We start from the raw sequence: 60,948 nt of genomic DNA, 5'->3' as shown, positions 1-60,948 counted from the left end.
CAGTCCCACCTGACCAGTCCCACCTGACCAGTCCCACCTGACCAGTCCCACCTGACCAGTCCAACTACACTGCACTGCAAAGAACAGCAGGAAGAACACTGACCTGAGAGGTTTCTGTGACAACTGTCAACATCTTGGGGTTTGCAGTCTGGTCGCAAAAACAAAAGGCAAATAACTATCGGTGACTGAACCAACTGTATCTTTGTATCTCCAAACACCTTGAACGTGCACATAACTCATATCGCCATATGTGAGAGTGCGCAGACTAGGTTTCTCCAGTGTGTCAACCTCAGTATATTTGAAACACATATATATGTACTACTTGTCAGTAAGTATTATCTCTTTTCCCTTTTGTGTTCTTTTGGATATTAAAACATTTGTAGTTAGCCAGAGAACATGAAAACCCATTGACGATGATGACAGTCAACAAAAGAATGCTAAAGTCCTTCAAGTCAGATTCAATGGTGATTTGCACTGGTTTGTATTCAGTGCCTCTCTGCTGTCTTGCAGTGCTCACATATCAAAATGGGCAGATATTATGTGCCTTGTCTGGGCAGTAACAAAGTACAAGAATGGATTTCCAGGGTCATATTCATTAGAGCACATTGTTGCAAAACGTTTTACAACGGAAAATTAAAATGAGGGTTTCTTATTGGACAATTTCAGGTAGTCCCTCCCTGTTTCAGCCCATTGTTTCTTCGGTTTGGTACCTAGTGAATCTGACCCAGGTGTGGCCCTGTTAAGATGTGATAGCAGAAAATTGCACAACTCAGATATACAGACAGAGGCAACACATTCCTGACCACTGATTTTTTTAAATGACACAAGACTGTGCTCTTTACTGACTTCCTTCCACATACTATTGCATTTTCATTATTAATAATCATGAATCAATAAATAACGTAATCAATTATTATGGCAACCATAAACACATCAATCTATGAAAAATAAATCATATAAATCATTTCAAACCTAAAAGTGAAACAACATACAAAAATATTAAATGAATCTCACAGCTATTGTTCCAGCTGACATCATTATCGCATAAAAAAAAGTCTGCAATGAAAATAAGCTTTATGGACACACCATGGAGTACAAAAATAAGATATTTAAGTCACTTTACTCTAAATAAAAACAATGGCATGATTAAGGCGAATCCGCTATCATGTAACAGAAAATCAGGCAAATACAGAGCGAGAACAAAAAACTGTTGTAAAAATAAAAACTAAAATTAAAAAAACACCAGAGATCCAAATGTTGTGGGAAGGTTCAGAAACACTACGAACCCAAACGTTGTGGGAAGGTTCAGAAACACTATGAACCCAAACGTTCCGGGGATGTTTTTTATTTTCTAATTAATGGCTCGGCAATGGCAAAAAAACAACAAAAAAAAAAATAGCCACATTCGGCTCTCATGGTGCAACCAAAACCTCCCGAATGATGATTCTCCCATTCTGTAGCCAGATTCAGTGTTATGTCCACCTTGTCTTCTTTTGGAGTTTTTTTTAAATGAGTTTTATTATTAACCAGTGTCTTATGGCCTCTGTGATTGAAATGGTGAACAGTGTAAGGTCTTGGATATAAAGTTCCATGCATTCAAAATCCTAAATCCACTATACACTTCTTAGACACATTAAAAAAAAAAGAATGAGTCAGCATAAAAAAAAACGGTGCCTTCTTTCATTCTGGAATGTAAAGATAAAACCAGAACAAACCGTGGAGTCGTCATGCTAGTCATCCTTATTATGTTTTTTTTTCTTCTTCTTCTTCTTCTTCTTCCCTAAATTGTTATCAGCATCCAAATGAAACAGGAAGTATTTAGTACCAGAAAAACCTACGAAGCGCTTCAGTTTTCTTTTCTTTATTTCGGAGATGAAAGGAGAGTGTGTCTGAGCACAGGCGTACGGAATCAAGGATCCTAACCTGCCACCATGGCCACGCCCCCTGGGATGTATTCCGCCCCCAGCAGGCAGCAGGCACAACAGCCCACAGACTAGAGCAGTGGTTCCCAACCAGGGGTACTAGGACTCCTGGGAGTATTTGGCCTATCATCAGGGGGGTACTTGAGAAGACTCATGAGATAGTAGGCCGACTGGTAAAATGCACATGAGGGGGTACTTCAGGGGTACACCGGGCAGATCAAAATTCAGTTACCCGAAAAAAGGTTGGGAACCACTGGACTAGAGGACAGCATCATCAGTGTGCTGGGGTGTCACAGTATTGTGGCTCCCTCCCATCCTCTTACAGAGCAGCTGGATGGAGTATTCCTTAGTACAGAGCCCATTCCCCAAAGGATAATGGCTGTTTGCGAGTTGGTGCTGAAAACCCGGACAGAGGCAGAGACCAGGGGGAACAGGCTCTCTATCCAGCTAGCCGCTCTCTGGAATGGTCCTCGGGGCTTGTGACCTCAGTGCAGACCACAGCCCTAGGGTGTTCTGGGGGTCCCAGGGTGTCAGGGGCCTGGTTCTTTGGCTGTGGGCATTGCAGCCTGGTGGCCTCAAAACGATCTGGAGAACGTGAACACAAAGTCAGGTGACTGGTATCCTATGAGTATCTTACCTGAATGAAACAGTAAATACATTAAATGGATCTCCAATGAACAACTTAATTAAATCATTCTGTGGAAATAAGCGTTCTAAATGAACCCTCTCATTATCTGCAGAGTTGAGCATACGATTAGAACAGAGTGAAATCACATGATTCAACACTAGATGGCAGAAGAGCAGAAGAAAAACAGAACTGAACTGTACAGTGTGCTGAGGTCTGTGCAGGTTATGTAATTATACTACCTCTCTATTACATTACACTCAGTTTATCCTCAGTAAAACACATTTAACAAAATATTAACAGTAACAACCATCCATTGAATATTGTGACTATAAGGGCATGGCAGGCTACATGTAGGCTCTCTCTCACTGAATCGGACATTAAACACAGCAGCCCATTTCACAGACAGCTCCAAACACAAGATGGTCCACTGTGCATGAGGCTCCATTCATTCCATCAGCGGCACCAATATCTGTACACGAGAACGCTAATGCTGAGAGAGACAGACTGGGGCTGTGGTCACATGAGGTGGTTAGTCATCACGGCGCGGTTGGCTGCAACACCTTGCACTACAGATACAGCATGAGTCTCCGTCTCAGACAGCACACTGCCATTTCTGACAGCTGAACCCGACGGACATACTGTATGTCGTCGACGGATAATGCATCAGTCACACACGGGCTTCAAAATCATCTTCTCCAGAAGGAAATCAACCACGCTTAGATGTATTATTTAAGGAGACGCTGTGTTCGCTTCCGGGAACGTCTCCACTGAGATGACAGCCGTATATGATTACAGAGCATTATGGGTGCTGTAGTTGTGTTTCATGTAGCATGATGTACATCATAAGCCAGTGGGAGTATGTGTTTAAGGAGATGTGACTGGGTGTTGTGCTAATGAAGGCATGTTAATCAGATACACTAGGGGAAGCTACGGTAAAGCCTGTTAAGGCGTTCTCCTTGAGCTTGTCTAACAGGACCCCATGGGGACAGCCATTTAAAACCAAAGTTCCAGTTCGCAACACTAGGGTTTTTTATATTGGGTTCATTGGGTTGCTATGATGTAATGTACTGTAACATGGTCTCTCTCTCTCCCTTTCTCTCTCATATTCTGTGTACTGCTGCCCCACTGTGGTAGAAGGAAGCCTCTGTGAGCGTAGTGGTCAATTCCTAAAATGTCTGTGTGTTCCTGCACAATTTGATGTGCGTGATATTCCTGCCTTCCTGCGAGTCTCAGTAGATGCCAGGTGATCCACACGGTAATGCTATCTTCAATTATGCTATGTTAAGCATGAGGGATCTGTTCAGGTGTCACGTTACAGTACGTTTAGATATCACATCGAAACGTATTGTGTGGAACAGTTACCTGCTAGCCGTATTCATTACATTTACATCCCAGTGACCCTAGAAGGCCGTGACCTCAACGGGCACACTGGGAGAGCAGGGCTCCGATGTCACAATTTCACAACACAATTCAAAAACAATCAGGGATGCTCTCTTCTGTCACAAAGGCAATGATGCTATAATATAAACAAACGTTGTGGTTGTTCCGTTTGCTCCTCCAACGCTGCTTGCCTTGGTTCCACAGCTTTATTCTTGGGCCTAGTTAATTACTCTGGAGAGGTCATATGACAATGCTGGCTTGTCATTTTCAACGTAGCAAAGCCATCATACATTACTGCTGCGCGATATGAAATCTATTACGCACCATGGGGGAAGAGGAGGAGGTAGAGAGATGAGGAGGAGGCAGAGAGATGAGGAGGAGGTAGAGAGAAGAGGAGGAGGTAGAGAGAAGAGGAGGAGGTAGAGAAATGAGGAGGAGGTAGAGAGATGAGGAGGAGGTAGAGAGAAGAGGAGGAGGTAGAGAGGAGGAGGTAGAGAGATGAGGAGGAGGTAGAGAGAAGAGGAGGAGGTAGAGAGAAGAGGAGGAGGTAGAGAGAAGAGGAGGAGGTAGAGAGAAGAGGAAGAGGCAGAGAGATGAGGAGGAGGTAGAGAGAAGAGGAGGAGGTAGAGAGATGAGGAGGAGGTAGAGAGATGAGGAGGAGGTAGTGAGATGAGGAGGAGGTAGAGAGATGAGGAGGAGGTAGAGAGAAGAGGAGGAGGTAGAGAGATGAGGAGGAGGTAGAGAGAAGAGGAGGTGGTAGAGAGAAGAGGAGGTGGTAGAGAGATGAGGAGGAGGTAGAGAGAAGAGGAGGAGGTAGAGAGATGAGGAGGAGGTAGAGAGATGAGGAGGAGGTAGAGAGAAGAGGAGGAGGTAGAGAGATGAGGAGGAGGTAGAGAGATGCGGAGGAGGTAGAGAGATGCGGAGGAGGTAGAGAGATGAGGAGGAGGTAGAGAGATGAGGAGGAGGTAGAGAGAAGAGTTGGTAGAGAGAGAACGGAAGGTAAAGAATGGTTACTTTAGCAAACGAAGGTAAACCAGAGCCCTCTGTACTTGTAGCGGATGAACAGTGAGGAGTTGAGAAGTATACAGTGTATGCTGTGGGGTGGGGGAGTGGAGAATAAAGGGTCCCGGGGCGGAGGTGGATGGATACACAATCTTCTGGCACACATTACCACGTCACTCAATCTTATATCCATCCACGGATACTGTTACCGGCCAAAGAGCCGTTCCATAGTCAGAGAGCGTGCTCTGTTCTCTGTGAATATGATGAGTGTTGTTCATAACCGGATAACCCCCTTCATCTAATTCACCGATGCATTATTAAAAACAGCGGGCTAGCCAGAAAGTAACAATACCCTAACTATACGTGCTTGAGGGTAGAGTGTTTTGTTTAAAGGAAAAATCCACTAAACATTTTTGTGACCATTTGCTTCATGAAAGTGACATTTTGCTTCTTGAGAGTCCAATATCTTGTGCTGCGCTTGATTGCTGACATGCAAAACATTTTCGGGATGTATCAACAGTGGACTAATGAAGAAAATACCAAACAATCGTTTTTGAGTGGTGTTTTTCTTTAACTATTTGTCTCCCGATGCTTTGTGATATAAAGGGACTGCAGTTGAACCACAAGATACTCTGCTGTTCAGTTACAAACTACTGTAATCAAATATGGGATGTTCCATTCTCTCTATAAACTGGTAGAAGAGGTAGAAGATGACAAAGTAGTGCTAACACTGCCGAATGACACAATGCCACAGACAGGTGTAGGTAGAATTTGCCCTGGGATTACATGCTATCTCATTGAGTCTTTCGATGTGACTTATATTAACCCCCGGAGGTAAGATCAAAACTCTTCATGAAGGTTGTGTCACATACATTTGGACACCGAAGGCCATTCGGCAGACTCTTCTATAGCCCTGGTTGCCCATTGAAACGTGACCTGCGGTTGGCCCTAGAGAATCACGGTGTCAATGCCAGTGTATGGATGTTACAGTAATATGGCTGTTACAGTGCACTCATGCAGAGGCTGACAGAGAGCCCATGGGTCAAGGGTCAGGGTTCATGAAAAGGTTAGCGCAAGGTGCAGTGCTGTTTTGCAGTAAACAGTGTAGACCTCCTATATGTACACAATAGCAGGAGTGACTTGACTGCAACATATTAAGAGATGAAAGAATCTAGAATCTACCTTGGCTGTGAACTAAATCTTTCCCACACCATCACTGCATAATTAACTATATTAGTAAATAATGATGATTGTTTTGTGATAATTCTTGTGTCATTAGTGTATCCCTAAGAGGTGCCCACCATCCTACTTTTTCTAATCTTAGTTGTGCTCGATGAGTCTGTGTGCACTACTTACTGTCTGGCCTGCCAGAGAAAGCAGCATTGTTTCTCTGCAATCGTGGGCTCAGGCCTGGGACACGCAGCATCCATTGATTCCTGTCCTCATTGGCTGAATGAGGGTGGGAAAAAACAATCAATCTTGAGCTGATTGGTCATGATCATGTTAGGTTCGCTAATCTTTTCCAATTACATTTTAAAATTCTGCAACTTGAAATATACACAATACTGTATGTACAACTTACTAACAAGTTCAGTGTCATTTATGTTTTTCCATATTACACTACAATAAAGCCATCGGGTCTCATTGGAAAATAAATACTTTACAAAGTAGTTTTTTTATGTAATATTCTGAAAATGAGGGAGCTTTAGGCAGGGAATAGAGATTTTGTACTCACCAGTGCGCTCAGATTTCCTCTATCGGTGGCTATATCTTTCCCTCCCTCCCTCTCTCTCTCTCTCATAGTAAAACAAAGCAGGGGTCTTCCTAGGTTTTTCTGGTACGAAGCCTCACAACGTCCTCCATAACATTTACAGACACCTGAAATCACACGATCCGTGAGACTCCCACTTGTCACTTACTGGGGTGAGCTGTCATCCTGTTCTAAAAGCCTTGTTCGGGACACAGGAGAGACACTCAAACCTGCACACAGTGCCTACAAACAATGTGCACAAAGTGGTCCGGGGGAAAAACGGAACCACCCACACACAGTCAGAATCAATAGTCTTTTTACTTGGTAATGCAGGCGAACACTTACCATCATCTCAACACCTCACCACAACGAGGTGAATTTCTTGCCGAAACCGGAGATAGCTGTTGGGAGGGAGGGAGGGAGGGAGGGAGGGAGGGAGATTAGGCATATTGTAGCAAGGAGAATGCACCGTAAAGGTGACGTTGGTGGAATAACATGAAAGTTTCACAGAGAGAGAGAGAGTAAAAACGAGTCTGAGATCCAGCATATCACCTTCTCCTAGTTTTCCTGCTGCCTCTGCAGGGTTTCCTGGTAGGACTTTAGAGAGGAGACTATCCCCCTCCATCCCCGGTTGACCTGTTGTCGCGCTCCCGATGCCACTGGGTCTAGGGGTGGCCTTGGAGCCTGCAGGGAAAAGTGTGGGGTGGGGGGGTGGATGATGATTAGAAACTGATTATCTGAAAATGTATCTACAGTATGAGAAAGAATCTTAAAATATAGTTGAATCCTGATTAGTATAAACCTTGTTTGGTGTACTTTTCAATTCAAATACTTTATTTTTAATCCAGTTGATGCCATACTCCAGTTTAGTGCACACTATCACAACAGTCTGAAGAAATTGCATTTATCTGGAGATTACCGCACTGGCTTTTGACATAAATCTGATACCCAATTTGCGCTTTACAGACTGTTTCTGACCCGGGTCTCTATTTCCACAGAACTGTCTATGCAACTGTTAGCGAGGTGATGGGACTGTATAGACTATAGCAGGTATTCTCCCAGGGGTACGCGCAATGCCGCCGGGGGTACGCCAAATAAAAATGTGATTTACATTTTACTTTTTTTTTTTAAAGAATCGAACAATCCGTTTATATTTTCCAACAAATCTATACATTTGGGTGAGGTTTTTTTCTCGCATGAGTAGCCTCGTTACACGGCCAAAAATAAAATTCAACCATCTAGTGTTCAGCGAAATAACAACAAATTGTCAAATACAGGTAGCCTAGTCAAATAATTAACATCCAATCACATTAACCGTTACTCTCTCGCGGGAACTCCACTAACAGGCCATATGTAGCCAAAATTAGCTGCTGCTCATGTTGGTATCTGTACTGATGGCGCAAAAGCCATGACAGGGAGACATAGTGGAGTGGTAACACGCGTGCAAGCAGTTGCTCCCGACGCCACTTAGGTACACTGCATCATCCACAGAGAGGCTCTTGCTGCCAAGGTAATGACTGACAGCTTGAAAGACGTTTTGGACACTACAGTGAAAATGGTTAACTTTGTTAGAGCAAGGCCCCTGAACTCTTGTGTATTTTCTGCACTATGCAATGATATGGGCAGCGACCATGTAACGCTTTTACAACATACAGAAGTGCGCGGATTATCAAGGGGCAAAGTATAGACACGTTTTTTTGATTTGAGAGACGAGCTTAAAGTTTTCTTTACTGACCATAATTTTCACTTGTCTGACCGCTTGCATGATGATGAGTTTCTCACACGACTGGCCTATCTGGGTGATGTTTTTTCTCACCTGAATGATCTGAATCTAGGATTACAGGGACTCTCCACAACTATATTCAATGTTCAGGACAAAATTGAGGCTATGATTAAGAAGTTGGAGCTCTTCTCTGTCTGCATTAACAAGAACAACACACAGGTCTTTCCATCATTGTATGATTTTTTTGTGTGCAAATGAACTCAAGCTTACAGACAATGTCAAATGTGATATAGCGAAGCACCCGAGTGAGTTGGGTGTGCAATTACGTAGGTACTTTCCAGAAATAGATGACACAAAGAACTGGATTCGTTATCCCTTTCATGCCCTGCCTCCAGTCCACTTACCAATATCTGAACAAGAGAGCCTCATTGAAATTGCAACAATCGGTTCTGTGAAAATGTTATTGAATCAGAAGTCACTGCCAGATTTCTGGATTGGGCTGTGCTCAGAGTATCCTGCCTTGGAAAATCGCTCTGTTAAGAAACTGATGCCCTTTGCAACCACGTACCTATGTGAGAGTGGATTCTCAGCCCTCACTAGCATGAAAACGACTAAATACAGGCACACACTGCGTGTGGAAAATGATTTAAGATGGAGACTCTCTCCAATACAACCCAACATTACAGAGTTATGTGCATCCTTTCAAGCACATCCTTCTCATCAACCTGTGGTGGGTTATTCACAATTTTCGATTCACAAATAAGGTTTAAAATGTAAGATGGTTCAATAAAGAGCAAAATGATTGATTATTATTATATTATCATTTGTTTCCTGGTCCTATAAGAGCTCTTTGTCACTTCCCACGAGCCAGGTTGTGACAAAAACCCACACTCATTCTTGTGTTTAATAAATGTATTGTATAGTGTGTGTGTGGCAAGCTTACAATGATGGCAAAACACAGCATTTGAGAGTGCGCTGACCCTGCTGCTAAAGGGGGTACACAGCTGGAGGTTGAATGTTTGAATGGGTACGGGAATATAAAAAGTTTGGGAACCACTGGACTAGAGCATGTCAACACAGACACAATTGAACCGTGACACGAAAATGGCTGAAACGATTTAGCATGGCCCCTAAAGATCCTTATGAACTTTTACAACTGCACCACCGAGAGCATGACTGGTTGTATCACAGTATGGTATGGCAACTGCACCACTCTCAACCTGAAGGCCCTACAGACGGTGGTGCGGGCGGCCCACTGGGGGTGAGTTCCCAGCCATCCAGGACGTACATGCTAGCATTTCTGAAAAAAGGCCCAAACAAATGTCAAAGACTTCAGCCACCCGATACATGAACTGTTCTCCATGCTCCCATCCAGCAGGCGGTACCGGTGAATCAAGGCTCAGATAAACAGACTCCTAAACAGTTTCTATCCCCTGGCCACAAGACTGTTAATAAATAGCTAACTACTACTGCTCTCACTCACACCTAAGCTGCTGCTAAAATGATTATTGATTTGATTTATTACCACCGCTACTCTTCTATTACCATTAATATCTATCTATTTATCCTACTACTGGTCACTATTACTTCCTTTTACCTGTATATATTACCATTAGTATATTACCACAAGTATTTATATATTCCTGCCACCAGTCCCTTTTCAGCCCTGTTTACAATGCACAGTACCAGTCAAAAGTTTGGACACACCTACTCATTCAAGGGTTTTTCTTTATTTTGGCTATTTTCTACATTGTAGAACAATAGTGGAGACATCAAATAACACACATGGAATCATGTAGTAACCAAAAAAAGCAACAACAAAAAAAGTGTTAAACAAAGAAGCAACCCTTTGCCTTGATGACAGCTTGCACACTCTTGGCATTCTCTCAACCAGCTTCACCTGGTATGCTTTTCCAAAAGTCTTGAAGGAGTTTTTTTTAGGATAAAAAGAAACAGAAAAGAGCTAAGCACAGGCAAACCTGGTTCAGTCTGCTTTCCAACAGACACTGGGAGACAAATTCATCTTTCAGCAGGATAATAACCTAAAACACAATATTCATTGGAGTTGCTTACCAAGACAACATTGAATGATTCTGAGTGGCCTCGTTGCAGTTTTGACTTAAATCGGCTTGACAATCTATAGCAAGACTTGAAAATGGGGCGTCCCGAGTGGAGCAGCGATCTAAGGCCCTGCATCGCAATGCTAGAGGCGTTTCTACAGACCCGGGCTCGATCCTGGGCTGTATCACAACCGGCCGTGATCGGGAGTCCCATAGGGCGGCGCACAGTTGGCCTAGCGTCGTGTGGGTTAGGTGAGTTTTTTGGCCGAGGGGGCTTTACTTGGCTCATCGTGCCCTAGTGACTCCTTGTGGCGGCCGGGCGCCTGCAGGCTGACCACGGTCGTCAGGTGAACGGTGTTTCCTCCAACACATTGGTGGCTGGCTTCCGGGTTAAGCGGGCGGGTCATGTTTCGGAGGACGCATGACTTGACCTTTGCCTGCTGAGCCCGTTGGGGAGTAGCAGCGATGAGACAAGATTAAAATTGGGGAGAATTATATTTAAACAATTTTTTAAACGAAAAAAAGTATTTGAAAATGGCAAATTAACCGCAAGAAGCCAGAATAGATATAATATTTGCCTTAAAGATAATCATTTAAAACCTTGCTTACATTTGTGTATGATTACATGTACAGTTGAATTTGGAAGTTTACATACACCTTAGCCAAATACATTTAAACTCAATTTTTCACAATTCCTGACATTTCAAAATACATTTAAACTCAATTTTTCACAATTCCTGACATTTCATCCTCATAACAATTCCCTGTCTTAGGTCAGTTAGGATCACCACGTTATTTTAAGAATGTGAAATGTCAGAATAATAGAGAGAATGATTTATTCAGCTTTTATTTCTTTCATCACATTCCCAGTGGGTCAGAAGTTTACATACACTCAATTAGTATTTGGTAGCATTGCCTTTAAATTGTTTAACTTGGGTCAAATGTTTCAGGTAGCATTCCACAAGCTTCCCACAATAATTTTGCCACAACTTTGGAAGTATGCTTGGGGTCATTGTTCATTTGGAAGACCCATTTGCGACCAAGCTTTAACTTCCTGACTGATGTCTTGATATGCTGCTTCAATATATCCAAATAATTTTCCTACCTCATGATGCTATCTATTTTGTGAAGTGCACCAGTCCCTCCTGCAACGAAGCACCCCCACAACATGATGCTGTTGGGATGGTGTTCTTCGGCTTGCAAGCCTCCCCCTTTTTCCTCCAAACATAACGATGGTGATTGTGGCCAAACAGTTCCATTTTTGTTTCATCAGACCAGAGGACATTCATCCAGAAAGTATGGTCTTTGTCCCCATGTATAGTTGCAAACCGTAGACTGGCTTATTTATGGCTGTTTTGGAACAGTGGCTTCTTTCTTGCTGAGCGGCCTTTCAGGTTATGTCGATATAGGACTCATTTTACTGTGGATATAGATACTTTTGTACCTGTTTCCTCCAGCATTTTCACAGGGTCCTTTGCTGTTGTTCTGGGATTGATTTGCACTTTTCGCACCAAAGTATGTTCATCTCTAGGAGACGAACGTGTCTCCTTCCTGAGTGGTATGACGGCTGCGTGGTCCCATGGTGTTTATACTTGCGTACTATTGTTTGTACAGATGAACATGGTACCTTCAGGCGTTTGGAAATTGCTCCCAAGGATGAACCAGACTTGTGGAGGTCTACAATTTTTTCCTGAGATCTTGGCTGATTTCTTTTGATTTTTCCATGATGTCAAGCAAAGAGGCACTGAGTTTGAAGGTAGACCTTGAAATGCATCCACCAGTACACCTCCAATTGACTCAAATTATGTCAATTAGCCTATCAGAAGCTTCTAAAGCCATGACATCATTTTCTGGAATTTTCCAAGCTGTTTATAGGCACAGTCAATTTAGTGTAAGGAAACTTCTGACCCACTAGAATTGTGATACAGTGAATTATAAGTGAAATAATCTGTCTGTAAACAATTGTTGGAAAAATGACTTGTGTCATGCACAAAGAGGATGTCCCAGCCGACTTGCCAAAACTATAGTTTGTCAACAAGAAATGTGTGAAGTGGTTGAAAAACGAGCTTTATTGACTCCAACCTAAGTGTATGTAAACTTCCCACTTCGGCTGTTTCTCTCTCTATATTATACGTGAGAGGGGATACCCGGGAACAGATTTCTTGAATTGAAATCACTTGGAGCTGATTTCCTGTTGTTTTTACAGTCTTTTATGTCCAAAATTATTGAGCAGATAAATTTGGGGTGCCAAATAAAACCGCCCACGTGTAAATTTGTCTTAGAGACTTACTCAAAAAGACTAAATTACTGTAATTGCTGCCAAAGGTGATTCGAACATTTATCAATTCAGGGGGCTGAATACTTATGTCATCAAGATATATTAGTATTTAAGTTTTCGAATGGTTTTTACAAATGTTAGAATTTTTCTTCCACTTCATTGACAAAAAAAGACAATTAAATCCATTTAAACCCCACCTAGTACCACAACAACATTTGGAACAATGCAAAGGGTGTGAATTCTTTCTGAAGGCAGTATTCACACAGTACAGACACTCACCACCTTGCACACACACACACACACATCCACCACTTATGCTGCTGCCATACTGTTTAGTATTATTATTATGATTATTATTCAGCCTGCTACCAGTCGCTTTCTCCTAATCCCTGCTGACATGTTCATATCTACCTCTAATGCTCCAGTATCCCTGCACATTGTACAGTCGTGGCCAAAGGTTTTGAGAATGACACAAATATTAATTTCCACAAAGTTTGCTGCTTCAGTGTCTTTAGATATTTTTGTCAGATGTTACTATGGAATACTGACGTATAATTACAAGCATTTCATTAGTGTCAAAGGTTTTTATTGACAATTACATGAAGTTGATGCAAAGAGTCAATAACTGTAGTGTTGACCCTTCTTTTTCAAGACCTGTGCAATCCGCCCTGGCATGCTGTCAATTAACTTCTGGGCCACATCCTGACTGACGGCAGCCCCTTCTTGCATAATCAATGCTTGGAGTTTGTCAGAATTTGTGGGGTTTTGTTTGTCCACCCGCTTCTTGAGGATTGACCACAAGTTCTCAATGGGATTAAGGTCTGGGGAGTTTCCTGGCCATGGACCCAAAATATTGATGTTCTGTTCCCCGAGCAACTTAGTTATCACTTTTGCCTTATGAAAAGGTGCTCCATCATGCTCGAAAAGGCATTGTTCGTCACCAAATTGTTCCTGGATGGTTGGGAGAAGTTGCTCCCGTAGGATGTGTTGGAACCATTCTTTATTCATGGCTGTGTTCTTAGGCATATTTGTGAGTGAGCCCACTCCCTTGGCTGAGAAGCAACCCCACACATGAATGGTCTCAGGATGCTTTACTGTTGGCATGACACAGGTAGCGCGCTCACCTTGTCTTCTCCGGACAAGCTTTTTATCTGGATGACCCAAACAATCAGAAAGGGGATTCATCAGAGAAAATGACTTTACCCCAGTCCTCAGCAGTCCAATCCCTGTACCTTTTGCAGAATATCAGTCTGTCCCTGATGTTTTTCCTGGAGAGAAGTGAATTATTTGCTGCCCTTCTTGACACCAGGCCATCCTCCAAAAGTCTTGCGTGCAGATGCACTCACACCTGTCTGCTGCCATTCCTGAGCAAGCTCTATACTGGTGGTGCCTCGATCCCGCAGCTGAATCAACTTTAGGAGACGGTCCTGGCACTTGCTGGACTTTCTTGGGCGCACTGAAGCCTTCTTCACAACAGTTGAACCGCTCTCCTTGAAGTTCTTGATGATCTGATAAATGGTTGATTCAGGTGCAATCTTACTGGCAGCAATATCCTTGCCTGTGAAGCCCTTTTTGTGCAAAGCAATGATGACGGCACGTGTTTCCTTGCACGTGGCCATGGTTGACAGAGGAAGAACAATGATTCCAAGCACCACCCTCCTTTTGAAGCTTCCAGTCAATCAGCATGACAGAGTGATCTCCAGCATTGTCCTCGTCAACACTCACACCTGTGTTAATGAGAGAATCACTGACATGAGGTCAGCTGGTCCTTTTGTGGCAGGGTTGAAATGCAGTGGAAATGTTTTGGGGGGATTTAATTCATTTGCATGGTAAAGAAGGACTTTGCAATTAATTGCAATTCATCTGATCACTCTTCATAACATTCTGGAGTATATGCAAATTGCCATCATACAAACTGAGGCAGCGGACTTTGTGAAAATTTATATTTGTGTCATTCTCAAAACTTTTGGCCATGATTGCACATTTGGTACTGACACTGACCCTGGAAATAGCTTCCTCTCGTATTTCTTATTTTTTTTGTGAAAAAGAAATGTGTTACACAATTTTGATATTGAGCACTGCACTGTTGGGGAGGGCTTGCAAGTGAAGCATTTCTCTATACTTGGGAATGTGACAAATGAAACTTGATGTTGAAATGAACTTTCCCTCTGTGTTTCCAAAGTTAGGGATATCCATCAACTTTCCAAAGCCTTCTCAGAATTAATGCCTGGGATTAAACAGGACACCTGTGATACCTGATTACGTAACACTCTCTTTCTCTCTGTGTGTGTGTGTGTGTGTGTGTGTGTGTGTGTGGGTACGTGCGTGCGTGCATGTGTGTGCGTACATCTGTCTGTCTTCCTGTTGGTCTGTCTGTCTGTTTTGTCTGTGGGAGATTGACTAATGTATGCCTACACTCAAAAAAAAATGCTTGGTTAAAAACAATCCAATTTGGGTTATTTGGGTTCCCAGTGCTGGGTGAATAATGGAAAGAACACAGGCTGGGTTATTTTGACCCAGCCAGTCGGGTTATACCCGAACATTGGTTAATTCAACCATCAGTTGGGTTTTTATTCACTTTCATGCTGGGTTGACGCAGCAGCTGGGTCTTTTTTGAAAAGTAATCCCTTATTTTCAGGAATCGTGGTCTATTAGGCGTGCGGCTGGGCCAACTCAGTGACCCAATGCCTTCAACCCAGCAGTTGGGTCATCCCAACAACCCAGAATGTTTTAGAGTGTAGGAGAGAACAAGTGTACTAATCACTCTCAGTGAAATGTTCAGTGGGTAGAGCAGGAGCAGTTTGAGTGTATACAGGGGTGTTTACCTATTCCTGTGAGTGGGGGTTGAGGTGTTTTTGCAGGTTGGGCTGCCCCTCCTATGACAGCTTTGGCCCCTATGGCAGTCACAGGGGGTGTGTTTGCGACAGGTGCTTGCTGGAAGAGCGAGACAGAGACAAAGAGACGAGGAACACAGTTAAATTGGCAAACTGACTGTACATGGCTCATTTTGTTCTGATGCACTGAAAAATGTGATTCATATCATGTTAACCACCTACTGTAAAATACCATGCCAAAACTTCCTTTGAAAGACAGAATGATGCAGAATGAGTATTATCAATGCCAGAGATCATTGGGCTGAAACCAGTTTCATGCTTCCTCCCTGCAAACCAACCAGCCGTGCATCTAAGCGTGCATCTAGATTTACAAACTGGGAATATGATCTCTGTAAGGGGTTAATGGAACAAATATAACATAATTCGCTTAGCATTGTGGACATTTGCCAAATAACAACACAGGATAGGTTTTGCATTCACTTTACCCGGCAAACGGATACATTCCATTCATTTCAACCCTCAATTAGCATTTTGAATAAATGATGTTTAATCACTCATCGGGCCTTTCAGAGAGAACAGGCGCCATGACAGTTCAATTGAATGTGGTACGGGATGAATGTGATTGGTTGTATATGATTCTCTAACAACTGTATTTCTATTTGGAGCATAGAACCATCTTTCAGAACCATATCCCAGTCTGCACATAAGAATGATGATCATACACAATATGGAATATTTCATTTGACGTTATCAGTATAGGCTATAGCACAGAGATCCTATAATTCCTATAATTCAGGTTCTCTATGGCGTACAGGGTTAGATGTACAGGGTTAGATGCACAACACAAAAATCTTTTGCATGTTGTATAGTTCTGTATATTAAAAACATGTTGATGTATTCAGAGACATAAGAAAACAAACGGTAACGGGAGGACGGGGAATGATTTACAGTGGAAGACATTTTGGGGGATGAATCTCTCTCCTCCATCTGTGGACTAGACAGAGGCTGTTACACTGCCACTATCTACAGCCACAGTGCTAATCACAAGACCAGATAAGGTCTGCCAACAGGATTTCACACACATTTAAATAAAACCTCTTCTCACAATGATGTGCTAGGCCTTATCAGAGAGACAGAGAGAGAGGCGGTAGAGAGGGAGATGGAGGGAGAATGAGAGAGAGGGGAGGTGGAAGAGAGAGGAAAAGGAGGAGGGAGACAGACGAAAAAGAGGCAAGAAAGAGATGAGAGGGAGAGATGCCACCAGAGACCTCTAAAGCCGCCTCAACGCGTGAAATAATACTCTACAGTGATTCTCATGTAGATGGTAGATTTGAATAATCATGACACTTTCAATCCAGAGTCACTGATTGTTTGTAACCACACTTGCAATGCACTATGTCACAATCCTGTACTCACCGCAGTTAGTGGCAGTTGCCCCAGTGGGCCTCCTGCCTGTGGCTGGCGACCGGCTTGACCAGGACCAAGCTGACCAGGCTTGGCCTGTAGACCCTGCTGGGCTTGGGCCAGGCCCAGAGGCTGCTGGCCCCCAGGAGTGGTGCCTGCAGGGGTGGTGCCTGTCTGTCGTGCCGCCAAGGTCTGGGGCTGCTGCTGCAGCTGGGTGCGTTGGCCTTGCTGCAGCCCGTCCTGCTGGTAGGTAGGACCCTGTCCCCTAGAGCCCGGGGGCCCACCGGCGGATCCTGGCACACGGCCAGAGCTGCCCTGGCCCCTGGAGGAGGAAGGAGGGTGACCCTGGAGTTCTTGCTGCTTCCTGGAGGAAGTCCGCCCATCGTGCGAGGATGAGGACTTGGAGGAGCGGCCCTGGCTGTGGTGGTGGCCCGACGGGTCCCTGGAGTAGTCCGATGAGTGATACCCCCCCTGGGAGCGCGGGTCACCCCTCTTCCCTGACGAGGACATCTGGCGGGAGTCGTGGCGCATGGACGGGTCTTTGGGGTGGCCCTTGGAGGAGCGCGAGGTGCGCGGTTCGTCCGAGTGGCGGGACGAGGCGGAGTGTCTCCCAGAGCTGGTGCTGCCGTGGTGGCGATGGTCTCGCGAGGTGGAAGATTGGCGGCTGTGGCCGTACTCATCCTGGGGCCACAGGTCCTCCTCTGGGGGCTCGTCATAGTCGTGGTAGGTGTGCTTGACGTGGCGGCTACGGCCGGACGAGGAGTGGCCACCACTGCCATAGTGGCGGGAGCTAGAGCGCAGGTCCCTGGGCTTCTCAAACCAGTCCGTCTCTTCCTGGCCAAGATGGTAGGCTTTGGAAACCAAGAGTAGATCACAGTCAATCTCCAAGTCTGATGGCGACAGAGGCATGCAGACTGAGGCCATGCAAAAGAAGAACAGGAAGGCGAGAATAGAAAGAGAAAGGAAAACAAAAAAACGAAAGAGAAGTCAAGATTTACACCCATGCATAATGCAAAAACAAGACACACATAAAACAAGAAAACAAATGTAAAACACTGATGAAAAAAAATCACAAAATAAGTTCATCACAACAAGTAAATGAAACAACTTTGACAAGACGACGGTTTTGTGTGAAAAAAAGTTGTGCATCTCTCAGAATAACATGCAAGTGAAAAGAAAGTTGACGAACTAAGTGAAGAAATTGGACGTGGCTGCTCATGCAGACAGCACAGACAGCAGTCAGTCACGGGACGTGAGCATCCAGAATACGCCTTGAGACACAAAACCAGCACAGCATGCAACGACTCTCTCTCTTTCTCTCATCTAGCCTTATCTTTGGTTGGGTGGGGGATGTTTATTCGTGGGCAGAGACTGGCATTCAGCACTCATTTACCTTCACTGTCCGAAACAGCGCAATGCATATCGTCTATAATGTAAGAATTGTCGGGCTTGTAGACGTGTGTCCGGGGCAAGTCTCTCATGTGATCCTGCACATCAGGCATGGAGTGGCTGTAGTCGTACTGGCCATAATACTGACTACTACGGCTGTCGTACAGCTCTGGGCCCAGGGAGGAGGCCCTCACATGAACACCCATGGGGCTGAGAGGGCTCTCCTCCGAAGAATACTGAGAGCGCATGGGGGGTCTGCCCCGGCTATAGCTCGCCCTGTACGATGAGCGCTCCTTGTCCCCATCTCTCTCGTAGGAGCGGCTGCGGTAGCCGGCGTAGTCCCGGGACGAGATCTTGTCCATGCCGTAGCCTGTGGAGCGTGAACGGCCCGAGGTGTAGTACATTCGCTCCTCCGGATAGGAGTATCTCTTCTGCTCGTAGGCGCTCTTCCTCAGGCCGTGGGCCATGTCGTCCTGCAGCTTCCTGGCCCGCGACGCCACGCTGAAGCTGGCGCCACCCGACGTGCTCGCGGCGTAGGAGGCCAGGTCTGCCTCCACGTCGCGTGCTTCCTCGATGGGGGAGAACTTGGAGATCTTCTGCTCCTCGCCTTGCTTGCGGTGCTTGCTGCGCTTGGAGGACATGACGGCCGGAGCCAGGCTCTTGGAGGCGTGCTTCTGGACACCGGGGCGCTGTGCACCGTGTTTGGTGTAGTCGTCATAGTAATAGGAGGACCCCCCACCCATGCTAGTGCTGCTGCTGCCCACTACTCGGCCGTATGTGTCTGACCCTCGTGGGTGGTAACTGCTCTTACCCCTGCTGTGGTGCTCATACAGGTCTTCCTCCCTGGTCAGCTCGTCCTCCGGCCTGCCGTAGGAGCTTCCTCCTCTCGCCGGACCGCTCTCCCCTGCGTAGCGTCCACCGTGGCCGTCGCTCCGGTGCATGTCCACTGTGCCGCCCAGGCCCTCCTTGGTCAGCTCGCTGATGTCATCGCACATGACGTAGTTCCTTGGGACATTCTGCTCCAGGCTTGCGGGACCATAGAGACCGTCCTGTGCGTAGGTAGAGGGGCTGTCAACTGAGTGCAGACGGTCAGATGGAGTGCCATGGCCATAGCTGTTGGCCACTGTCGCAGTGTATTGGCCGTAGGAGCTGGCTGTAGTGGTGGTGTAGCCATAGGTGTTAGCTGTGGTGGTGGTATACTGGCCATACGTACTGGCCGGGGTGGAAGTGTACTGCTGCCCGTATGTGTTGGATACTGTCGTGGTGTACTGGCCATATGTACTGGAGACTGCCGTAGAGTATGGCCCATAAGGGTTGACCATGGTGGTACCACCAGTATACTGTCCGTATGGGGGTGCCCCACTGGAGGAGGAGTAGATGGTGTCTTGGGCCGTGGTGGTCACCCCTACAGTGGGGTTGCTTACAACCTCATAATTGGTGGGCATCTTATGCTCCAGGTCAGCCAGCGAGGTCTGTCTCGGTCTCTGGTGGACAGTGAGGATGTCTACCTGGGGCTGGTAGGGAGTGATCTGCGCAGGGCCAGCTGGGTAGGACACCTGACTGGGGTATGGAGAGGTGTGGGTGGGGTAGGGAGGTTGGCCAGGCTGGGCATGCTGGAATCCCTGGTGGCTAGGCTGTTGCTGTTGCTGAGGCAGTGGGTGCACACCCTGCTCTGTCGGGTAGGGGGGATGGCTCTGTGGGAATGTGTGGGAGGAGAAGGAATGGGTCTGGTAGGATGGGGGAGGATGTTGGGTCTGCAGGGGGTGGGCTGGGGGAGAGCCGCTGCCTGGGACACTGAAGGGTAGGGGGGCTGGTTGAAGGCTGCAGTCTGGTAAGGGGTGCCGGGCTGGGGAGCTGGAGCTGGAGCTGGCTGGCTCAGGGTGTGGTAGGACTGGTAGGAGACGAAGGAGGAGGTGGGAGGAAACTGGGCGGCTGTGTTGAAGTCGCTGGTGAACTGGCTCATTGGTGCTGTGCTGGGTCTGGTCAGCACCCCGTTGCTCTCGTAGGAAGCTACAGCGGCCGCCAGCCGCAGGTTATTCAGCTCGCTGTCTGACATGTAGTCTCGCGGGTCGCCCATGCAGCGCAGATAGGCCATATCCCTCCTCTCCCTCTCCTTCACCAGGGTCTCCTTGCGCTGATGGATGCCCAGCTCTAGGTAGCGCAGCTTGGCATCAATCTCCTTCTCCTCCTCCTCCAGCTCCTGCTGCTGCTTGCGGAGCTTGGTGGACTCCTGCTCCACAGCCTTCAGCTCGTGGGTGAGGTCCTTCAGCAGGCTGGCTTTGGCTGCCAGACCTGGCCTGGTTCCGGCCCTCAGGGAGGGCACGGACGGCATGTACATCTGGGGGAGGGCCGGTGTGATGATGGGGAGGTGGCTTTCCTCTGGAGGGGGGCTGGGCAGGGTCCTCTTCACCTTCCTCAGGGCACTCTGCTGCAGGGCGGCCAGCTGCAGGGAGACAGGGGGCAGGGCCATGAGAGCAGGGGTTAGGGAAAGAGCTTGCACAATAGAGCATCACACATGTGACAGAGATATGTATTGTTCCTCAAGGACGATACGAAAAACAAGGTACATTCTTAAAGTGTGATTACACATTACATTACTTAATGTGCCTGTGCAAAAGAGAAAAGCAATAAACAAATTGCTGTAAACTGAAACTTGATAAATACTGTATCAATATTTTTGCTTTTTTTTTTTTGTTGCTTTAAATGGCATTGCTACAGTTACATAACAGTACAAATGTCTATAATTGAACATTTCCACGAACATTTCTCTATTATGTAACATCCTCAGCCATGCCACAACTGTGCATGCAGCACTAAGTGGGGAAAGAATAAAATGTAGTGGTAATTAAATTTGGATTCCATTGGGAGTCAAATGAATCACAGCCATAGTCTCAAGAAAGGTCTGGGAAGATAGCCCCAGTATCTGTCAGCAACATGAATGTTTTATTAACTATGACCATTTCATAAAGATGCTCCCACAATAGCAGCTCTACATAAACCTCAGCAAATGTTTTACAATCATGCACTTCTCTTCAGCAATTCTAGCATAATCTATGAGTAGGGTATAAAATAAATTCCTCTCCAGTCTTAAATTGTCTTCAAATCCTCAATATTTATGAAATCAACCAACTTCAAGTCTGTTGTTTGTCATCCAATTCAAAATGAATCTACTCCCTGTTTATTTTCAAATGCTATTCAAATTCAAAACACAGGTTTATCATTACTCTACAAGAACTGCCACAGATCTCCACACCCCTTTATTCCCATACAAGATTAGGTCAATTCTCCATCACCTAAAGAGGTCAGTTTTTTTAACAGTCTCCTTGACCACCTCAAATACCATATCAGCTCCTTCAACAACTCCTTCAAATACAAAATGAAAAAATATTGAATCATTTCCTGCCTATCAGTCACTTATTTTGATTATGCGTTTTACTTGAATGTCTTTTTTCTCTCTCTCCCCCACACCCCCCCCACCTCAAATCATGAAGTTTACCTTGTTCTTTGTGCAAATCTCCAATTATTTGTTTATTAGTCTTAAAAATCAGGATACTTTTTATTCTATAAATATTCGAAAGAGGGAGGTGCCTTACAAGCCTCTCTGGGTTTTTGAAAAACTTCTCCTGCTCTTTCCAGTTGCCTTTTAAACCCATCATATTATTTAGTATTTTCTTGTGTGAAAAATAATTAACAAAGAAAGCATTGTTCCCAAATACGATAGATGGTCACTTAAATTTCGGAATTGTTTCAATCTGTATATAGGGGGGACAAACATCAATCCGAAATTTGCCACCTTAGCAAGTGTAACAAACAGCTGGAGTTCGTTTTAGATGAATGGAGATATTATTGACAGCATTTGCCTATGATGACGTTCAAAATTGCTTGCCAAAAAACATCAATAACTTTTCAATGTAGATATCATTTGACTGTGTCCACTTAAGCTGTGCATTAATAAGATGTTGGAGGTCATACGTCTATGGTGCTTTTTGAAACTAGAGATCTATCACAGTGTAACTGTGTGTAAGTTGTGTTGTTTTATGTTGAGTATACACTCTTAGAAGTAAAGGAGCCTGGAAGAACCTTTCGGGGTTCTAGAAATTGCCTCTCCGCGAACCTTTCCAAGTGGAAAAAGGTTCCTTGAGGAACCCCTATGTAAAGGATCAAACCGGAACCTTTTTGTGACGAGAGGGGTTCAATTTAGAGCCTTTTTAAATATATATTATAGAGGTGGCAGACTATCAGAAGATTGAAGGCGTGGCTTTCACATAGCTATTTTGGGCCACCCGTGAGAGTAAATGTAATTCCTGTTCATGAAGTTAAGTTTGTACACTGCAACATTAAAATGTTTCTTGAATATTTATGCATATTACATATTCTATTACAATATTAACATTGCTGATTACATATAGTAATAAAATGGTAACTATTCCAGTTTTGGGATTTGCACACGCTCTTGAGGAACTCATACACCGCTGTAAGCCTCGTTGAAGCTACAAAATTGTCAGTGTTCAACCTTAACATGTGATGACAATACAACAGAACAGATTAACAGGAATTACATTTACTTCCACGGGTGGCCTAAAAAGATCTATCTGAAAGCCACGCCCTCACTAAGCCACTCCTCCAGTCCAGGGTTCCTCCAGGAACATTACATTGAAACATTAAAGCAGTGGTGTCAAACTCATTCCATGGAGAACCTAGTGGCTGCTGGGTTTTTGGGTTTTCCTTTGAATTAAGACCTAGACAACCAGGTGAGAGGAGTTCTTTACTAATGAGTGACCTTAATTCATCTATCAAGTACAAGAGAGGAGTGAAAACAGACATTCGGTCCTCCGTGGAATGATCTAGACACGTGCATTAAAGGTTCCTCCAAGAGCCCCTCAATTTACCACGGGTGCTAATATAAACCATTGACAAGCAATGGTTCCTTGAAGAACTGCAGCGATTCCTTGAGGATCTCCAGAGTTCCTCGAGTCACCACTAATTCTAAGAGTGTATTATCGCATGGTACTGCACTGTATGTTTATGGGGCCATATTTTAATATTATGCTGCCAATTTGATACATACTACAGTAGAATGTATACAGTACTTAACAGTAAAAAGACAACTGTCCATGTGATCTTGTGATTTGAGTCTTTCGGTCTCTGCATGTGTACAGAAATAGCTGTTGAGGATCAAAGGATTGACCTTATGACCTACCTGGCTCTGAAGAGCTTGCTGCTGGTACAGGTTTAGCCTGGCCTTGGTTGTCTCATCTGTAGTGGGGCTTAGGGGCTTGGGGTCCGACATGGACCTCTGTGTGCTCTTAATGGGCCGGGGAATGCTGGGGTGGCGCTGGGGTGACTCGACCGTGTAGGCTTTCTGCTGGGGGGTGACATGGGCCTTGTTCAGCCCGCCGCTGGAGAGGGACGTCTCCAAGAGGCGGTGGGGGGAGACGGGGGAAACAGGGGAGTAGAGCACCTGGGGGGACTTGGGGGGCTGACGGATCAGGCTGGAGAGGGACTCATTGTGGAGGTGGTTCATTGGCTGGGTCTGGTAGCTGATCTCTAGGGGGTCTGGCCTCCTCCTGTTCTGCTGCTGGCGTGGGTCGGCGGACCCCACCAGCTGGATGCTTGTGGAGTAGGGGCTGACGGTGGTGGGCACACTGAGCTGAGGCACCACCACGCCCTGAGACTGGGCCTCAACGTCTGTTTGGCAGGCTAGGCTTTGGCCCTTCTGGGTCCTCTCAGGGCCTGAGATGTAGTGGATAATCTCGACTTTGTTCGGGTCTGGCACGGTGACGTGGATAGCCGGGGACACCTTCCCCAGTTGGTTTGTTTCGGTCTGACAGGAGCTATCTCGAATGGTCTGGATGGCGATGCTGGATGAGGCGGCTGTCTTGGAGGCTATGTCTGTCTTGTTTTCGGCCCCGGGATCCAAGTGCTTAGAGAAGCGAGAGCGCCTGCGCCTCACAGGCTGCTCCCACTCCACTTTCTCCTCATCATCATCGGTTTGGACACTGCAGTCTACACTGCGCCTGTTGCGTCTGCGCCGGGACATGATGTACCTCTCCTCGCCATCCTCTTCGTCCGTCTGGACACAGCTATCCACGATCCTCCGTGCTCCATAGAACTGGATGCTCTCGCCCTCCATTCCGTCCCTCAGCCGGGGCATGGAGGTGGAGTTCTGCCTCCTCATGTTGGTTCTGGTCTCTATATGCTCTTCATTGTTCCTTAGACACATGTCCGAGGAGGAGTTGGGCAGGGAAATGAAGCCCACTTGATCCCCATAGGGCAGCAGGGTCTGGCCGTTCTGGACCACCTGAGCGGCTGCGGTGGCTGCAGCAGCAGCTGCAGCAGTCTTCTGCCTCCTCTGCTCCTCGAGCTGCTGCTGAAGCTGCTGCTGCAGCGACTGTATCTGGTCGAGCTGGGCTTTCTGCTGGGCCAACTGCTCCTTCTGCATCACCAGCTGGCTCTCCCTCTCAGCCTGCTGCTGCTGCAGGACCTGCTCCTTGATGGTCTGAAGCTCCTGAATCTCCCTGTGCACTAGCATCTGCTCCTTCTCGCGGTGCCGCTGCAGCTCCATGCGCTCCCTCTCCAGCTCCTCCTGCAGACGTAGCTGACGCAGCTTCTCCAGCTCCACACGCTCCCTCTCCATTTGCAACAGCTGCTCATGCTGGCGCTGCATCCTTTCCTCCGTCTCCGTCGCAGTGTTGACTGGGCTGCTGGAGGGTGGGCCAGACGGAGGGGGCTGGGTGTTGCTCTGGGGCCCAGTGTAGCTTTGTGTTGGAGGGTAAATGTGGGCTGGAGGGGGCTGGCTCTGGGGTGGAGGCTGGCTCTGAGGATGGGATTGAGGTTGCATGTGGTGGGGCTGGGCTGGAGGTTGGTTCTGAGGCTGGACCCGGGGCTGCCCTGTGGCCTGAGTGTGGAGGTGAGCCTGGGTCAGGTTCATGGGTTGCTGCTGGGGCTCTGTTGGCAAGCTGACCGGGGCTGATGTATGGGCAAAGAGAGGTTGAGATGATGGATCAGATGCACCTGATTTCACAGAGGGCTTCCCTAGGTAGACTGGGGCATCCTGGGTGGTGGTGATAGCAGCAGGCATGCTCACAGAGGCCGACGTGGTGAATGGGAAGATGTTGGGAGCCGGATAACGGTATGGAGCCTGCCCAGACAAAGGCATCCTTGGGTTCACAGGCATCCTGGTGAGGCTGGCCAGAGGCACGGGTGTCATGTTGGCAGTGGGTAAAGGCCTGTACACTCCCCTCAGTAGTGGGCACAGCACTGAGGCAGGCTGGGTAGTGATTGGCAAGGTGGATGCGATGGGCGTGTTGATGGTGGAGTAGGTCATTCCATCAGCAGACCTCATGGCAGACGGGTACATGGCTCGGAGGCTGGCTTGCCTGGCATTGATCATGTTGGTGAGCGCTTGGGTTTGAGAGATTGGCTTCCCATCAGGTCCATAGAGCATATTTTGTCTCATTGAGTTGAGCCTGCCACCTGGACCTGTTCCCCTTCCTACACCGTACTGCACAAGCTCCGGATTGCTCCCATAGCGGTCCATTAAGTTGAGGGCAGCGCACATTCGGCTGATCTCTCTGGCAGTGGTGGCACTGTACTGGGCCAGGTTGGACTCCTGGAAGTTAGCGAGGTCTCGGGGCGAGTAGCCGTAGTCTGAGCTAATGTTTGACAGGGAGTTGAATCTGCGTATGGGCAGGGCAGTAGCAGTGAGGTCACCCCCATGGCGTAGGTCAGTGTAGGAGCCGTACTGCATGCCCAGTCCCAGGAAGCCTCCCTCATAGGCATGCTTCATGGTGCTGAGGTCCACGGCCAGCTCTCCAGAGGCCGTGATGTGTGGGTCCATCTTGGAGTGGTAGGACTGGAGTCCGGCCTCTGCTAGGTTGGTGTCAGACATCGAGGGCTGTAGCCGCCCCGGGTACGGTAGTGTATAGGCTTTACGCCCGTCCATAGAAATATCCTGATACTGGCCCTCCTGGTCCGACTCGTAGGAGAGTGGTGGCGCAGAGGGTGGTCTTGGCTCTTGAGTGGCCACTGTCTCATCAACATTTTGCTTCTGGGAGAACGGACCACCAACACAGCTACCTCCGAATGGGAGGCGGTACACTACATCACAGCAGGCCGGTTGGTTCTCAGCTTTGATCTGCCCCCCTGTGAGGTCCACGGCATCCTGGCTCTTTTCTGTCTTCACCAGCTGGGTCACTGGTCCTCCCTGTGGGGCTCCATTCATCTGGACCATCATGCCATGAGGCCCACCGCCTGCCAGGTTCATCACACCTGGCATTGGCTTGCTCTTCAGCTCCAGGGGACCTCCAGTGCTGTAGATGTCAGGGGCGACGGCGGAGGATATAGCACTGACCATGGCTGGGGAGTTGCTGGTTTGGCTGACCAGAAGGTCCTTTTTGAGCAGAGTCATCTGGCCTGGTAGGTTGTACCGACCTAAGGAGGACTGCTGCTGCATCTGATGGTGTTGCTGGAGCTGCTGCTCCAAGAGCTGCTGCTGCTGTTGAAGCTTCTGCTGCTGCTCCATCAGCTGCTGCTGCTGGATGCTCAGGTCCTCCAGCTTGGCATCAATCTTGGGGATGGATGGGTCAGTGGGTGGTGGTTTGTTCTGTGACAGGCACATGGCTGAGCCCAAACCCTGGCCCAGGTCCACTCTGTTTTGTAAAGGGTCCCCGTAGACCATGGGCTGTTGGGGCTGTGATATGAACATGGAGGCGGCCACCGTGACGCTCACCGTGGTTGCGGTTGATACCATCACATGGGGGTGCTGCTGGGTGTTCAGGTTCATTATGAGAGGCTGAATGATGGTGGAAGGGTGGCTCCCCTCGTGCCCACTGGTGTATTTGCGTGTTTCTGTGGCCAGAGACGTAAGATCCATGCCGTGGTCAGTCATGATGATGGGAGCTGGTATAGTGGCTGTTCTCAGATCCACTGTTCTCAGATCCACGACGCTCCCACCATAGATCATCTGGCCCTGCTCCACTCTCGAGGTCCCTGGGACAGTGGAGATCCTGCAGAGAGAGATGTTGTCCATAGACATCGAACCACGGCTGTAGGTGCTAGCTGTGGTGACCATGCTGGTGCCAACATTGACCTTTTCCACCTTCTGCATCCTATAGAAGCTGCGGTGAGGAGACTGGTGGTATGGAGGGCTGTCTGGCGGACTGGCCTGTGGAGAGTAGCCATCTAATGTCAACTGTCGGCTGAATCTGGTGGGCGAGGATAAAGGTGAGGTGGCCGTGTTGACCGTCACTGGTTTGGCAGGGCTTGTGTGCTCGGTGTCCATGTAGTGGGAGTCCTGGGAGGATTGCTGTCTGAAAAGGCGTGGGGATACGACTCTGTGAGATGTCTGGGTCCCCTGGACCATCACTGGGGAGGTGGGCCCTGAGCCAGCCGACGGAGCCACTATGCCTGGGCTGAACGTCTGGGTGGAGATCTCGACCCTCCTGGAGGGGGAGCGACTTAAGCTCTCAGTGGGCGATGCGGAGGGAGACAGAGGGGGGCTGGAGCTCTTGTAGTACGAAGCCATCTTTGGCGAGCGGGTCTCTATGACGTGCTCTGAAGATGTTGCACTGTCTCTGACTTGGACCCCTCGGTTCTCCCCCACGCTCCTCGCAACCACCTCTCTCTGGCTGTATGCCTGTGTTATCTCCGCTATCTTGCTGCACACATTTGAGACGGTTGTGGTTGAAGTGGTGGGACCTCCAGTTTGCCGACCATACATGGTGGATTGGGTGGTAGTCATCGTTTGACTAACGCTGGTCTGGGAGATGGTCACTGCATCCCGGGAATAAACCCCGTAGGCGGCTATTGTGGTGACGACCGCCACTGGAGTGATGCCATTTTTACCCGTCTGGCTCTTCATCCCTTTTGAGTAGTGTTGTGTCACCCGTACATCAGGGATCCTTCCTCCGGTCTCAGAGAAGGACACAGGTGCAGAGAGCTGAGTGGGGCTGGTGCCAGGAGTCAATAGGTCATTGGTCTGCTCAAGCAGCTTAGTGAAGGCTGACCCAGTATCTAAAAGCTGCTTATCTGTACTGTTGTCTACTTCCACCTGGTCGTCTGCCTGCTGCTGTAACTCCAGGGCGGAGGACTGGTGCATCTTAGTGATGTTCTGGGAGGTCTGGCGGATCTCTTCGTAGATATCTCCTGTCTCTGTTGCTTCGTTTTCATAGCCAGTCTCTGCCTGCTTATACTCGTACTCATCTTCATACTGTTGGCCGTTTGTGTCATCCTTGTATGTACTGTTGTGTCTCCCTTGTTGCTGCTGCTGTTTCTGTTGTTGCTGCGGTTTCTGTTGTTTCTGATGCTGCTGCGGTTTCTGTTGTTTCTGCAGCAACTCAGCTTTCCTCATCATTTCCTCATACACCTCCTCAGCACTCTTCAGGGGCTTGCTGCTGGAGGGAGCAGTGATCGTCGTGGTCGTCAATGACTTCTCAGTCGGAGAGTACAGAGACATGAACGTGGGCAGGTTATATTCACTGCCAGACTTGTAGAGTTTAGACTCGTATCCCTCAGCCTCTGAGTCCAGGCTCTGGGGGGAGTATTCTGAGGCAGAGGATCGGTGGAGCTCCTCCATCTCTGCAGCCTGTCGCAGCTCCTCAGTAGGGGAGGCATCCTCGATGGGGGAGAGGTTGCTGGGGGGCGTCTTGGATCTCTCCCTGCGTCTCTGGGCCCTCAGCTCCTCTTTGTCTCTTTTGGTCTTCCTGGCCGTGCTGCGGATCCTCTGTTGCTCCAGGTCCCTCATCTTCTCTTGCTCCCGCAGCAGCTCCTCCTCCTCCCTCAGCTCATCCTCCTCAGAGGAGTCCTCGATGGTGGGCAGCAGGGAGCCATGGGAGCGGTGCCGGGCTTTCCTCTGCTGCTTGGCGTCCTCCAGTCTCTGTCTGCGGCTGGGACTGCTGTCACTGTCGTCCTCCATGGAGGAGATGGAGGTGGGTGAGGTGCCAGAGTTATAGCTGGAGGTGGTGGGTGGCAGGGTGGAGGAGTACTCTCCCCTGGAGCGCTCCTCAGGAGATCCCGTCAGGCTCTCCATCTCTAGCTCGGGTTCTCGGTCCAGACTGAGGTCATTTTCATTGTTGAGCTCCATGTCATGGCTGTAGCTGTTGGTGTTGTTGAGCTCAATGGTCTTGAAGCGGCGCAGGCCCCCCAGGCCACCCTCCTCTCCTTCCTCCGCAGAACCTTTGTAGATGTCACTGGAGCTTTTGGTCTCCTCCTCGAAGCTGCTGGAGTGATGAGATAGGCGGCGTTTCTCTTTCATTGACTCCGAGATGTGCTTGTGTGTCTTTTTCGGTTTTTGGTAACCGTAGCCTTCGTCCTCCTCATCCTCCTCCTCCATGTCCTCCTCTTCTTCGTTGTCCTCGTCTGCGCTCATCTCCATGATCTGCCTCCGCATGAACTCCTCATCTGTCATTGGCACCGGCTCGGCCACTTTCTTCTCATCTTTGGGAGTGACACTGCTCTTGTGCTCCCGTTTGGACTCCCAGTCCCCTCCGTCCTCCTCCTCCTCCACGATGTCCTCCAGCTCCTCATCAGAGTCATAGGCCTCTGGGGTGATGGACAGCGACCGGGGCCTCTGCTCTCGGTGGTGCCTGCCCCGGCCCCGTTCGCGCTCCCTCTCCTCGGCCGGCAGGGTCTTGGACTCCAGCAGGGGCCTCATGGAACTCTCCAGCTTGGTGATCTCGGAAGGGCTGGGGGGGCTGCCACGTCCGCTGATGCCCCTCTCGCTCAGCTTCATCTCCTCCTCCTGGATGAGGCCGGTGATCTCACTGTGTGAGCTGGAGATGCCATCCGAGGAGTAGCCGGTGTCGCTCAGGCTCTGGGGGCTTCGTGACAGGTCTTGAGTGCTGTTCTTGGTCTCCTAAGGAGGGACATAAGAAATCAGCCAAAAACAAAACAGCAGATTGGGAAAAAGACCTGAAAAAAAGACCTGAAAAACCCTGAGATGATCTTATGCAATGATTATTCTAAAATACTTATTTGTAATGTTCTGCTCCTCATATTATTCCACCCATGCTCACATTGAACATTGGAGAACAGTGGGCATTAGAGTGGATCACTTTCATTTTGTATTCACACCAGCACTAATTCAGTACCACTAAGGCCTTGATGGCTTTGCATATTCATGGTTGTACCAATCGTAGCGCATTATGTTTCAAGAGGGGCGACGGCTAAAATGGAGTGAGAGAAAAAACACATTCCTTTTCTCTAAGTGGAGTAAATCCATCAGTGCTGTGGCTGGCGCCTGCTTCGTCAGCACTGCTTTTTTCTAGACGTCAATAACAAGGTGCAGGAGAAGAGGGAAGGCACAGAAAAGATTGGATGCCATTTTCAAATCATTTGAGGTACTGTGGCAATAAACTATCAATACCTTATTCCATTTCAACTCCACTAAATGTCCCTCGATAAACATCTTGCTTTACTACATAACAATAACTAAGCTTTATCAGCTGTATATCAACATGAATTTCTAGGAGACCTAAAAGGTGACTTACGTCATAATGTCTTGACTTCTTTAGGTCTTTTGTGATTGGCTCTCCCTTCTTCTGAGTTAGTTTGGTGTCTATGGCAGGTTCCACCAGCTCCTCTGACTTTGGCATAGTCTCTTCCGTGGCCTTCGGTTGTTTTGGGGGCTCATTGGAAGGTGTGGGCTGGACAGGAGCCTTTGTGTCCCCGGATTGCTTCACTGCGAAAGGTCCGCTCCCCAGGCCTGTCTGTGGCGGCTGCGGCTGCATCGTTCTTGGCCCTTGCTGCTGCTGATTGGTCGATTTCAGGAAGGGCGGCTTCTGAGCTGGCTGCTGACTGGCTGGTGCCAGGTGGCGTGGAGATCCCATTGGTTGGTGCTTTGGAGACGGATGAGGAACAGGAGAGGGGTCTCCGAGTCCTCCGGACATCAGCCGTTGGGTCTGACAGTTCAGACAGAGCCACTCCCTCTTCTGAAAAACAAATCAGAAAAACAAAACTATTATATGAATCTTTTGATAAAAAAATTAAAAGAGAAAGAAAAAGAGAGAGAAAGTTAGGAAGTGAAGTATGGGGAAGGGGGGTACAAAGTGGGCATGGAAGAATCTGACAAGAGTAGAACATCTGTCCCACATTCCATGTACATCTCCACTGTGATTCTGTCGATAAAGAAAAGAGTGACAGCGCGACTTCCCTGGGATTAAGTCTGCGGGTCTCTGAGTAGAAAGTCATACTGTCTATTGGCAGGCAGCCACCAGATCGAGAGACATCGCCCTTCTACGACACATTTTGGGGGGCCGGCATACATAGACATGATGTTCCCATAACAATGGGACTGAGTGGAGACCCAGTCCCAACACCTACAATAGTACTACTCTAAGAAGTAAACCTCTTAAAACTATGAGACATCATTCCATCTATCTTTACTGGTGTTGTGTTTTATCCTCAAATAGATGGTTTCTTATTACTCGCGTAGGCTCTATGTCTTTGAGGTTGAGGCTATAGTACAGAGTTTTTACCCCTGTCCCGACCCTCTGAAAAATTATTTCTCAAAACTAAAGATCTGAATCACGTTCTGCGCGTGTTATTTTTACACACACATTCCCGTTTCTCTCTTTACTCACCCTCTTCTGAAGCCCCGACCAATTTGATCGATATCATGATGTGGCCTATCTCTCAGACTAATATTTCTGAACAGCTGCGATTTGAGCAAACGCTCAAAAAATATATATGAAGGCTACAACCTCCTCTGTCTTTTGTAACGGATATTGCCGTTGGACAAGCAAGACAGTCTACACATTGCATTGGGGCAAAACAATTTGTGTTTTGATGATGTCATCTTCATACTTATGCTGCAATATATTGCCAGGAGTCTGCCTCCTCTTAAGCCAATGTTTGCAATGATGATGAAAAATAACATTACATCGCTATTGACTGCCTGTTTGTTTCTTGCTTGTTTGATATTCTGTGTGGGCTACATATAACTTGTTGTGGCATCTAACTCCCCTCCTGAAAAAATAACATGAAATTGCTAGACAACCTGTTTCTGTCATGCAACCTTACTTTGCTACCTGACAACTTAATTTTTAAAAACTTTTTAACTACAGTTTATATTTTTAGTTTTTCCCTCACTCAACTTTTTTGTTCATTCAACTTTTTCACTCCGGACGCTTTATCTGGATGTGGTTCGTCAGGACCTCCAACAGCTGAAGCTAAGTAGTAACATTAACATGATGCCTTCTAATTGCAGACGCTGTACTCAGAATATAGAGGAGAACGATCGTCTTACGGCGAGGATAGTGCCCACCACGCAATCGTTAGGCAAGAGTACTTTCAGTGTAGGAAAGGATGAAACAGCGTCTGTGCCACCAGTAAGTACAGATAGTAGTATAAATCCCCTGGCACGGTCCCCGCAGCTGGACTTTCTCAAGGCTTCTGGAGGGAAATGCTGTAGGAATGCTCAACCGGTGTCGCTCATCAGCCGACAGAAACTTTCAACCGGTTTTCCCCATTAAGCAACAAGTCGGAGTCAGAGGCCGAGACTTCTCTGGTCTCTACTCCTCCCGTTACGGGGTCTGAGACGCCGAAGCTTCCCACCATTAGCTCTGACAAATTGCAAACCCGAGTCATTGGCGACTCCATTACCTGCAGTATTAGACATAAAACGAATCATCCAGCGATCATACATTGTTTACCAGGGGGCAGGGCCACCGATGTTAAGGCTAATCTGAAGATGCTGCTGGCTAAAGCTAAAACTGGTGAGTGTAGAGAGTATAGAGATATTGTTACCCACGTCGGCACCAACGATGTTAGGATGAAACAGTCAGAGATCACCAAGCGCAATATAGCTTCAGCGTGTAAATCAGCTAGAAATATGTCGGCATCGAGTAATTGTCTCTGGCCCCCTCCCAGTTAGGGGGAGTGATGAGCTCTACAGCAGAGTCTCACAACTCAATTGCTGGTTGAAAACTGTTTTCTGCCCCTCCCAAAAGATAGAATTTGTACATAATTGGCCCTCTTTCTGGGACTCACCCACAAACAGGACCAAGCCTGGCCTGTTGAGGAGTGACGGACTCCATCCTAGCTGGAGGGGGGCTCTCATCCTATCTACGAACATAGACAGGGCTCTAACTCCCCTAGCTCCACAATGAAATAGGGTGCAGGCCAGGCAGCAGGCTGTTAGCCAGCCTGCCAGCTTAGTGGAGTCTGCCACTAGCACAGTCAGTGTAGTCAGCTCAGCTATCCCCATTGAGACCGTGTCTGTGCCTCAACCTAGGTTGGGCAAAACTAAACATGGTGGTGTTCGCCTTAGCAATCTCACTAGGATAAATACCTCCTCCATTCCTGCCATTATTGAAAGATATAGTGATACCTCACATCTTAAAATAGGGCTACTTAATGTTAGATCCCTCACTTCAAAGGCAGTTATAGTCACTGATCATAATCTTTACGTGATTGGCCTGACTGAAACATGGCTTAAGCCTGATGATTTACTGTGTTAAATGAGGCCTCACCTCCTGGTTACACTAGTGACCATATCCCCCGTGCATCCCGCAAAGGCGGAGGTGTTGCTAACATTTACGATAGCAAATTTCAATGTACAAAACCCCCCCGACGTTTTTGTCTTTTGAGCTTCTAGTCATGAAATCTATGCAGCCTACTCAATCACTTTTTATAGCTACTGTTTACAGGCCTCCTGGGCCATATACAGTGTTCCTCACTGAGTTCCCTGAATTCCTATCGGACCTTGTAGTCATAGCAGATAATATTCAATATTGGTGACTTTAATATTCACATGGAAAAGTCCACAGACCCATTCCAAAAGGCTTTCATCAACTCAGTGGGTTTTGTCCAACATGTCTCCGGACCTATTCACTGCCACAGTCATACTCTGGACCTAATTTTGTCCCATGGAATAAATGTTGTGGATCTTAATGTTTTTCCTCCTAATCCTGGACTATCGGACCACCATCTTATTACGTTTGCAATCGCAACAAATAATCTGCTCAGACCCCAACCAAGGGGTCAAAAGTCGTGCTATAAATTCTCAGACAACCCAAAGATACCTTGATGCCCTTTCAGACTCCCTCTGCCTAACCAAGGACGTCAGAGGACAAAAATCAGTTAACCACTTTAACCTTGCGCAATACCCTAGATGCAGTTGCAGCCCTAAAAACTAAAAATATTTGTCATAAGAAACTAGCTCCCTGGTATACAGAAAATACCCGAGCTCTGAAGCAAGCTTCCAGAAAATTGGAACGGAAATGGCGTCACACCAAACTGGAAATCTTCCGACTAGCTTGGAAAGACAGTACCGTGTAATATCGAAGAGCCCTCACTGCTGCTCGATCATCCTATTTTTCCAACTTAATTGAGGAAAATAAGAACAATCCGAAATTTATTTTTGATACTGTCGTAAAGCTAACTAAAAAACAGCATTCCCCAAGAGAGGAAGGCTTTCACTTTAGCAGTAATAAATTCATGAACTTCTTTGAGGAAAAGATCATGACCATTAGAAAGCAAATTACGGACTCCTCTTTAAATCTGCATATTCCTCCAAAGCTCAGTTGTCCTGAGTCTGCACAACTCTGCCAGGACATAGGATCAGGGGACACACTCAAGTGTTTTAGTACTATATCTCTTGACACAATGCTGAAAATAATCATGGCCTCTAAACCTTCAAGCTGCATACTGGACCCTATTCCAACTAAACTACTTAAAGAGCTGCTTCCTGTGCTTGGCCCTCCTATGTTGAACATAATAAACGGCTCTCCATGCACCGGATGTGTACCAAACTCACTAAAAGTGGCAGTAATAAAGCCTCTCTTGAAAAAGCCAAACCTTGACCCGGAAAATATTTTAAAAACTATCGGCCGATATCGAATCTTCCGTTCCTCTCAATTTAAAAAAAAAAAAAGCTGTTGAGCAGCAACTCACTGCCTTCCTGAAGACAAACAATGTATACGAAATGCTTCAGTCTGGTTTTAGACCCCATCATAGCGCTGAGACTGCACTTGTGAAGGTGGTAAATGACCTTTTAATGGCGTCAGACCGAGGCTCTGCATCTGTCTTCGTGCTCCTAGACCTTAGTGCTGCTTTTGATACCATCGATCACCACATTCTTTTGGAGAGATTGGAAAACCAAATTGGTCTACATGGACAAGTTCTGGCCTGGTTTAGATCTTATCTGTCAGAAAGATATCAGATTGTCTCTGTGAATGTTTGGCCTCTGACAAATCAACTGTAAATTTCGGTGTTTCTCAAGGTTCCGTTTTAGGACCACTATAGCTTTCACTATATATTTTACCTCTTGGATGTCAATCGAAAACATAATGTTAACTTTCACTGCTATGCGGATGACACATAGCTGTACATTTCAATGAAACATGGTGAAGCCCCAAAATGCCCTCGCTAGAAGCCTGTGTTTCAGACATAAGGAAGTGGATGGCTGAAAACTTTCTACTTTTAAACTTGGACAAAACAGAAATGCTTGTTCTAGGTCACAAGAAACAAAGAGATCTTCTGTTGAATCTGACAATCAATCTTGATGGTTGTACAGTCGTCTCAAATAAAACTGTGAAGGACCTCGGCGTTACTCTGGACCCTGATCTCTCTATTGACGAACATATCAAGACTGTTTCAAGGACAGCTTTTTTGCATCTACGTAACATTGCAAAAATCAGAAACTTTCCGTCCAAAAATGATGCAGAAAAATGAATCCATGCTTTTGTTACTTCTTGGTTAGACTACTGCAATGCTCTACCTTCCGGCTACCCGGTTAAAGCACTAAATAAACTTCAGTTAGTGCTAAATACGGCTGCTAGAATCCTGACTAGAACCAAAAAAATTTATCATATTACTCCAGTGCTAGCCTCCTCCTGGTCCTGCCGTACATACCTACACGTACGCTACGGTCACAAGACGCAGGCCTCCTAATTGTCCCTACAATTTCTAAGCAAACAGCTGGAGGCAGGGCTTTCTCCTATAGAGCTCAATTTTATGGAATGGTCTGCCTACCCATGTGAGAGATGCAGACTCGGTCTCAACCTTTAAGTCTTTACTGAAGAATCATCTCTTCAGTAGGTCATATGATTGAGTGTAGTCTGGCCCAGGAGTGTGAAGGTGAACGGAAAGGCACTGGAGCAACAAACCGCCCTTGCTGTCTCTGCCTGGCCGTTTCCCCTGGGATTCTCTGCCTCTAACCGACGTGGTCTTCCTGTCGGAGTTGGCGCCCCTCCTTGGGTTGTGCCATGGCGGAGATCTTTGTGGGCTATACTCGGCCTTGTCTCAGGATGGTAAGTTGGTGGTTGAAGATATCCCTCTAGTGGTGTGGGGGCTGTACTTTGGCAAAGTGGGTGGGGTTATATCCTGCCTGTTTGGCCCTGTCTGGGGGTGTCATCGGATGGGGCCACAGTGTCTCCTGACCCCTCCTGTCTCAGCCTCCAGTATTTATGCTGCAGTAGTTTATGTGTCGGGGGGCTAGGGTCAGTCTGTTATATCTGGAGTATTTCTCCTGTCTTATCCGGTGTCCTATGTGAATTTAAGTATACTCTCTCTAATTCTCTCTTTCTCTCTCTCGGAGGACCTGAGCCCTAGGACCATGCCTCAGGACTACCTGGCATGATGACTCCTTGCTGTCCCCAGTCCACCTGGCCGTGCTGCTGCTCCAGTTTCAACTGTTCTGCCTGTGGCTATGGAACCCTGACCTGTTCACCGGATGTGCTACCTGTCCCAGACCTGCTGTTTCCAACTCTAGAGACAGCAGGAGTGGTAGAGATACTCTCAATGATGAAAATCTATGAAAAGCCAACTGACATTTACTCCTGAGGTGCTGATCTGTTGCACCCTCGACAACTACTGTGATTATTATTATTTGACTATGCTGGTCATTTATGAACATTTGAACATCTTGGCCATGTTCTGTTATTATCTCCACCCGGCACAGCCAGAAGAGGACTGGCCACCCCTGATAGCCTGGTTCCTCTCCAGGTTTCTTCCTAGGTTTTGGCCTTCTACACCTGCATTGCTTGCTGTTTGGGGTTTTAGGCTGGGTTTCTGTACAGCACTTTGATATATCAGCTGATGTAAGAAGGACTATATAAATACCTTTGATTTGATTTGATGTTTGCAATAGCCAACTTTTACAACAGATGAAAAACTAAGTAGTAAATTGAACGGTTTTGTGTAAAAGAGTGACTGAGCACGGAGCAGCAGCTGAAAGGAGGTAGGCTGGTGGATCCTGCATGCTCAGATATCTCTAAACCCAGCTAGTTGAGTTCCAGAAATTCCAGAACCACAGCCATTCCATTTTTTCTTTTTTAAATCAGGAAGCTATTAACATTGTTCAGAGAATCTCTATTGAATTTAGAGGGGGGTTGAGGCAACAGCAAGTCAGCATCTAAAACCAGCTTGTCAACAATAAACCATCTGCGTGTTGTGCTGTCAAACACATTGAGTCCTTTCTCACTGAAGGGCAGATGTATGGTGTACAGAGTAGTGGAGGAAAAAGTACCCAATTGGCAAACTGATTGAAACATGACTTAAGTAAAAGTGAGTCACCCAGTAAAATACTACTTGAGAAAAAGTCTAAAAATATTTGGTTTTAAATATACTTCAGCATTAAAAGTAAATGTAATTGCTAAAATATACTTAAGTATCAAACGTAAAAGTATAAATCATTGCAAATTCCTTATATTAAGCAAACCAAACAGTACCATTTAAAAAACATTTTTTTAATGAATAGCACACTCCAACACTCAGACATAATTTACAAACAAAGCATGTGTGTTTAGCCAGTCCGCCAGATCAGAGGCATTACTGATGACCAGAAGTGTGTGAATTGGACCATTTTCCCATCTTGCTAAGGATTCAAAATGTAACGAGTACTTTTGGGTGTCAGGGGAAATGCATGTAGGAAAACATGTATTATTTTCTTTAGGAATGTAGCGAAGTAAAAGTCAAAGTTTAGTAGTACTTTAGTATATTTGCTGAAGTACTTTACACCACTGGTACAGAGACACCGAGAGAGAACAAGGAAGACAGGAGAGAATAGGTCAGAGAGGACTAACTGAACGGAACAGTATTGACCATTAACACCAAGCACAATGTTGAGGCTAATGTTTCATTTTCTCTCTATTCTCTCCTTTCATGCAGGTTTTCAAAAGTCAGGGAATGGTATGAACTGTATAAACCTGTCATAGGCACGCAGCCCACAGATACGTAAATATTGTATCACTCTCTGAAAAGCAGACCGCAAAAGAGAGGTAAAAGCCTTCACTAATAATACACCATCTCTTATCATCCATTTCACATCCCGAAGACTGAAATGCACCCAGTCCCCTTTTCCACCCACATTGAGGGGGGAAAATCAAAATAAAAACATTTCAGAAAGATTTACAAAAGAAATGGGATTATGGTTTCAATGAATGGAGTTTTTTCTCTCCTCCTGCAGAGCAGAAGAGTATGAGAATATACAAAGGTTTGTGTGTCTTTATTCAGATTATCATCAACGCTCACGCCATCTTGAATTTAGATTTTGAAACTTAACTGTCACAGTCATCGCTGGACTGACGCACATTGAGAAAAGGAAAGTCTTGATTAAAAAAAGATACTCTTCTTTGCATTCATTCCTCTTCATAGCTGATCATTTATTCACTGTTGTTGTTAACAAATAGTTTGATTTTTTACAACTAAATCAAAATCTTTTATGTTTAATGGAATGTTATAGAAGGGTCCAGACACCTTTTTTTGTGATTTCACTTGTATTTTGAGAAACTTACCCCGAACAGCTAATCACTTGCTCATTCTCGTTGTGCAGTTTGGGGACCCTGCAAAAACATGAACAAAGGCTCCAAAGACACCCAAATATGTGTTTTTAGAAAATACAAAGCACGTATAGTGATGCAGGTCTTTAGATGTTGTACACGCTACATTAAAATGGTGTTATTCCGAACTTTATCCTCAACGTTATTGTCATGGTTCCACCTGTCACCAGAGGGCGGCAGAGACCGTCCTAGAGACATTAACGACACTCGGATGTGTCCAATTTACTCATTGTGATTTCCCTGTTAAAAGAGGTGTGTTTTCTGTTGTCCTTTGCAGAAGCTTCAATTGTTTACTGTGTGCGGTTGTTTCCTGAGTGAGTTTTTGAGACTTAGTGTTTGTTGTTTTTTCAAGTGCACTGTGATCCTGCGGCTACCGTTTCTCAGTAAAGTATTATGTTTATCCTTAACCACTGATTCCTCGTCTGGTCTCTTCTCTGCACCTGGGTCCAACCTTACATCCTGATCTTCTCCAAAACACTTCTGGAACACATACTGCACGTCCGCCAAGTCCTGAGACGCCTCCTGCAGAGCCAACTATATGTCAAGATAGAGAAGTGTCCCAGGTTTCCTTCCTGGGTCACATTATCTCTACCACAGGCATCCGAATGGACCCCATAGAGGTTGAGGCGGTCACTGACTGGCCCCATCCCACCTCACTCAAGCAGTTCCAGCGGTTCCTCAAGTCCCAGACCTGTTTTTGCTCGACTCCCAAGGCTGACAGGGCATTCATGAAGCTCAAGGGACATTTCACTTCTGGACCCATCCTCGTTCATCCTGATCCTACTCGTCCCTTTGTGGTAGAGGTGGATGCCTCGGACACCAGAGCAGGGGTGGTCCTTTCACAGTGGAACGAGGAGGACAAGAAACTGCACCCATGCACTTTTCTCTCAAAGTGGTTCTTGCCAGCGGAATGCAACTGGGAGCTCTTGGCAGTTAAATGGGCCCTAGAGGGGTGGAGACACTGGTTGGAGGGGGAACCTCATCCGTCGTAATCTGGACGGACCATAAGAACTTGGTATTCATTCAAGAAGCCAAGAGCTTGAATGCTCGCCAGGCTAGGTGGGCTCTGTTTTTTAACAGGTTCGATTTCACACTAGCCTATCGCCCGGTATCCAAGAATCAGCACTACAATGGCGACACTCATCTAAAAGAACTGGGCATCCAGGGGTTAATCGGACACTGGAGTTCCTGAGGCGGAAATTCTGGTAGCCCAACATGATTTAGGATGTGAGATCCTTGGTTGCGGTTTGTTCCACCTGTGCCCAAAGCAAGTCCTCACGACAGCAAGGTGGGACCAGGGCCGACTGGGGATGGGCAGAGGTTGGAGCAACCTAGCCGGCCCTGGTCCCACCTGTCTGTAGACTTTATTACAGGGTTACCTCCATCCCAAGGGCTTGCCACTATCCTGGTGGTCGTTGATTAGTTCTCCAAGGCAGCCCATTTCATTGCCTTACCCAAGTTGCCCTCAGTGAAGGAGACCACTGGTCTCATGAATACTGATGTCTTTCGACTACACAGACGATCCTAGGGCATTGTCTCGGATCGTGGGCCCCAGTTCATCGCACGGTATTGGAAAGCCTTCTGCTCCCTGTTGGGGGTGTCGGTGAGTCTCTCCTCAGGATTACACCCACAGTCGAATGGGCAAACTGAGCAGGCTAACCAGGAGCTGGAGAAGTTTCGTCTCCATCCAGGCCAGCAACTGGAGCAAGTTCCTCGTCTGGTTGGAGTATGCTCACAATCACTCCAGAACTCGTCCACTGGACTGTCTCTGTTCGAGTGTCAGATCGGGTGCATTAAAGCTGATCTGGCAGTTTGTGGTGGCCCAACACCCTATTAAGACACTTTATGTTGGTGTTTCCTTTATTTTGGCAGTTACCTGTAGCAGCAGGCTACACAGAGAATGGAACAGCTGGATAGGGGAAACGTCTCGAGTAGCACAAAAGGGAATATAACATTGCGGGTAAAGTTCAGAATTGGCACAATTTCATGTGTACAACATCTAAAGACCCGCATCACTATACTGCTAGGTTTGCAGTTTCTTAATGATGTATTTATGTTTAAAAACCTCTTGAATCTAGGGGGCACTATTTTCATTTTTGGAAATATAACGTCCCCAAAGTAAATGGGCTATTTTGTCAGGACAAGGTGCTAGAATATGCATATAATTGACAGCTTAGGATAGAAAACACTCTAAAGTTTCCAAAACTGTAAAAATATTGTCTGTGAGTATAACAGAACTGATATTGCAGGTGAAAGCCTGAGAAAAATCCAATCAGGAAGTGACTCTTATTTAGAAACCTCTGCGTCCCTATGCGTCCCTATTAAGTAGTGAAAGGGATATCAACCAGATTCCTTTTTCTATGGCTTCCCTAATGTGTCTAGTGTCACATTACATAGTTTCAGGCTTTTATTTTGAAAAATGAGCCTGAACGTCAACATTGCGTCAGTGGTCAGCTGAAGTCTCTCAGAGTGTTTTGTGCGTAAAGGACAAATGCGGCCATTGTTTCTCTCTTTCCTACTAAGAAGCCACCAGTCCCGGTTGATATATTATCGAATAGATATTTGAAAAACACCTTAAGGATTGATTATAAACAACGTTTGCCATGTTTCTGTCGATATTATGGAGCTAATTTGGGATATTTTTCGCCGTTGTCGTGACCTCAATTTCCGGTCGATTTCTCAGCCAAACGTGAAGAACAAACGGAGCTATTTTGCCTACAAAAATAATATTTTTGGAAAAAAGGAACATTTGCTATCTAACTGGGAGTCTCGTGAGTGAAACCATCCGAAGCTCATCAAAGGTAAATGATTTAATTTGATTGCTTTTCTGATTTTCGCGACCAGGTTGCCTGCTGCTAGCTAGGCATAATGCTATGCCAGGCTATCAATAAACTTATACAAATGCTTGTCTTGCTTTGGCTGTAAAGCATATTTTCAAAATCTGAGATGACAGGGTGATTAACAAAAGGCTAAGCTGTGTGTCAATATATTTCACTTGTGATTTCATGAATAGGAATATTTTCTAGTAATATTTATGTCTGCTGCGTTATGCTAATTAGTGTCAGTTGATGACAACGCTCCCGGACCCGGGATGGGTAGTATCAAGAGGTTTTTTTAAGGACATATTTCGGTGTTTTTTGGAGCCTTTGTTATTGTTTTTTTTCAGGGTCTCCATACTGCACAACGAGGATGAGGAAGGGATTCGCTCTTATCAAAAACAAGTGAAAGGTGTCTGGACCCCTCTATAACATTCCATTTGCGTAATAGAGATTTGGTTATAAAAAAGAAAAATGATCCTTTAATTCATTCGGTTTGGATTAAATTCTCCAATGACACTCTCCACACACTATTCTTTATCTGCACTCCAGGCTATAAAACATTATGAAGAAAACTGGTGGATGGTAAAAAAAACATTGTTACTGAAATGAGTGCAATAAGTTCATTAAGATGAAATTGTAAGACTTCAAAGTAAGCTTCCAGCCTACTGGTGATGACTGAAGGGAAAAACTGAATTTAATGAAAAAGCTCCTGTCAAGACTCCACTATCAATAGTGTTGGGGGATTCTCTACTTTTCTGACCGAGATTGAATGAGGTATTGACAAAACCATAAAAGCCTTCCTCCGAGACCTGCCAAGCTGTTTAATAGTTTATTTCCAGCAGTGGGTGTTTTTTTTCTTCTTTCTCTTAAGTGTGATTAGCAAAGCCACAAATTGTATCCCTCTTTCTCATTTGCTAGTGGACTCATACAGATTCATCTTAATTAAGACAGAGAGCAATACTGTGGCCCCACTTTGCTATATTGTTCGGACTAAAGTAAAGTGCACTACAGCCCTTCTCATAATTGCCCGGCTACCCAGACTCTTTACGCCAGCCAAACGCTACGCCACGCTCACGGACGTCAGTTTCTTCTCCATAATGAGTCTGGATCGGAGTACCTCCTCGATCCTTCACCAAATGGGAACACATGCGGGGCAGTCTGATTGGTCCAGAAACTGATGGGTTGTCCAGAGCCAGAATACACGTGGGTAAAGTGGCGGTTGGGAAATTTGTCTTTGCCTTTGACACCTCTGATTGGTTAGAGACGATCCAAACGCTGATGACTTTATTTTGTACCAACGCCCCTTGTGCCCCTCGTCACCACAAATGACTTCAATGATGGCAGTCTCAGACTAAAATATGTAGCGAACGACAGAGCAGCTGAAGAATTTACTGTGAATCGTCAGGCTATTCTCACAGTGCACTATTATCCATGCCTTGTAGGGTATGAAGTGCTTTTCCTCACCCTAAGCCTTCTTGTATATTGAGCCCGGCAGACCTCACAATAGATCACCATGTTGTATACTGCATACCCTGGTGACCCCAAAAAAGATAAAGCAGAATACAACAGAACACATCCACAATTGGATGTATATGGCGGTGCTCTCCACTGTCTCTCCACTTAGCCAACATCTCCCTGACATACACAACTCTCCCTTCTCTTCTATACAATTCCCCCAGCTCCCCTTCAACGTGTGGATTGGATTCCCTTCCTTTCTTCTGTATGAAGTACATTGTACATCTGCATAAAGACCACTCAATCTCCCCTCTCTTTGTACTGTATATAGTGCAGGAGGCAGGGCCCCTCCCCCCGCCAAGCTGGAAGATAGCTATTTTTACCCAGGGTACCATTGTTCTGCTCTAGCGCACACTTCCATTCCCTCCCCAGTTCTACCGCTGCTGCTCCAGGCAGCACAGCACTACAGCACAGCACAACGCCGCAAAATGGAGGAAGACAGCACAGGGACGACCAGAGGAAGAAGAAGAGAGCCGGAGTGGCCCACCGGACACAGATGACAGAGAAATAAGAGAAGAAAAGGGGTAAAGCCCCATAGTGTGTGAGGAGGAAGGGAAGCAAAGAAATAGAGGGAGGGGGATAGAAGAGTGAAATACGACGAATGAAGACGAGAGGGGGGAGCGAGCAGTTTGGAAAAGGGAGCGGTCACAGAGATGGGGGGGTGAACAGAAGAACTAGAGGTCAGAATAAAAACATAAAGAGATGGAGAGCATGACTAGGAAGAGAGGAGAGAATCTCTACTGTAGCTGGTCAGATGATAATGTACGGTAGAGAGGAGAGAAGATCTACTGTAGTCAGATGATAATATACGGTAGAGAGGAGAGAAGATCTACTGTAGCTGGTCAGATGATAATATACGGTAGAGAAAGAGAGAAGATCTTCTGAAGCTGGTCAGATGATAATATACAGTAGAAAGGAGAGAAGATCTACTGAAGCTGGTCAGATGATAATATACGGTAGAGAAGAGAGAAGAGCTATTGTAGCTGGACAGATGATAATATACGGTAGAGAGGAGAGAAGATCTACTGAAGCTGGTCAGATGATAATATACAGTAGAGAGGAGAGAAGATCTACTGTAGCTGGTCAGATGATAATATACGGTAGAGAGGAGAGAAGAGCTACTGTAGCTGGTCAGATGATAATATATGGTAGAGAGGAGAGAAGGGCTACTGTAGCTGGTCAGATGATAATATACAGTAGAGAGGAGAGAAGATCTACTGTAGCTGGTCAGATGATAATATACGGTAGAGAGGAGAGAAGAGCTACTGTAGCTGGTCAGATGATAATATACAGTAGAGAGGAGAGGGATATGGAGACCAGGGTTGCATCCCAAATGGCACCCTATTTCACATGGGGTCCTATAAAGTCTCCTATGACGGGGGAGTAAAAGCCCGGTGGGATTGCTTCCTTCCACCCATCCAACCTCTTGATGAACCTCTCAGAGCTGGAGTGAGTTATTGACTTCCATCCATACTGTATCTCCACTCCTAGGCAGGTGGCCACAGTCCAGTCCCCCATAGCTACTGTAACACCATCAGTCAAACCTCCTCTGCTAGAAACATGTTCCCCATCCCATTGACACGACTCATTATCGATCCCCCTGGTGTTAAGTGTACCTAAGCAGAGAGTAGGAGGCCTCATGTGGTGTTACAATGATGCAGAGCCGATTCCATCTCCTCCTGTCCCCCTCCTCTCGGTCACTCCTCTGCCCTCTCCACCTGTCAGTTCTCATCTGGGATCTCACTACATGACTATCTGGGCTAGTAATCAGTTAACATTGCCTGCTACTATTGGCAGTTCCAATATAATTCATCTGAAGACCGGCCCCTGAGTGGGCTGATGGTCTCTGGTGGGTAGGGAGGGAGGGAGTTGAATTGTCCCATTTGAACTCTTACCAAAGTCTGGTCTTATAAAGATTGTTGTCAAAGAAAAAAGGTGAGAGAGTATGTTTGTAATCACTGGTGGTAACCAAGGGTGAGGGCAGTGTTTCTGGCCATAGAGAAAAGAAGGCTTTTCGTCTGTTCACACAGCTGGGAGAGAGATAAGGTAGACCTCCAAGAGAGCAAACACCACCTCAGACTCCTCAGCCTATCATTCACACAGGGCTCTATAGAAACGCAATGCCACACGAATGGGACACACACCCACGCATGCAAGCACACACACACCTTTTCTTTACTCTCAATCCTTTTATTTTGCTATTACTCTCTCACCCTTTCTCACACCATCAACAACCTCTCCCTCAATGTGATCAAGACAAAGGAGATGATTGTGGACTACAGGAAAAGGAAGGCCGAGCACGCCCCCATTCTCATCGTCTGGGCTGTAGTAGAGCAGGTTGAGAGCTTCAAGTTCCTTGGTGTCCACATCACCAACAAACTATCATGGTCCCAACACACCAAGACAGTCATGAAGAGGGCATGGCAATGCCTATTCCCCCTCAGGAGAGTTCTACAGCTGCACGATCGAGAGCATCCTGGTTGCATCACCGCCTGGTATGGCAAGTGCTCAGTCTCCGACCGCAAGGCGCTACAAAGGGTCATGCGTTCAGCCCAGTACATCATTGGGGCCAAGCTTCCTTCGTTCCAGGATCTATATACCAGGCGGTGTCAGAGGAAGGCCATAAAAATTGCCAAAGACTTCAGGCACCCTAGTCATAGACTGTTCTCTCTGCTACTGCACGGCAAGCGGTATCGGAGCGCCAAGTCTAGGTCCAAAAGGCGTCAGAACAGCTTCTACCCCCAAGCCATAAGACTGCTGAACATCTAATTAAATTGCTACCCGGACTATTTGCATTGACCCCCCCCTTTTTTACGCTGCTGCTACTCGCTGTTTATTATCTATGCATATTCACTTTACCCCTACCTACATATACATATTACCTCAATTACCTCCACTAACCTGTACTAGCATTTCACCTGTTGTATTCGGCACGTGACAAATAAAATTAGATTCTCTCTCTCTCATTCAATCTCTCTCTCTCTCTCTCTCTCTCTCTCTCTCGGGGTTAAAGTGTCACTAATCAAGTTATCCACAAAGAGCTTGTCTTCCCACTTCAGTGATTGATTGAAACTACTATCTGCTTGACTGCTGAGCTTTAGAACTGCCTACCCGTGACCTGCTTCATTGAGTTGTGTGTGTCTACGGGTCTTGGGAGAGAAACATCCACTTCTGATCTGGCACCATGACTCTTCTGGCACATTCCCTAACCAGAAACCGTGGATTGATGGCAACATTCGCGTGAAACTGAAAGCGTGAAACTGAAAGCGCGAACCACTGCTTTAATCAGGGCAAGGTGACTGGTAACATGACCGAATACAAACAGTGCAGCTATTCCCTCCGCAAGGCTATCAAACAAGCTAAGCGTCAGTATAGAGACAAAGTAGAATCTCAATTCAACGGCTCAGACACAAGAGGTATGTGGCAGGGTCTACAGTCAATCACGGACTACAAGAAGAAAACCAGCCCAGTCACGGACCAGGATGTCTTGCTCCCAGGCAGACTAAATAACTTTTTGCCCGCTTTGAGGACAATACAGTGCCACTGACACGGCCTGCAACGAAAACATGCGGACTCTCCTTCACTGCAGCCGAGGTGAGTAAAACATTTAAACGTGTTAACCCTCGCAAGGCTGCAGACCCAGACGGCATCCCCAGCCGCGCCCTCAGAGCATGCGCAGACCAGCTGGCCGGTGTGTTTACGGACATATTCAATCAATCCCTATACCAGTCTGCTGTTCCCACATGCTTCAAGAGGGCCACCATTGTTCCTGTTCCCAAGAAAGCTAAGGTAACTGAGCTAAACGACTACCGTCCCGTAGCACTCACTTCCGTCATCATGAAGTGCTTTGAGAGACTAGTCAAGGACCATATCACCTCCACCCTACCTGACACCCTAGACCCACTCCAATTTGCTTACCGCCCAAATAGGTCCACAAACGATGCAATCTCAACCACACTGCACACTGCCCTAACCCATCTGGACAAGAGGAATACCTATGTGAGAAAGCTGTTCATCGACTACAGCTCGGCATTCAACACCATAGTACCCTCCAAGCTCGTCATCAAGCTCGAGACCCTGGGTCTCGACCCCGCCCTGTGCAACTGGGTACTGGACTTCCTGACGGGCCGCCCCCCAGGTGGTGAGGGTAGGCAACAACATCTCCACCCCGCTGATCCTCAACACTGGGGCCCCACAAGGGTGCGTTCTGAGCCCTCTCCTGTACTCCCTGTTCACCCACGACTGCGTGGCCACGCACGCCTCCAACTCAATCATCAAGTTTGCGGACGACACAACAGTGGTAGGCTTGATTACCAACAACGACGAGACGGCCTACAGGGAGGAGGTGAGGGCCCTCGGAGTGTGGTGTCAGGAAAATAACCTCACACTCAACGTCAACAAAACTAAGAAGATGATTGTGGACTTCAGGAAACAGCAGAGGGAACACCCCCCTATCCACATCGATGGAACAGTAGTGGAGAGGGTAGTAAGTTTTAAGTTCCTCGGCATACACATCACAGACAAACTGAATTGGTCCACTCACACAGACAGCATCGTGAAGAAGGCGCAGCAGCGCCTCTTCAACCTCAGGAGGCTGAAGAAATTCGGCTTGTCACCAAAAGCACTCACAAACTTCTACAGATGCACAATCGAGAGCATCCTGGCGGGCTGTATCACCGCCTGGTACGGCAACTGCTCCGCCCACAACCGTAAGGCTCTCCAGAGGGTAGTGAGGTCTGCACAACGCATCACCGGGGGCAAACTACCTGCCCTCCAGGACACCTACACCACCCGATGTTACAGGAAGGCCATAAAGATCATCAAGGACAGCAACCACCCGAGCCACTGCCTGTTCACCCCGCTATCATCCAGAAGGCGAGGTCAGTACAGGTGCATCAAAGCTGGGACCGAGAGACTGAAAAACAGCTTCTATTTCAAGGCCATCAGACTGTTAAACAGCCACCACTAACATTGAGTGGCTGCTGCCAACACACTGACTCAACTCCAGCCACTTTAATAATGGGAATTGATGGAAAATGATGGAAAATATATCACTAGCCACTTTAAACAATGCTACCTAATATAATGTTTACATACCCTACATTCTTCATCTCATATGTATACGTATATACTGTACTCTATATCATCTACTGCATCCTTATGTAATACATGTATCACTAGCCACTTTAACTATGCCACTTTGTTTACATACTCATCTCATATGTATATACTGTACTCGATACCATCTACTGTATCTTGCCTATGCTGCTCTGTACCATCACTCATTCATATATCTTTATGTACATATTCTTTATACCCTTACACTGTGTATAAGACAGTAGTTTTGGAATTGTTAGTTAGATTACTTGTTGGTTATTACTGCATTTTCGGAACTAGAAGCACAAGCATTTCGCTACACTCGCATTAACATCTGCTAACCATGTGTATGTGACAAATAACATTTGATTTGATTTGATTCTGTTAGGACAAGTAGTGGGACTATGAATGTTTTCAAGCAGAGAAGAGCTCTGGCTCTCAGTCCTCTTGGGTAATACATACCATAGTGTAAAAATAATCTGACAGTGTGTTAGTTAGGTTGGGAAAAGCCACTGAGGTCAAATGATCTTTTTGCCTAGTACATGAACTTCCAGTAAAAGTAGACCAAGCATTTCTATGAGAGAGTGTTTACTGAATACACTGTAAGGTTCTATAATGTGGACGAGGAGCAGTAGCAGGTCTCTTCTGAGAGAGAGAGAGAGAGAGAGAGAGAGAGAGACAGAGACAGAGACAGAGAGAGACGAGTAGGAAGTAAGGTTGCAAAATTCAGGGAACTTTCAGTAAATTCCCTGGTTTTCCAGAAATGTAGAGCAAAGTACCTTCAGTTGTGACTTCTGTACAAATTGTGCTATACAAATAAAGTGTTATTATTATTATCTGGTTCAAGAATAATTAATGCATTTGTTCAATAGATTCTCAAATATAAACCCTAGCACCATATGGAGAATGTAGATGAGGAGAGAGAGAGATTGGCAAACATATGGCAAAAAACACACATTTCTTTTCACAGGGCCGTAGGATGAGACAGGGATGCAGCGTAAGCCCCACCCTCTTCAACATATATTATCAAATTGGCGCGGGCAATAGAACAGTCTGCAGCACCCAGTCTCACCCTACTAGAATCTGTCGTCAAATGTCTACTGTTTGCTGATGATCTGGTGCTTCTGTTCCCAACCAAGGAGGGCCTACAGCATCACCTAGATCTGTTCCCAACCAAGGAGGGCCTACAGCATCACCTAGATCTGTTCCCAACCAACGAGGGCCTACAGCATCACCTAGATCTGTTCCCAACCAAGGAGGGCCTACAACATCACCTAGATCTGTTCCCAACCAACGAGGGCCTACAGCCTCACCTAGATCTGTTCCCAATCAAGGAGGGCCTACAGCATCACCTAGATCTGTTCCCAACCAAGGAGGGCCTACAGCATCACCTAGATCTGTTCCCAACCAAGGAGGGCCTACAACATCACCTAGATCTGTTCCCAACCAAGGAGGGCCTACAGCATCACCTAGATCTGTTCCCAACCAAGGAGGGCCTACAGCAGCACATAGATCTTCTGCACAGATTCTGTCAGACCTAGGCCTTGACAGTAAATCTCAGTAACCCCCAAAAAATGGTGTTCCAAACAAAGGTCCAGTTGCCAGGAGCACAAATCCAAATTCCATCCAGACACCGTTGCCCTAGAACAGTGGTTCCCAACCTTTTTATAGTCCTGTACCCCTTCAAACATTCAACCTCCAGCTGCGTACCCCCTCTAGCACCAGGGTCAGCGTACTCTCAAATGTTGTTATTTGCCATCATTGTAAGCCTGCCACACACACTATACGATACATTTATTAAAATAAGAATGAGTGTGAGTTTTGTCACAACCCGTCACGTGGAAAGTGACAAAGAGCTCTTATAGGACCAGGGCTCAAATAATAATATAATAATAATCAATAATTTTGCCAACTTACATATAAAACTTTATTTGTTCATCAAAAATTGTGAATAACTCACCACAGGTTAATGAGAAGTGTGTGCTTGAAAGGATGCACATAACTCTGTAATGTTGGGTTGTATTGGAGAGTCTCAGTCTTAAATCATTTTCCACACACAGTCTGTGCCTGTATTTAGTTTTCATGCTAGTGAGGCCCGAGAATCCACTCTCACATAAGTATGTGGTTGCAAAGGGCATCAGTGCCTCGAAAAAAAACTGCCCCTTTTTTTGAATTTTCAACTGCAATGTCATACCCAAATCTAACTGCCTGTAGTTCAGGCCCTGAAGTAAGGATATGCATATTATTGATACCATTTGAAAGGAAGCACTTTGAAGTTTGTGGAAATGTAAAAGAAATGTAGAAGAATACAACACATTAGATCTGGAAAAAGATAATACATAGAAAAAACCAACAGTGTGTTTGTATTTTTTTGTACCATCATCTTTGAAATGGAAGAGAAAGGCAATATTGTATTATTCCAGCCCAGGTGCAATTTAGATTTTGTCCACGAGATGGCAGCAGCATATGTGCAACGTTTTAGACTGATCTAATGAACCATTGCATTTCTGTTCAAAATGTTGTCTCAAGACTGCCCAAATGTGCCTAATTTGTTTATTAAAAACGTTCATGTTCAAAACTGTGCACTCTCCTCAAACAATAGCATGGTGTATTCTTTCACTGTAATAGCTACTGTAAATTGGCTAGCGCAGTTAGATCAACAATAATTTAAGCTTTCTACCAATATCAGATATGTCTATGTCCTGGGAAATCTTCTTGTTACTTATGTAACAGTGTAGCTTTTGTCCCTCTCCTCGCCCCTACCTGGGCTCGAACCAGGGACCCTCTGCACACATCAACAACTGCCTCCTACGAAGCATCATTACCCATCGTTCCACAAAAGCCACGGCCCTTGTAGAGCAAGGGGAACAACTACTTCAAGGTCTAAGAGCGAGTGATGTCACCGATTGAAACGCTATTAGCCCGGATCCCGCTAATTAGCTAGGCATTTCACATCGGTTACACTTACAACCTCATGCTAATCGCATTAGCTCAACAGTCCCGTGGATGTGACACCGATCCCGAAGAAGTCAGCGCGATTTGCCAAGGCAAGACACTCTGAGCATAGCCCTATCCAGAAATCTGTCAGTGGCTTCTGATCCAATTCAATTTTCACAGAACCACTTGTTGCAATTTCAATGAGGCCCTCTTGTTCAGATATCTTTAAGTGGACTGGAGGCAGGGCATGAAAGGGATAACGAATCCAGTTGTTTGTGTCATCCGTTTCGGGAAAGTACCTGCGTAATTGAGCAACCAACTCACTCAGGTGCTTCGCTATATCACATTTGACGTTGTCTGTAAGCTTGAGTTCATTTACACACAAAAAATAATACAATGATGGAAAGACCTGTGTGTTGTCCTTGTTAATACAGACAGAGAAGAGCTCCAACTTCTTAATCATAGCCTCAATTCTGTCCCGCACATTGAATATAGTTGCAGAGAGTCGATGTAATCCTAGATTCAGATCATTCAGGTGAGAAAAAACATCACCCAGATAGGCCAGTCGTGTGAGAAACTCATCATCATGCAAGCGGTCAAACAAGTGAAAATTATGGTCAGTAAAGAAAACTTTAAGCTCGTCTCTCAATTTAAAAACAAACGAGTCAATACTTTGCCCCTTGATGACCAGTGCACTTCTGTATGTTGTAAAAGCTTTACATGGTCGCTGCCCATATCATTGCATAATGCAGAAAATACACAAGAGTTCAGCTGCCATTTTCACTGTAGTGTCCAAAACATCTTTCAAGCTGTCAGTCATTCCCTTGCCAGCAAGAGCCTCTCGGTGGATGCTGCAGTGTACCTAAGTGGCGTCGGGAGCAACTGCTTGCACGCGTGTTACCACTCCACTATGTCTCCCTGTCATGGCTTTTGCGCCATCAGTACAGATACCAACACATCTTCACCACCAAAGTCCATTTGATGTCACAAAGCTGTCCAGTACTTTAAAAATATCCTCTCCTGTTGTCCTGGTTTCCATTGGTTAGCAGAAGAGGATGTCTTACTTAATTGACCCCCCCCATAAACATAACAGACATATACCAGGAGCTGTGCCAGGCCCGTCACGTCTGTTGACTCATCCAGCTGTAACGCAAATAATTCACTGGCTTGTATGCGAAGCAGTAATTGTTTCAAAACATCTCCTGCCATGTCACTGATGCGTCGTGAAACAGTGTTTGATGAAGGCATTGTCTGTATAGTTTTTGGGCCTTTTCCCCCAGCATTGTCCCAGCCTTATCTGCGGAAGCAGGAATAAAAAAGTCCTCCACAATAGTATGGGGCTTGCCTGTCCTAGCCACTCGGTAGCTCACCAGATACCCCTTCTTATGAATGGTATCTGTTACTTCTATAAATGTCTTACTACTCAAAAGTCATCTTTATTCTTGATCAAAAAACTCCCGTGGTTTATTTCTCAAATTGTCATGCTTCGTTTCTAAATGTCTGCGCAGGAGTGAAGGTTTCCCGCGAGAGAGTAACGGTTAATGTGATTGGATGTTAATTATTTGACTAGGCTACCTGTATTTCACTTTTTTTTAATTTTTTTTTATGTGAATCACATTTTTATTTGGCGTACCCCCGACGGCATTGCAGTTTGGGAATACCTGCCCTAGAGCACACAGAAAACTATACATACCTCAGCCTAAACATTAGCGCCACAGGTAACTTCCACAAAGCTGTACACGATCCGAGAGACAAGTGTCGTAGAATTATTGTCATCAAAAGGAGAGACTTTTACAGTTCTTCAAAACAAGTCAATTTTATTATTTAATTACTGCAGTGATAGAGCTTGTCAACGAGACCCCCATAGGTGAGAGCCCAACGAGCGGATTTGAGCCACAGCATTTTATAGCAAAGTCCATCCTCCTAGATGTTCACGACAAACAACAGATGTATGGAATGGTTAGTAATAATTCAGAAACATTGACTCATGCTATGGAATGCGGTCTTGTCTGGCTTAATACCCAAAGACATTGTAAATCTTCTGTCAGTGTTAAATCTCCCAGACGCCCACTTGCAGTTCACACAATAGAGTTATAAGAACCCTCTATTCTGTTGAATAAAACAACCATTTGATGCAATTACAGTACTATAACATAATCTTGTAATTTCTGTTCTGATTCAAGGCAAGAAGGGCCTTCTATGCCATCAAAAGGAATATAAAATTTTACATACCAATTAGGATCTGGCAAAAAAATACTTGAATCAGTTATAGAACTCATTGCCCTTTAATGTTGTAAGTTCTGGGGTCCACTCAACAACCAAGAATTCATAAAATGGAACAAACCAAATTCTGCAAAAATCTCCTCTGTGTACAACGTAAAACACCAAATAATGCATGCAGAGCCGAATTAGGCCGATACCCACTAATTCTCACAATCCAGAAAATAAACTTTAAATTCTACAACCACCTAAAAGGAAGCGATTCCCAAACCATAAAAGCCATCACTTACAGAGAGATGAACCTGGAGAAGAGTCCCCTAAGTAAGCTGGTCCTGGGGCTCTGTTCACAAACACAAATAGACCCCACAGAGCCCCAGGACAGTAACACAATTAGACCCAACCAAATCATGAGAAAACTAAAAGATAATTCTTTACAATGTGTCAAGTAATTAACAAAAAAAACAGAGCAAACTAGAATGCTATTTGGCTCTAAACAGAGAGTACACAGTGGTAGAATACCTGACCACTTTGACTGACCCAAACATAAGGAAAGCTTTGACTATGTACAGACTCAATGAGCATAGCCTTGCTATTGAGAATGGCCTCCATAGGCAGACCTCGCTCTCAAGAGAAGACAGGCTATGTGCACACTGCCCACAAAATGAGGTGGAAACTGAGCTGCACTTCCTGACCTCCTGCCAAATGTATGAGATTACACAGACCGAAAAAGATTAGAAAACAAACCCAATTTTGATAAACTCCCATATCTACTGGGTGAAATACCACAGTGAATAATAACAAACACCATTGTAAATACAACCCATATTTATGTTGATTTATTTTCTCTTCTTTACTTTTTGCACATAATATGACATATGAAATGTCTCTATTCGTTGGTTTAATGTTTACTGTTATTTAAAAAATAAATGTTTACTTCACTTTTGTTTATTATCTGTCACTTGCGTTGGCAACGTAAACATATGTTTCCCATGCCAATAAGCCCTTAAATTGAATTGAATAAGACTGAGCATACTGCTCCCCCTCAACTCAACAACACTAAGAAAACAACTCTGGAGGACAGAGATAAAATCTATAAAAAAACATATACTTCGATTGTTGAAGATAAGCAAAAAGTGAAGGAAAATGGAACTCTTGTGAAACCATGTGTCCTCACAGTCCACTTTGTTTCGCAAGCAGTGTAGCCTGAACACTTCTCTAAAAAGTGTGAAGTCATGAGCGGTTTGGCGCTGAACTCCTCCGTCTGTCTGACAAAGAGGCAGAGAAAGTGTTTACCCAACACGGTTGTCAGGGTCACCAGGAGAATGTGGTGTGACATGGCTACATAAACACACACACACACACACACACACACACACACACACACACACACACACACACACACACACACACACACACACACACACACACACACACACACACACGATGTCCTTGCTCATTCTGCTCGGTCGTCAACCTTTCAGTGTCCGACAAGATCACAGGGCTTCTGAGAGTTGCCTGCAGCGACACGGGAGACACTCCATCTCCCCCCCCTCCCTCCCTCCCTCCCTCCCTCCCTCCCTCCCTCCCTCCCTCCCTCCCCTCCCTCCCTCCCTCCCTCCCTCCCTCCCTCCCTCCCTCCCTCCCTCCCTCCCCCTCCCTCCCTCCCTCCCTCCCTCCCTCTCTCCTCCCTCCCTCCCTCTCTCCCTCCCTCCCTCCCTCCCTCCCTCCCTCCCTCCCCCTCCCTCCCTCCCTCCCTCCCTCTCTCCCTCCCTCCCTCCTCCCTCCCTCCCTCCCTCCCTCCCTCCCTCCCTCCCCCTCCCTCCCTCCCTCCCTCCCTCCCTCCCTCCCTCCCTCCCTCCCTCCCTCCCTCCCTCCTCCCTCCCTCCCTCCCTCCTCCCTCCCTCCCTCCCTCTCTCCCTCCCTCTCTCCCTCCCTCCCTCTCCTCTCTCTCCCTCCCTCCCTCCCCTCCCTCCCTCCCTCCCCCTCCCTCCCTCCTCCCTCCCTCCCTCCCTCCCTCCCTCTCTCCCTCCCTCCCTCCCTCTCTCCCTCCCTCCCTCCCTCCCTCCCTCCCTCCCTCCCTCCCTCCCTCCCTCCCTCCCTCCCTCCCTCCCTCCTCCCTCCTCCCTCCCTTTCTCCCTCCCTCCCTCCCTCTCTCCCTCTCTCCCTCTCTCCCTCCCTCCCTCCCTCCCTCCCTCCCTCCCTCCCTCCCTCCCTCCCTCCCTCTTCTCTGTGACTAACACTTCTGAGGTCTGTTGAGAGCGGCTGTACAAGTGTGATGAATAATTGGATGGCGATGTCCTGTCCTCAGTGTGCGGCAACACTAGCAGCTTCAGTGCAGATCTGCTGGCCTCAGCCAAACACTTTGATGGAGTGCAGTATAGGGAGGGAGGGAGGGAGGGAGGGAGGGAGGGAGGGAGGGAGGGAGGGAGGGAGGGAGGGAGGGAGGGAGGGAGGGAGGGAGGGAGGGAGGGAGGGAGGGAGGGAGGGAGAGGAGGGAGGGAGGGAGGGAGGGAGGGAGGGAGGGAGGGAGGGAGGAGGGAGGGAGGGAGGGAGGGAGGGAGAAAGAGACCCAGGGGACTTAGAGGGAGTCAGAACAGCAAAGAAGTGGTTGCCAGAGCGTGAGAGAGCGAGCGAGGGAGTGAAAGAGAGATAAAGAGGGGGGGATTAGATAACGACAACAATGACATAGTAAACCTGTAGCTGTGGAGAGAGACTAAACGGAACAGCCATTACGAAGACCAGCCAGCGTCATGTGGGAGAACACAGTCCGCAGAGCTGCACCGTGACTTCATGGGACGTGTCCAATGCTAAATACTGTACATGCACACACATGCTTACAAACACCCACAGCCTCTTACAGATCCAGAGACCGAGACAGCAGCCCAGCGGAGACAGGCAGGCGTTGCTGGACTGGAAATGCTGACATAGCCGAGGCAGCCCAGCCGGGGAGACTAGTGTGCTCGGAGCCCGCTGGTCCATGTGACAGACTAGCCCACGAGGAGGAGACTTAGTCTGTGTCCCAAATGGCACCCTACTCCTTAGATGGCGCGTTACTCTTGACCAGAGCCCTAACTGTCAAATGTAGTACACTACATAGGGAATAGGGCGCCATTTGAGACGCCGCACACACAGTGAAATGCTGAAGGGTTTATGGAATTTCAGAGACAGCGTGTAATCTTAATCCTGCTGCCAGCACACACACACACACACACACACACACACACACACACACACACACACACACACACACACAGGCTGGATCAGGAGCAAAGGATTTTATCCAACACCTCCTTCAGCTCCTGGATGGGATGAGGGAAAGAGGGAGGAACGGAGGGAGGGTTGAAGGGGTTGTAGCAGTGACTCATCCAGTCTGTTGTGACTGCGTGTATATGGGGGCGTGTAAGTGGGTCCCTTAAAACTTCAGTACAGAACCAAATCAGGATCATTCAAAGTAAAAACGCTACTACTCCATGCAAGGCACAAAGGAACAAGGGAAGTAGTAAACAGAAGACCGTGGCTTCACCTGAAAGGGCACCGTATCACCTATGTATCACCTATCTAGTGCATTACTTATGAGCAGGCACATACGGGGCACTGAAAGACAGACTTGGCTTAGAGAGAGCGTTCTCAGACAGAGAGTGTCGCTAGCTAGCTATAGCTAGCAAACTCCCCATCCATTCCCGCTGAGTAGTGGGCTTACGCAATGGCAGGTTCAGCTTCCGTTTCAGGGATTTAAAAGACTGGTATTATCATAACAAAAGAGGGACTTGGATTGCGTAACTCACTATCTGACAGCCAGAACAGTGTGTTAGTGCCCGTGTGTGTGTGTGTCCGTGTGTCTGTGCGCGCGTGCGTGTGTGTGTGCCTACGGTGATCTGTATATCTAGTCTGTCACAGAACTGAGTCTAAACCATGGGATATTTCTTTACACACACGCACACACTCCCTCCTCCCCGCGACACCCTAGTATTAGGGAGTATTGTGTGTGCGTGTGTGTGTGTAGGTGGAGTGGGGGGTGTCAGGCAACAGCTATGTAGAAAGACATTACCGGCTGAACTCAAACACTCGTTGCCTGCTGTCTACAACAGCAGAGTATGGGAGGAGGTGATTCAAAGGAAACAGAGGGAGACAGAGGTGGTGGGTGGTGGGGTAAATGAGAAGGAGAGTGTATACGAAGTGAGTATTTAGAATATGTGGAGAGACTGACAGAAACTCAGGAAGAGTTTGAGCTGAGCCAGGGAAAGGTGGTGGAGGGGGTGATGGCAGTGTGGAGGGAGATGAGAGAGAGCACCCCCCCCTCTCTCTCTCCCTCCATCCTTCCGTCCTTCCATCCTGAGAGCAGTAGTGGATAGCGGATAGCGGGTGAGTGCTGAAGGATGGGTGGGGCCGAGGCCGGCGTGGGCCGTGGTGCATATCTCAGCAACACACATGTCTGGCATTAGGACTCTCTTTAATAGGATTAGGAGTCCCGTTGGTCCGGGAGCACGGTCATCTAAAGCAGGAAGTGCCACCGGGCGGGGGGGGAGGAGGAGTTTATCAAAGTCCCAGCGGTGCTGTAATGACGTGGAGCCAGGTCAGCTGTCACAGTGCTCGACAGGGGTCAGTGGACGTGTGTGATAGCCAGGATCAGACCTCCTACCCTTAGCAGATTTTTTTATATTTTTATATCTTGAAATGAAGTCATAACATTAGTATCTGACTAATGAAATGGGAACAGCAGAGGCGAGAGCAAAGGAAACGCCAGGATCTACATGTATCAAGTGTCTCATAGCAGGAGTGCTGATCTAGAATCAGTTTGGCCTTTTAGATCATAATGGACAAGATTACATGGACAGGAGGGACCTGATTCCAGAAGCACTCCGACTCTGAGACAATGAACACATACAGCTCCAAATCTACCAAACTGTAAAGTGCAGGGTACATCGTGACCTCCGGGCTAAACGAGCCCTCTCTCTCTCTCGCTCTCGCTCCACAGTGAAGAGGTGTTTGATATTCATTTGTTTTAATGGCTCTCAGCTCTCCTGTTTTAGTATGGAGGAGAGCGTTGTCCTCTTTGATGCTTTGAAGTGCACACTTCGACGGCGGCCGGAGGGAAGAGGCTGAGGGCGTGATCAGGCACCCCAAAACTGCCTCCTGAGGGAGAGAGAGAGCAATAGAATGAGAGAAAGAGAGCAATAGAATGAGAGAGAGCAATAGAATTAGAGAGAGAGAGCAATAGAATGAGAGAGAAAGAGAGCAATAGAATGAGAAAGAGAGCAATACAATGAGAGAGAGAGATTTCCAAACAAATTTCCTGACAAAATGTCAAAAATATTAAACAATTAGAGTGTCATTTTCCCAAATTTGAAACCCTTATTCAAGGTTTCAAAGACCTCTCTGATGAGGGTAGGCTAACCGCCCTGTTGGGGGAGGACGCAGAGAGCTGTGGGTTGGCAGCGCACTACATTGCTGCCTGCCATAAGTTGAGGGACAGTGTCTGACAGATCAATCAACCTACACATGTACTCTACTGTATGCTTATTGTTATTGTTGAATGTATGGTTATTTTGACCCTTGGTTATTGTTGTTACTGTTGTCCCGTTGACAATTTTGATTCTCATTTTTATATTGTAAATATCCAAAATAAGCTTTGGCAATATGTACATTGTTACGTCATGCCAATAAAGCGAATTGAATTGAAAATTGAGAGAGCAGTAGAATGAGAGAGAGAGTGTGTGTGTGAGAGAGAGAGAGAGAGAGAGAGAGAGAGAGAGAGCAATAGAATGAGAGGGAAAGAGCAATAGAATGAGAGGGAGAGAGAGAGAGCAATAGAATGAGAGGGAGAGAGAGAGCAATAGAATGAGAGGGAGAGAGAGAGCAATAGAATGAGAGGGAGAGAGAGAGCAATAGAATGAGAGGGAGAGAGAGAGCAATAGAATGAGAGGGAGGGAGAGAGCAATAGAATGAGAGGGAGAGAGCAATAGAATGAGAGAGAGAGAGAGCAATAGAATGAGAGAGAGAGAGGGAGAGCAATAGAATGAGAGAGAGAGAGAGAGAATAGAATAGAATGAGAGAGAGAGAGGGAGAGCAATAGAATGAGAGGGAGAGCAATAGAATGAGAGAGAGAGAGGGAGAGCAATAGAATGAGAGAGAGAGAGAGAGCAATAGAATGAGAGAGAGAGAGCAATAGAATGAGAGAGAGAGAGAAATAGAATGAGAGAGAGAGAAATAGAATGAGAGAGAGAGAGGGAGAGCAATAGAATGAGAGGGAGAGCAATAGAATGAGAGAGAGAGAGAGCAATAGAATGAGAGAGAGAGAGGAGAGCAATAGAATGAGAGGGAGGCTCAGCAATAGAATGAGAGGGAGAGAGCAATAGAATGTATGAGATAGAGAGAGAGAGCAATAGAATGAGAGGATCCAGAGAGCAATAGAATGAGAGAGGGAGAGATCAATAGAATGAGAGGGAGGGAGAGAGCAATAGAATGAGAGGGAGGGCAGAGAAGCAATAGAATGAGAGGGAGGGATCCAGATGCAATAGAATGAGAGGGAGGGAACACTGCAATAGAATGAGAGGGAGGTTTTGAAACTTCTGTAGAGTAATAGAATGAGAGAGGGAGAGATCAATAGAATGAGAGGGAGGTTTACAGAGTTTCCCAGCAATAGAATGAGAGGGAGAGAGCAATAGAATGAGAGAGAGAGAGAGCAATAGAATGAGAGAGAGAGAGAAGGAATGAGAGAATAGAATGAATGAGAGAGAGAGAGCAATAGAATGAGAGAGAGAGAGGGAGAGCAATAGAATGAGAGGGAGAGCAATAGAATGAGAGAGAGAGAGGGAGAGCAATAGAATGAGAGAGAGAGAGAGAGAGCAATAGAATGAGAGAGAGAGAGCAATAGAATGAGAGAGAGAGAGAAATAGAATGAGAGAGAGAGAAATAGAATGAGAGAGAGAGAGGGAGAGCAATAGAATGAGAGGGAGAGCAATAGAATGAGAGAGAGAGAGGGAGAGCAATAGAATGAGAGAGAGAGAGAGAGAGAGAGAGAGAGAAGAGAAGACAGGCTCACTGCCCACAAAATGAGGTGGAAACTGAGCTGCACTTCCTAACCTCCTGCCCAATGTATGACCATATTAGAGAGATATATTTCCCTCAGATTACACAGATCCACAAAGAATTTGAAAACAAATCCAATTTTGATAAACTCCCATATCTACTGGGTGAAATTACACAGTGT

General features: G+C 46.5%; 2 protein-coding genes across 2 annotated transcripts; both read right to left on the bottom strand.

The window, feature by feature from the left end:
- Nucleotides 1-1,825: 1,825 nt before the first annotated feature.
- Nucleotides 1,826-19,934, bottom strand: LOC112215857 (protein bassoon). The gene is made up of 8 exons (XM_024375291.2): nt 19,182-19,934; nt 16,994-17,832; nt 15,569-15,677; nt 7,235-7,366; nt 7,028-7,083; nt 6,668-6,810; nt 6,289-6,381; nt 1,826-2,507 (listed from the first exon to the last, which is right to left on the bottom strand). Exons 1-5 carry the CDS (start codon nt 19,813-19,815, stop codon nt 7,043-7,045), a joined length of 1,755 nt encoding a protein of 584 aa, XP_024231059.2. The 5' UTR covers nt 19,816-19,934; the 3' UTR covers nt 1,826-2,507; nt 6,289-6,381; nt 6,668-6,810; nt 7,028-7,042.
- LOC121839617 (protein bassoon-like) lies at nt 19,875-31,291 on the bottom strand. The gene is made up of 3 exons (XM_042299304.1): nt 30,859-31,291; nt 23,571-30,224; nt 19,875-20,813 (listed from the first exon to the last, which is right to left on the bottom strand). The coding sequence occupies exons 1-3, from the start codon at nt 31,255-31,257 to the stop codon at nt 19,875-19,877; spliced, it is 7,992 nt and encodes a 2,663-aa protein (XP_042155238.1). The 5' UTR covers nt 31,258-31,291.
- Between the last annotated feature and the right edge of the window lie 29,657 nt (nt 31,292-60,948).

The sequence above is a fragment of the Oncorhynchus tshawytscha genome, linkage group LG16 (assembly GCF_018296145.1).
Source record: "Oncorhynchus tshawytscha isolate Ot180627B linkage group LG16, Otsh_v2.0, whole genome shotgun sequence".
NCBI lineage: Eukaryota > Metazoa > Chordata > Actinopteri > Salmoniformes > Salmonidae > Oncorhynchus > Oncorhynchus tshawytscha.
The sequence above is the reverse complement of the archived record's forward strand: the minus strand, read 5'-3'. Positions and strand labels throughout refer to the sequence as shown.

Bases quoted from the DNA above. Each gene is read 5' to 3' on its own strand.
- LOC112215857 (XM_024375291.2), bottom strand. From the start codon at position 19,815: ATGCCCACCAATTATGAGGTTGTAAGCAACCCCACTGTAGGGGTGACC. The intron at 15,678-16,993 runs GTGAGTACAGGA...TCGCTCTTCCAG, and splicing joins GGCAACTGCCACTAACTGCG to CAAGCACCTGTCGCAAACAC. The intron at 7,367-15,568 runs GTAAACACCCCT...TTTTCCCTGCAG, and splicing joins ACCCCCACTCACAGGAATAG to GCTCCAAGGCCACCCCTAGA.
- LOC121839617 (XM_042299304.1), bottom strand. From the start codon at position 31,257: ATGTCCGGAGGACTCGGAGACCCCTCTCCTGTTCCTCATCCGTCTCCA. The intron at 30,225-30,858 runs GTAAGTCACCTT...GTCCCTCCTTAG, and splicing joins AGAAGTCAAGACATTATGAC to GAGACCAAGAACAGCACTCA. The intron at 20,814-23,570 runs GTAGGTCATAAG...GTCTCCCTGCAG, and splicing joins AGCAAGCTCTTCAGAGCCAG to CTGGCCGCCCTGCAGCAGAG.